A 72089-nucleotide genomic window follows, 5' to 3' on the forward strand; every position below is an offset into this window, starting at 1 on the left:
GCTCACACAGCCAGCAATAAAACTACCCCCCTAACACTATCCCCTCAGCTTTGTTGTCTCCCGACCCCAGGAAACAAAGACATTCCATCGCAAGAACACATACACCCAGCCATAAAACTGACCCCCTCTGCTCTCCTGTGTCAGATTTCCTGACACACAAATGTCTCCTTGTATAAACACACATCTCACCCCCTCTACTGGTCGGGAGCTCAGAGAACAAGACTCTGCTGTGCACCAATGGGGCCCGCTCTGGCTAGAGCAAGGCCCGCCTCCAACCCTTTGTGACCAGTCAGAAGACCAAAACGACAAGACTCTACCTACTTTATTCTATGTATAAAAATGAATGTAACCTTTGTATAAGGCCTCTTTTTCACCTGACTCCTTGCCGAGTTATATGAACTAGATCCGTGCACGTAAAACTGCGGGACAAGATATCTTTGACTCATTAAAACTGTCTTTTGTTACAACTGAAATCCACTCTGTCCAGTGTCCGTGATTTGGTCTCAACTCTCCAAAATATAAACACTAACACATGAGTATGAAATTGTACTTCTGGTTGTTTTAGGAACTCCTGAAACAACCAGCAAACCAGGCTGTCATTTTGAAACAGTGGATGTATAGAATCTAGCTAGCTGAAGAATTTACTGCAAATTAAATGTACATTTTTGTAAGCTTGCCTTGCTGATATTTGCCATGCAGATAGATGAAATAACGTAGCTAGCTATGTTCTTGCTTTTTGTGTGGAGTGGATGATTAAAATCCCTGTATGCCTATGGATGTGTAGCTAGCTATCTAGCCAATCGATGTATGGACCCAAACATTTGACATATATATATATTAGTTCAGAACCTAGCTATGAACCTCAGCTATCATAGCCAGTTGTATCAACTTCAAAACAGCCTGAATGACATTAATTAAACCTATGGATTGAGTAGAATATAATATCATGTTGTGCCAAGGATTCAAGTCGTGTATATATATGGAGTTATTACCATGAGATCCCACATTGTAGCCTGTACATTTAACATATTCACTGATCATGTACTCTACCTTGGCAAATTAATGTGCAGTTTAGGCTTGAATGTCTTTGAGATTATTTTTCAGTCATATCCAATACCAGGAGCATCAAATTCCTGCATGTATGTATTACAATTATACACTTTACCAATCTTGGTTCTGGGACATCAATGGTTACACATTGTAACTAATAGACTAGAAACAGGATTTAACTAGTTAATTCATATATACAGAATTATAATGTTAAAAAAACACTACACTTCCTATGCATCATATAAATACTCTAACACCGGTTCATCGCAACATCTAATGTCCTTCATCTGCATCGATCTGATAAACACAGGATAGGTGGAGTATTTCATCACATTACACTTCATTTCAACCAGTAGAGAATGTGAAACGCTTTATTGAAAAGTTAATTATCCAAGTGTGGGGCGGCAGGGTAGCCTAGTGGTTAGAGCGTTGGACTAGTAACCGAAAGGTTGCAAGTTCGAATCCCTGAGCTGACAAGGTACAAATCTGTTGTTCTGCCACTGAACAGGGAGTTAACCCACTGTTCCTAGGCTGACATTGAAAATAAGAATTTGTTCTTAACTGACTTGCCTGGTAAAATTAAAAAGTGTAAAAAAATACAAGTTCAATATGTCCTTCAATGCACATCTGTTGTGCATTATAAAAACAGAGGTGGAGAGAGAGGTGGGAAAGAGGTAAGCACATAGGAGCAGGGAAGGCAGCACATGATTAATGAATCACAGTGCTACCTAAATAGTCTCTCAGTTCATCACAATTACATAATAGTGTCTCTAGTTGGCCCAAAGGTTATCTTAAAAGCAGATGAGGTGGTGATGATGGGACTGGGGGTTGGCATCCTCTCACATCAAAACATATCTGCAGATGAGAGAGAGCCTTGTGTTTTAATTTTTTATTCTGACATTGTTAGTCATCAATCAGGAGGTGAAATCCAAAACTGACCTTGGATCATTAACTCTGGGACTACTGCATCTCTATCTGTATTTCAATGTAAAGCATCTCTTTAATAATACTTCCTGTTTACCTGACCAAGTGACCTCTCACCTCTGATCGTGCTGTGTCCTCTATGTAGCCAGTTCAGATGCAGGAGGGGTTCACCGACACAGCTGATATAACCTAGAGGATTTAGGAAGAAGGGGAGAGAGGGATGAAGTGAAGGAGAGAGACTGTTATTGAGAAAATAAGGTAGTTAAAAGTGACAGTGTTCAACAGGAATCTGTGTGTGGCCTCACCTGGTGTCCACACCACACTAAGTGGCTGCAGAGGACTTTATGCTGAAAAACATGAACGGACAAACAATATAGCGTAGTTATAGAAATAATGAAGTGTCTACTATTCTCCATGGTTGGCCCTCTTGCCTATTCTTTGAAGGTGGAAGGGGCCACACAATCCTGCTTACTGTACCTGCTTAATGCACAACACAATCCATCAATCAGATTGATACATGAGTGTGTAGGTGTGGGTTACAGGGTGTCTAATTGTTCTACATATTTTCAATATGGGTGATTTAAAATAGCCTGTATTGTTTTTGCACAGACATCACACCCTTACCTAAACAGCAACCTCACATGAGACGTAGAAATCAAAGGGAGAGAAATTGGGAATTGAATAACTGCAGTTGACATAGCTAAGTAAATGGAAGAAAACTCTTATTGCAATGTGAATGGCTCTTAAAAGAGCCTCTGGTTGTGCATAGTGTAGTCTATGGTGTACAAACAAATCATGACATTGGATTGATAGACACATGAGCACACATATATGCATGTGTAGCATTTGACAATAACAGGATCATATCAAGGATGGCATCACAAATAAATACATAAATACCACTTGAAGCTTGATAATGAGTTAATCATTTGAATCAGCTGTGCAGTGCTGAGGCAAAAACAACAATGTGCCTCTTTGAGTCCCCAGGACTGAGAACCTCTGCTCTTCATTGGGACCTCTTCATATGTAGACTGGCTTTCATAGCGCTCTTTATCTGAGGACAGAAAACCTCACAAGAAACAGACTTCATTATAGTCAAATTACACCACACGGAATATTATGTTACTATTATCTCCGTCCTCACTTCTAGGGACAGGAACAAAACAAAAGTACCTGCCCTATCCAGAATAGCCTCCTCTCTCACTGACAGTTGGGGCTGCTATCCTTTCACCCTCCTACATGGCTGTTAGCTAGCTACCTACAAATGCATTTGGAGTTTGTTTTTTACAGTGATAAATAGATAGCTAGCTAATATTAAGTTAGGTAGTTGCTGATATTTAATTGACTTAGCTAGCTATCTATCTATACAGTATGTGAAGTTGTCTAGATAGCAATTTTTTTTTTACATTTCCAAAATCTATTTACTTAGTTACTTGAATAGGTTCTCCCAGCAATGTGGACAACTGGAAACAGGGCAGCAAAGTTCATCACCAGAGGGTTTTACAGGATATTACTATTGAACTATGTACCCGTTTAATAACCAGACCTTCATACAAACTTGCTCTGCTGAATTCTTGAAGGAGTCACAACGGGCGGCCTAACGTCCATCTGCTGACTGGACGCAGGTGAGTAAAATGTATATTTTATTTTCAGACAAAAAGTTAAAGTGTAGGAAGCATGAGTTTTTACTCACCAGTGTAACAACACAGTGTGGTTAAAGACCTATTAACTTAGTCGTAGCCACAATTTGGTTACATATGAGTACAAACAGTTATGTTTTTGTTTAATAGTTACAAAATTAAAATGACAAGTATGAGAATTGGGTACTTTTTCCACCACTGTATTTTTATAACGATCACTTGCGTCATGCAGCCATTCCTCTGAGTAACCCTGCTGTCTGAAACACTCATCCAGCCATTCCTCTGGGTAACCCCGCTGTCTGAAACACTCATCCAGCCATTCCTCTGGGTAACCCAACTGACTGAAACACTCATCCAGACCTTCGGCTTGTTTGTCATAGTCACTATGTGTACTACAAATCCTGTGTATGCGACTGTATTGGCTGATGGGGAGGATCTTTTTTAGGGGTGTAGGGTGGAAGCTGTCCCGGCGTAACAGGGAATTTATGCCTGTCGGCTTCCTGTATAGGTCTGTGCTAAAGCCACCCCCCTCCCGTTTAATCAAATTGTCCAGATAACTTGTTTCATGCCATCAAAGGTGAGGGTGAATTTCAGATGTTCATTGCTTGTATTGATGAAGGAGTGGAATTAATGAAGTTCCTCTGCAGTACCCTGGAATAGAAGGAACACTTCATCAAAGGAAGCCATTTACAGAGCCTGGTGAGGTGCTAGAATGGTTGTTAGGGCTGACAATCACATTATTCTCAAACAACCCCACGAACAAATTGGCAAAATTAGATGCTATTTTTACACTACAATGACCATAATGCACTGCATGTCTACTTGCCGTGTCTGTTTATTTTACACCTGCTATGTAAAAGAGACAGAAGAATGCATAATGGTCAATGCTATCAGGGATCCTTGGGAAATCTCTACCCTAAACCCTGACCATAACCCCTACCTTAACCATTTTAAATATCAAATTCAATGGGCTAGGGACGTCCCACTTTATTGACTGACTGATCCATTCATCCTTCCATCCCTCCTCAGCCTTCCTCTCCTCTGAAGACCCAGTGAGGGTGGAGCTCAGTCAGAGAGCTGTTGAGGGACTGGTTAGGAAGAACACTTCTACAGCCAGAGAGGTGAAAGGTCACACATGGTTTAGATGGTAAATATTTATGTCCCATTAGCGGTTCATCACGTAAGCAAAAGGTAATATGTTCCATCATCCATGTTTATTTACATTTGTGCATATTGTCCACTGATATTGGTGTAATTTCTCACCCCTTTCAGCTGTATGAAAGTTAATTTACCATCAGGCACATGCATTTGTACTTTGATATTATGAAGGTAATTTGTGTAAAATATACTTTTCCCCACTCATTCAACCCATCTTTTACATTGTTAATGCATATTCGGTGGCCAGACTCAAATTCCGAACACAATACCCATCCTGGCTGATCTAAACCTAATGCAGCATATTGTGACTTTTGTGCATCCAGACCTAATGCAGCTTGGAATGATCAGATGACAGAAGTCACATTTAGGTGCCAGGGGTAACTGAGGCCATAGATGCTCCATATCCATAACTTGTTTTATTTAATATGACTAAATGTGTTTCTTTCTGTGTTGCAGCTGCAGTCAGGAAATGGAACGGCAAAGCCACAGAACATGACATAAGCAGAGCTGTGGGCAACCACCTCATGCCCCTGGTAGAGCAAGGGGTGGTGTTTACCACTCCACCTCGCCTTTAGCAGGCTGGAAAAGTGGGAATATACTGTTTTTCATACTAAGATGGACCAAGAGTCTGTTGATTGATCATTCATTGGGTTAATTTGTTTTGCAATATGTTCAAATCATATTAAGCTTTATTTATACAGCACATTTCAGACATGGATGCAACACAATGGCTTCACAGGGAAAAACAATGAAAATAAACAGAAATATTGAGAATAAAAAATAGAAGACTAACAACTGAAAGACTAATGAGCATTGTAAGGAAATGCCATTGATTAAAATATTAACAATATGATGCTTACATCCAACCCAAAACATAACTTGTTTTTTAGGAGAGGTTCCGATAGACACTATGGTGTTCACTGAAAGTTGACTACGAACAACTGGGACCTAAAAGACACCCACTATGAGACCCACTAAATCTGCCCAAGAGGAAAACAAAAGAAAAACCCAAATCAAACTGAAAGACAGGAAGCAAACCAAAAAAGTTGAGCAGCTAAAGGTGTTGACTCTCCACATCTATCAAGACAACTGGAGCACTGGGCCAGACACTCTTAAATAGAACCTGGACCAGCTCAGGTGTAACACATACTGACTAACGAGCTATACGTGCTAACAAACGTTTTTTTGGTTAGTCACTTTTTATTAAATCTCATAAATAGTAACTATTTCATTTCAGAGCCTGTATTTTGCCCCTGGGGCTAATATCCATATCATGTTAAAATCAATTGATAAGGGGGCAAATGTTTAAGCTTCATTGTGACATCATAAAAATACTCCTACGATGTTAGAACATTCTACATTGTGACATTAATTCATTGATATCATGAAACAACTCCTTCATGTATTTTCTGATGTTTAATCAGAGATCTTTTATCAGAGTATCTCTTCCCACATTGATTACAGCTATGAGGTTTCTCTCCTGTGTGTGTTCTTTGGTGTACAGTCAGAGAACCAGATGTCGTAAATCTATTCCCACATTGACCACAGCTAAAAGGTTTCTCTCCTGTGTGTGTTCTCTGGTGTAGAGTCAGATAGCTCGAAGTAGTAAAACTCTTCCCACATTGATCACAGCTATACGGTTTCTCACCTGTGTGTGTTCTCTGGTGTACAGTAAGACAGCTAGATGAATTAAAACTCTTCCCACATTGATCACAGCTATAAGGTTTCTCTCCTGTGTGTGTTCTCTGGTGTACAATAAGACCACTAGATGAAGTAAAACTCTTCCCACATTGATCACAACTGTAAGGTTTCTCTCCTGTGTGTGTTCTCTGGTGTACAATAAGACTGCTAGATGAAGTAAAACTCTTCCCACATTGGTCACAGCTATAAGGTTTCTCTCCTGTGTGTATTCTCTGGTGGAATGTCAGAATGTTTGATCGAGCAAAACTCTTCCCACATTGACCACAGCTATATGGTTTCTCTCCTGTGTGTGTTCTCTGGTGTATAGTCAGATATCTAGAAGTAGAAAAACTCTTCCCACATTGACCACAGCTATAAGGCTTCTCTCCTGTGTGGATTCTATGATGAATTTTAATGCCTGATGAGGAGGTGAATCTCTTCCCACAGTCAGAGCAGCAGTGAGTTCTCTTCCCAGTGGGTCTCTGCAGGTGTTTCTTGACATGTCCTGATGTGGAGAGACTCTTCTCTGCCTCATCAGCATCATGAGGTTGTTCAGGCTCCCCAGATGATCCACGATAGTCCTGTATCTCTCCTGTGTGAACAACAAAGATGGATGATTAAAAGGCCCACAACAGCGGTAATCCACTGTAAAAGATGATGCCAACAGCGTAGCCATAATGTTCGACAACAATTGAAGTCTGTAATGGATGTTAAAATTATTTGACATTTGCCTTAAAATGAGCAAGAATAGTCATATTTTGTCTTGTTTTCACATAAGTAGTGACATCGAAGATTGTAGGCTAGAAGTAAGATATTCATGTTGTTGAAACTAAGCAGTGTGCCAGAAGTCTTTTGGTCTCCAATATAGGCCCCTTTGTGTTTGCTAAAATTGCGGCACGATGGCAATTTGATTGAATATTTAGCGAGGGCCAGCCAATGAGAGCATACAGGTCGCAGTGGTGGGTGGTATATGGGGTATTGGTGACAAAACGGATGGCACTGTGATAGACACCATCCAGTTTGCTGAGTAGAGTGTTGGGAGCTATATTGTATTTGACATCGCCGAAGTTAAGGATTGGTAGGATAGTCAGTTTTACAAGGGTATGTTTGGCAGCGTGAGCAAAGGAGGCTTTGTTGCAAAATAGGAAGCCGATTCTAGATTTCATTTTGGATTGGAGATGCTTTATTTGAGTCTGGAAGGAGAGTGTACAGTCTAACCAGACACCTAGTTATTTAAGTTGTTCACATATTCTGTCAGAACCGTCCAGAGTAGTGGTGCTGGACGGGCAGCGATAGGTTGCAGAGCATGCATTTAGTTTTTCTTGTGTTTAAGAGCAGTTGGAGGCCCCCGAAAGAGTGTTGTATGGCATTGAAGCTCATTTGGAGGTTTGTTAACACAGTGTCCAACGAAGGGCCAGATGTATACAGAATGGTGTTGTCTGCGTAGAGGTGGATCAAGAAATCATCCGCAGCAAGAGCGACATTGCTGATATATACAGAGAAAAGAGTTGGCCCGAGAATTGAACCCAGTGGTACCCCCATAGAGACTGCCAGAGGTCTGGACAACAGGCCAGGTCGATGAAGACGGCTGCACAGTACTGTCTTTTATCGATGGCAGTTATGATATCGTTTAGTACCTTGAACGTGGCTGAGGTGCACCCATGACCAGCTCAGAAACCGGATTGCACAGCAGAGAAGTTACGGTGGGATTCGAAATGGTCAGTGATCTCTTTATTAACTTGGCTTTCGAAGACTTTAGAAAGGACAGGATGGATATAGGTCTAACAGTTTGGGTCTAGTGTCACCTCGTTTGAAGCTTTCCAATCTTTAATAATCTTGGACGATACGAAAGAGGTTGAACAGACTAGTAATAGGGGTTGCAACAATGGCTGCGGAAAATTTTAGAAAGAGAGGGTCCAGATTGTCTAGCCCAGCTGATTTGTACGGGTCAAGGTTTTGCAGCTCTTCCAGAACATCAGCTATCTGGATTTGGGTGAAGGAGACCCTTGGAGGCTTGGGCAAGTAGCTGCGGGGGGTGCAGAGCTGTTGGCCAGGGTTGGGGTAGCCAGGAGGAAAGCATGGCCAGCCGTAGAGAAAAGCTTATTGAAATTATCGATTATCATGGATTTATCGGTGGTGTTAGTGTTTCCTAGCCACAGTGCAGAGGGCAGTTGGGAGGAGGTGCTCTTATTCTCCATAGACTTTACAGTGTCCCAAAACTTTTTGGAGTTAGAGCTACAGGATGCAAATTTCTGTGTGAAAAAGCTAGCCTTTGCTTTCCTAACTGAGTGTGTGTATTGGTTCCTGACTTCTCTGAAAAATTGCATATCGCGGGGTCTATTCGATTCTAGTGCAGTATGCCACAGGATGTTTTTGTGCTGGTCAAGGGCAGTCAGGTCTGGAGTCAACCAGGGGCTATATCTGTTCTTAGTTCTACATTTTTTGAAAGGGGCATGCTTATTTAAGGTGGAGAGGAAATTACTTTTAAAGAACAACCAGGCATCCTCTACTTACGGGATGAGGTCAATATCCTTCCAGGATACCCGGGCCAGGTCGATTAGAAAGGCCTGCTTGCAGAAGTGTTTAAACAACTTTAGTTCATCCCTAAGGGTCGTTACAGATCCATTCAGGGGATCTGACCTGACCTCAATCCCTCCTTCGCCTAATCCACAGATGTCCATCCGCTTCCCCTATAGCAATCCTGTGATCTCCTCCTGTCCACCCAGCACATTCCACAGATCTCACTCCTTTATATACTCTGCGTCTGACCTATCATGTCTTTAATATCTCAATTTTCAAAGTTTAGAATCCAACAATAGTCATAAAGTTACACCCCCTTTCAGTTGGTCAACTTCAGTAAAACATACTATGGGAAAATACAATCATTCCCCATGCAGATCCAAACGGATACTAAATGAAACGGCCCCTGGCAGACCACCCAGACCTGACCCCACAAGAACGGCAGAATTTACGAAGTCCAGCAGCAGGGGGGGGGGTTCTTCTGGTTAGGTTGGGGTGGCAGCGTAGCCTAGTGGTTAGAGCGTTGGACTAGTAACCGAAAGGTTTCAAGATCGGATCCCCGAGCTGACAAAGTACAAATCTGTCGTTCTGCCCGCTGAACAGGGCAGTTAACCCACTGTTCCTAAGCCGTCATTGAAAATAAGAATGTGTTCTTAGCCGGCTCCACCTAGTCAGGTTATATTGATGACTGGCTCCCTCTAGTCATTTGTGTGTCTTATTTATTTAATCAAACAGCGTGCTTAAAGCATCATACGTTCAGTACATATAGATTTTATAAAAACACATGGGGCGATTGGTAGAAATTACAGATGACTCTTGGTTGACCAAGATGTATTTTAGTTGGGGACAACACTAGAACACGATTTTGGGGCTCCCGAGTGGCGCAGCGGACACTGCATATCAGTGCTTGAGGAGTCACTACAGACACCCTGGATCAAATCCAGGATGTATCACAACCGGCAGTGATTGGGAGTCCCATAGGGTGGCGTACAATTGGCCCAGCGTCATCCGGGGTAGGTAGTCATTGTAAATAAGATGTTGTTCTTAACGGACTTGATTAGTTAAATAAAGGTTACATTTAAATAAATAAAAAAGTGTTTAATGACCAACCATTTTTTTACAAATCTGTCAAGGCACCAACTTTGAGGAAGGTTTAAAACAAAGGTTTCAAGCCAATTCATGAATGTAATTGAATCTAGGTATGTCTTGCCTTTAATGTAATGGCATGAAAAAAATTGGCTGAATATTACACAATGACTTAACAGCGCTAATAATTTGCCCCCACAGGAAATCTACACGGGCAATTATAGCCGCAATCTGTTTAAAACAATAATTTTGACCTCGTGGATGGCCAGTCACTGTATTCATCGTGTAGTGAATTCTGGGGGTAGCCCCGAGCTGAACTCAAACCAGGGTCCAGTGACTGTCAAGCCAACACCTTATAACTGTTACGCCAAGATTTCTGAACTTCTTGACGAGGTCGCTTAGTGTTAGGTTACGGTTGCTACAATATCGATCTCTATGAATTTGAGAGTGGTTATACTTCTCCTTCCCCCATCCCTCAGCTGTTTACCAAACCAAGCCTCTGGACAGCCATTTTGTTGCTTTTAAAAAACCCACACAACCCAGCAATCTGCAGTTCAAACAATAACAAATCTGTCATTCCACCACTGTTTTGGTAATAAAATGATTATGGGGTTGGAGAAATATAACTACTTTCAAAATTCATAGACAGACCTATGGATGCAAGGACTGACCATCAACATTATAGTTTTAAACATGTTGAGGCTATACAGTGTTGATTTACTTTGTTTCTAAACATTAGAGTAAAAAAAAGCTTATTTGGGGATCTGATGGAGTACAACAGTTGACCTAAGCTCATGAGGCATGTTATACTCTAAGAATCAATAGCTATAAAAAAAATAATTTAAAAGTCACAATATGGATGCAGCAAATGCAGATTTCCGCTTTAACACCAAACATCAGTTCAACTGCAGAGTTTGAGCCTCTGTTTTTAAGACAATACTTACTAGTGTTAATCAGGGAACGGTTTCTCAAAACCATCTTATGGCTAACTGCACCGTTAGAACCATCGGACACCTTAAGATGCGTTTGGGAAACCGGACCCAGATATCCAGGGTCCTCCTCGTCCTTTTTGGACGGGACAGTCAACTCCCCCTCCTCCTCTTTCAATCCATAAACTGCATCCTCCTCCTCTTTCACTCTGAACGCGTCTTTCTCTTCTTTCACAGTAACGGCCTCACCCTCTACTTCTTGTTTTATTGTGATATCCTCCTCTTCATTAGAAGGAGAGTAGCTTACTGGCCGCATGGTCGGGGACGTTAGCTAGCTAGGCTAATGCTAACTTAACCAGCCCGCTAGCTGACTAATAACAACAACACCGTAAATATGAAATTAAAGCGGATAACTAACTAGACGACAGAAGTGGGTTTAAAACACAGTGGCTAATATACACTAAAGCGTCTAAAGAGCTTTATTCGTTCGGCTATTTTGTCTAGCAAGCTACCGAGGTGGCTGACTAACTGTTGCTGCTGCTGAAAGAAACGTTCCGTCCACAACCTTAAATTCCCAGATCGCCATCTGCTGACTGGAGTGGGTAACGCAGTTGAGTAAAAAGTATATTTAATTTTCAGACAACAAGTTAACGTGTAGGAAGCATGAGTTTCGAAAATCATAACAGCTTGCTCCTTTTTGTTTTGTCAACGTTTCGGTAGGGATGTTACGTTTGATACCGGAGCTACGAGGCATGGGTCCAAATCTCTAAGCAGTAAACTTCAAAGCAGTGTGCTGATGCCTGTATCACTTTATCAGTAGCACGTCATCAACGACGTCTGAAGATTCATTTAATCGAACAACCACCTGATTGGTTTGGTATTGGGCTGGTTCGACACTGCAGGCGACTGATTGATCTACAAATCACCTCGCATGATAAATAACCACTCATTATGATTTATAAATCAGTCAGCCAGTCACCATTTACCCACAATGCAGCATGGATTTGATGCTCTCGAACACGGCCAGTGGTTTAGTAAATGACATAAAGGCTATGCTGCTACGGTGTGGGATGTAATCTATAATAATGACATAAAGGCTATGCTGCTATGTGCTACGGTGTGGGATGTCATCTCTAATAATGACATAAAGGCTATGCTGCTACGTGCTACGGTGTGGGATGTCATCTATAATAATGACATAAAGGCTATGCTGCTACGGTGTGGGATGTCATCTATAATAATGACACAAAGGCTGTGCTGCTACGTTCTACGGTGTGGTATCGCATCTATAATAATGACATAAAGGCTATGCTGCTACGTGCTACGGTGTGGGATGTCATCTCTAATAATGACATAAAGGCTATGCTGCTACGTGCTACGGTGTGGGATGTCATCTATAATAATGACATAAAGGCTATGCTGCTACGGTGTGGGATGTCATCTATAATAATGACACAAAGGCTATGCTGCTACGTGCCACGGTGTGGGATGTCATCTATAATAATGTCACAAAGGCTATGCTGCTACGTGCTACGGTGTGGGATGTCATCTATAATAATGTCACAAAGGCTATGCTGCTACGTGCTACGGTGTGGGGTGTCATTTAAAATAATTTGGCTGTTCTAAATTCTGTGTTGCCCAAAGCCTTGAGTAATGAACCTATTTTTGAGACAATTGGCTGTAAAGCGTCAATGCTTCAGGAAACTTTGTTTACCCATCATGGAATCTTATCTATTTTGGATGTTGGGGATTTTCTCTGCCATCATTCTGTATATCTCTGCTCTTCTGATCTGCAGTCATGTTTTAGTTGGGTTCTAACTGGTCTCCATTCGAAGACCGTAACAAAAAGTGAGACAATGTGGAGATAAAGAAGAACAAAATATATTTATTAACTGAAGTAAAGTAAATACAATAAACACTGGTGTGTGTTTAGTCAGGTAGTGTAAGTGGTCGCGTGTATACATGTGATAATGAGGGGTGTTGATAGGTGCCAACCCAAACAACCAAAATTGCAACAAAAAAATGGCATTTCACTGATTACCCTCCCGGCTCCGCCCACTGACATCCTATTAAGGAAAACAAGAGCAAAGAGAAAGAATTCGGCAGACAGAGTGGGAGGGTCGTCACAGCAGTCTGATGATATACCAGGGACTATGCATGCAGTTAGGTTTGTATGCAGTCTGATGATAAACCAGGGCCTGGTGATGCAGTTAGGTTTGTATGCAGTCTGGTGATATACCAGGGACTGGTGATGTAGTTAGGTTTGTATGCAGTCTGATGATATTTTTTTTATTTATTTTTTATTTCACCTTTATTTAACCAGGTAGGCCAGTTGAGAACAAGTTCTCATTTGCAACTGCGACCTGGCCAAGATAAAGCATAGCAGTGTGAGCAGACAACACAGAGTTACACATGGAATAAACAATTAACAAGTCAATAACACAGTAGAAAACAAAGGGGGAGTCTATATACAATGTGTGCAAAAGGCATGAGGAGGTAGGCGAATAATTACAATTTTGCAGATTAACACTGGAGTGATAAATGATCAGATGGTCATGTACAGGTAGAGATATTGGTGTGCAAAAGAGCAAGTAAATAAATAAAAACAGTATGGGGATGAGGTAGGTGAAAATGGGTGGGCTATTTACCAATAGACTATGTACAGCAGCAGCGATCGGTTAGCTGCTCAGATAGCTGATGTTTGAAGTTGGTGAGGGAGATAAAAGTCTCCAACTTCAGCGATTTTTGCAATTCGTTCCAGTCACAGGCAGCAGAGTACTGGAACGAAAGGCGCCAAATGAGGTGTTGGCTTTAGGGATGATCAGTGAGATACACCTGCTGGAGCGCGTGCTACGGATGGGTGTTGCCATCGTGACCAGTGAACTGAGATAAGGCGGAGCTTTACCTAGCATGGACTTGTAGATGACCTGGAGCCAGTGGGTCTGGCGACGAATATGTAACGAGGGCCAGCCGACCAGAGCATACAGGTCGCAGTGGTGGGTGGTATAAGGTGCTTTAGTGACAAAACGGATGGCACTGTGATAGACTGCATCCAGTTTGCTGAGTAGAGTGTTGGAAGCCATTTTGTAGATGACATCGCCGAAGTCGAGGATCGGAAGGATAGTCAGTTTTACTAGGGTAAGCTTGGCGGCGTGAGTGAACGAGGCTTTGTTGCGGAATAGAAAGCCAACTCTTGATTTGATTTTCGATTGGAGATGTTTGATATGAGTCTGGAAGGAGAGTTTGCAGTCTAGCCAGACACCTAGGTACTTATAGATGTCCACATATTCAAGGTCGGAACCATCCAGGGTGGTGATGCTAGTCGGGCATGCGGGTGTAGGCAGCGATCGGTTGAAAAGCATGCATTTGGTTTTACTAGCGTTTAAGAGCAGTTGGAGGCCACGGAAGGAGTGTTGTATGGCATTGAAACTTGTTTGGAGGTTAGATAGCACAGTGTCCAATGACGGGCCGAAAGTATATAGAATGGTGTCGTCTGCGTAGAGGTGGATCAGGGAATCGCCCGCAGCAAGAGCAACGTCATTGATATATACAGAGAAAAGAGTCGGCCCGAGAATTGAACCATATACCAGGAACTGGGGATGCAGTTAGGTTTCTTTTTCTCTAACTATTCTCCAGTTTGCTCCCAGCTGCTTTCATAGATCATAGATCACTGTTAAACTAGGCTGCAGAGCATTCCTAGTTTGACAGATAAATCAACCAGTGTGTGAATATGAAACTGCCTTAAATACAGATGTGAAGGACAGAAATACTAAATCATTTCAGAGTTTGCTATATCCAATGTTTTTTAACTGACTCATCTTTTAGTTGTTGAGCTGTGTACACTGTGAACAGTTCCAATACTGTTTCAGTTGTACCTTCCTCTTCTTGTGCTGCGTCTGACACTTTGTGCGCTCTTGCTGTGCGTTTTGAGGCTTTACACACACTCTGTAAATGTCCAACCTTTCCACAATTGTGGCACTTTTCCTTTTGGAATCGACATTCACTGTGCTGATGATTATCTCCCCCACATCTGTAGCAACTTGGCTTAAACCTTTGAGATGTGGGCTGCTTTGTTCTTGTGTAACCTTGAGGACGGGACTGAAAAAAGTGACTTTTGTGAGCTTTTTTCACCACGTGCATCACTGACCTTGTGAACACCTTTCAGACGTTCTGCATGTCCCGATAGCTCAATAGTATCCCTGTGGGCAAGCTCGAGTCCAAGTGCTATATCACAGGCTTTCTTAAAGGTCAGGTCCTTCTCTGACAGGAGCCTTCTGTGATATGCTTCACCTGTGAGACCACATACAAACTTGTCTCGGAGAGCATCATCAAGAAATCGTGCAAACTCACATGTACTTGCCAGCCTTTTCAAAGCAAGGATGTAGTCAGACACGGTTTCCCCTTGACTCTGGTGACGTTGGTATAATCTGAAACGTTCTGCAATGAGAATTGGCTTAGGCTTGAAATACCTTGAAAGAGTTTCAGTCAGTTCTGCATAGTTCAACTCCACTGCTTTCATTGGTTCAATGAGACCTTTCAGCAATTCATACTCAGTTGGACCCAAAACACTGAGAAATACGTCTGCTTTCTTTCCATCTTTGATTTCATTTGCAGCCAGCCAACGCTCAAAACGCTCCAAATAGGAATCAAAATCCTCTTTTGTAGCCTCAAACTCTGGTACTCGACCAATGGTTGCCATTTACACAGTTAATTGTTCAGTTTCCTTATTCCTTAATTTTCATCTAATTCTTCACTTCAGAAGTTTCTGCAATTACTTCATTCACTGCACTCATTTGTAATAATGTACACACCGTGTTACGTTCCTTCTTCCTTTTTTTTCTTGCCAATATTATTTCTCCACTGAGATCACCTAATTTCAATGGGTTCAATGAGACAGTTTTTTTTATTTAACCACCAGAGGGCAGTGTCGCTATTCTGGACTCCAATAGTCTTGCTACTTGGCAGCTCCTGAATGCTGTTCTAGCAGTGCTAGCAGTGGTTAGCCTTTTATACTGGTGAAAGAAAAGAAAAAATAACTGACGAATTACATAATTATTTTGAGTTTCATTACTCACGCAACATTCTTCCCTTCAAGCAATGTCCGTTTATGTAGTTTAATCACCTCGTCGCCACTGTAATATTTGTGTTGTGGAGAAATGACCAGGCAGGAGACGGGAGTACAGTTAGTTTTCGTTTAGTCAAAACCCCTCATGCTCTACAGTTCCCGGCACCCCAGTGCACATGTGCATTTCCTATTAGGTGTAGTAACGTAACACTGCCGTAATGCATTACTGCTTAGTAACAGCACAGTAACTAATATAAACAGATGTAGATTCCAGATACTACAAAGAGGTGGTCTGCTGGACGGAGAAAGAAGCTTTCGTGAAAGAGGAGGGGAGAGAGAAGGATGTTACAATACAAAAACAAGTAGAGGGTGAGGCTGTTACCGTGAAAGAAGAAGAGGACGTTTCAGTGAAAGAAGAGGAAGACTCGTTCAGAGTGAAAGAGGAGGAAGAGGATGCAGTTTTTGGAGTGAAAGAGGGGGAGATGACTGTCACATTGAAAGAGGAGAAGGAGGAAGAAGAGGAGGTTGGAGCTCTGTTTAACACCAGTAAGTACCGTCTCTGCAGTCGTTGAACCAATATGCAGTAAAGGGGTTCTACACTTTAATGTTATTCTGTAGGAATGGCTGAAGCTACACTGTAACGTGTAGAACATCAAGAGTGGACCATCACCAAAACATTAACAATTGATCAAATGCATCCAATGACAATACCTGAAATACTGTAATCCTCAATATCTCTTATTAGATTAGCCCAATATGTAGTCTTAAAGGGGCAATCAGCAGTTGTTACGTCCATTTTGGGACTTATACATTAATGATATGAACCCATTGTTTCTTGAAGAAATCCATTATAAATGCCTCATGAGCTTTGTTCAACTGTCGTACCCCACCAGAAACCAAATGTAACGTTCTGAGTGTAGTGGGTGAGGAGTCAGGCGCAGGAAGCAGAGAGTTCAGGGGAGTGCTATTTTAATGCACTGATAAACGCTGAACATAAGCCAACCCTCACAAAAACACAGGGCGTACTGAACAAACAAATGCCCCAAACAGGGGGACTTAAACTGTCCAGGGAAAACCCACAAAATGGGAAAACACAAAACCCATAGACGTGCACACAAGTACACCAAACAGACGATCACAATAATTAATCCCGCACAAGGAACCCTGCGGGTCGGCTGACTAATAAAGCCTATTACCTAACTCAAAACAGGTGCACACAATCAACACATAAGGAGGGGGAGGAAATAATCAGTAGCAGCTAGTAGGCCGGCGACGACGACCGCCGAGCGCCACCCGAACGGGAAGGGGAGTGTCCTTCGACCGGAGTCGTGACAGTACCCCCCCTTGATGCGTGGCTCCCGCAGCGCGCCGACACCGGCCTCGAGGTCGACCCGGAGGACGAGGCGCAGGGCGATCCGGATGGAGGCGATGGAAATCCCTCAACATTGACGGATCCAAAATGTCCCTGGTGGGTACCCAGCACCTCTCCTCCGGACCGTACCCCTCCCAGTCCACGAGGTACTGCAGGCCCCTCACCCGGCGTCTTGAGTCCAGAATGGCCCGTATCGTATACGCCGGGGACCCCTCGATGTCCAGAGGGGGAGGAGGGACCTCCAGCACCTCACCGTCCTGTAGGGGACCAGCTACCACCGGCCTGAGGAGAGACACATGAAACGAGGGGTTAATACGATAATAGGAAGGGAGTTGTAATCGATAACACACCTCGTTTATTCTCCTCAGGACTTTGAACGGCCCTACACACTGCGGCCCAAGCTTCCGGCAGGGCACGCGGAGGGGCAGGTTTCGGGTCGAGAGCCAGACCCTGTCCCCTGGTATAAACACAGGGGCCTCACTGCGGTGGCGGTCAGCACTCCTTTTCTGCCGTCCACTAGCCTGTTGAAGGGATTCCTGGACGGCCCTCCAGGTTTCTTTGGAGCGCTGCACCCATTCCTCCACCGCAGGAGCCTCGGTCTGGCTCGGATGCCACGGTGCCAGGACCGGCTGGTACCCCAACACACACTGAAAGGGGGACACATTAGTAGAGGAGTGGCGTAATGAGTTCTGGGCCATTTCCGTACAGGGGATGTATCTCGCCCACTCCCCTGGCCGGTCCTGGCAGTACGACCGCAGAAACCTACCCACCTCCTGGTTTACTCTCTCCACCTGCCCATTACTTTCAGGGTGATAACCGGAGGTCAGGCTGACCGAGACCCCCAGACGCTCCATGAACGCCCTCCATACTCGGGACGTGAACTGGGGACCCCGATCAGAAACGATGTCCTCCAGCACCCTGTAGTGCCGGAAGACGTGGGTGAATAATGCCTCCGCAGTCTGTAGGGCTGTTGGGATACCGGGCAACGGGAGGAGACGGCAGGACTTAGAGAACCGATCCACAATCACCAGAACCGTGGTGTTGCCCTGAGACAGGGGAAGGTCGGTCAGGAAATCTACGGATAGATGTGACCATGGCCGTTGTGGAACGGGGAGGGGTTGTAACTTCCCTCTAGGTAGGTGCCTAGGAGCCTTACTCTGGGCGCATACCGAACAGGAGGAGACATAAACCTTAACGTCCCTAGCCAAGGTAGGCCACCAATACCTCCCCCGAAGGCTCCCTACTGTCCTCCTCACCCCAGGGTGACCCGAGGAGGGTAGGACGTGAGCCCACCGAATCAGTTGGTCCCGAACACCAAGCGGCACGTACCTCCGCCCCGCCGGACACTGAGGAGGCGCTGGTTCAGCCCGTAACGCCCGCTCGATGTCCGAGTCCACCTCCCATACCACCGGTGCCATCAGCTTTGAGGCCGGAAGGATGGGAGTAGGTTCGGTGGACCTATCCTCCATGTCGTAAAAGCGGGACAGTGCGTCCGCCTTCACGTTCTGGGAGCCCGGTCTATATGATAAAGTGAACCGGAATCGAGTGAAAAACATGGCCCACCTTGCCTGCCGCGGGTTCAGTCTCCTAGCTGCCCGAATATACTCCAGATTTTGGTGGTCGGTCCAGATGAGAAAGGGGTGCTTAGCCCCCTCGAGCCAGTGTCTCCACACCTTCAGAGCCCTGACCACCGCTAACAACTCCCGGTCCCCCACATCATAGTTACGCTCCGCTGGGCTGAGCTTACTCGAGAAGAAAGCGCAGGGGCAGAGTTTTGGTGGCGTACCCGAGCGCTGTGATAGCACGGCACCCACCCCAGCCTCGGACGCGTCCACCTCCACTATGAATGCTAGAGAGGGGTCCGGATGCGCCAACACGGGTTCATCCGTGAACAGCGCCTTCAACCTGTTGAAAGCTCTGTCCGCCTCTGCTGACCACTGCAACCGCACCGGGCCCCCCTTTAGCAGTGAGGTAATTGGAGCCGCTACCTGGCCAAAACCCCGGATAAACCTCCGGTAGTAGTTGGAAAAACCCAAAAACCGCTGCACCTCTTTTACCGTGGTTGGAGTCGGCCAATTACGCACGGCCTTACTGCGGTCACCCTCCATCTCCACCCCCGAGGTGGAAATGCGATAACCCAGAAAGGAGACGGCTGGTTTGGAGAACACACACTTCTCAGCCTTGACGTATACGTCATGCTCCAGCAGTCTACCAAGTACCTTGCGTACCAGAGACACATGCGCGGCGTGAGTGGCTGAGTAGATCAGAATGTCATCGATATAAACAACCACTCCTTTTTCTTCACAAAAAAGAAACTCGAGGAGACGGGTGAAATATCCGTGATATATGTCTCCATAGCCAACGTCTCCTCTTGGGACAATGGGTACACGTGACTCTTGGGAAGCGCAGCGTTTACCTGGAGATCTATCGCACAATCCCTTCCCGGTCGATGTGGTGGTAATTTAGTCGCCTTCTTTTTACTAAAAGCGATTGCCAAATCGGCATACTCGGGGGGAATGCACACTGTGGGACCCTGGTCTGGACTTTCCACCGAGGTGGCACCGACGGAAACTCCCAGACACCTTCCAGAACACTCCTCTGACCACCCCTGGAGAACCCCCTGTCTCCACAAAATGTTAGGATTGTGCCGGGCCAGCCAGGGAATCCCCAACACCACTGGAAACGCAGGCGAATCAATAATATAGAGACTGATACGCTCCCTATGATTCCCCTGCGTTACCATGTCCAGTGGGATTGTGGTCTCCCTGACCACCCCTGACCACCCCTGACCCTAATGGCCGGCTATCTAGGGAGTGCACGGGAAAGGGAGAATCTATCGGCACAAGCGGAACACCTAATTTAATAGCAAGTCCGCGATTCTTAAAGTTCCCAGCTGCGCCTGAATCGACTAGCGTGCTATGATGGGAAGAGGGGAAAAAATTAAGAAAAAAAATCAAGACAAACATGTGACCAACAGGGGGTTCTGGGTGAGTTTGGTGCTGACTCACCTGGGGTGATCGAGAAATGTTCCGCCTGCCATCTGGACTCCCAGACGGACCCCCCCTGCACCGATCGGCCGTGTGTCCTCTCCGACCACAGTTGGTGCAGAGGGAGCCTCCTCCTCCGGTACCCCTTGGCAAAGCCCCTCCCAACTCCATCGGAACAGGAGTGGAGGTGCTGGGTGGTGGAACACACAGGACCCTCTCCGAACGCCCGCGGGCAGCCAGCAGATTGTCCAGTCGGATGGACATGTCAATTAGCTCATCCAAGGAAAGAGCGGTGTCCCGACACGCTAGCTCCCCGCGGATATCCTCCCGGAGACTACACCTGTAGTGGCCGATAAGGGCCCTGTCGTTCCACCCGGATCCTGCTGCCAAGGTACGGAACTCCAACGCGTAATCCTGGGCGCTCCTTTTCTCCTGCTGGAGATGGAATAGTCGTTCTCCCGCCGCTCGGCCATCTGGAGGATGGTCAAACACGGCGCGGAAACGGCGAGAAAACTCGGGGTAGTGCTCCTTCGCTGAGTCTGGGCCATTCCAAACTGCATTTGCCCACTCCAGAGCATGGCCCGTGAGGCAGGAGATGAGGACATTCACCCTCTCCGCTCCCGAGGGAGTAGGTCTGACGGTGGCCAGGTACAGTTCTAGCTGGAGTAAGAACCCCTGGCACCCTGCTGCCGCTCCATCATAGACCCTCGGGAGCGTAAGACGGAGGGTGCTGGAGTCGGGAGATGGGGAGTCCGGAGGAGGGGGGGCCGAAGGTGGAGAGAGGAGACCGCTTCTCTCCCATCGGTCCATTCTCTCCATCACCAGATCCATCGCCGTTCCGATCCGATGGAGAACGGTGGTGTGATGTAGAACCCTCTCTTCCATCGATGGGAGGGGAGTGGCTGTTGCTCCTGCTGACTCCATTCAGTGGTGCGGGATTCTGTAACGGTCTGAGTGTAGTGGGTGAGGAGTCAGGCGCAGGAAACATAAGCCAACCCTCACAAACACACAGGGCGTACTGAACAAACAAATGCCCCAAACAGGGGGACTTAAACTGTCCAGGGAAAACCCACAAAATGGGAAAACACAAAACCCATAGACGTGCACACAAGTACACCAAACAGACGATCACAATAATTAATCCCGCACAAGGAACCCTGCGGGCCGGCTGACTAATAAAGCCTACTACCTAACTCAAAACAGGTGCACACAATCAACACATAAGGAGAGGGAGGAAATAATCAGTAGCAGCTAGTAGGCCGGCGATGACGACCGCCGAGCGCCACCCGAACGGGAAGGGGAGTGTCCTTCGGTCGGAGTCGTGACACCAAAATATAAGCTTTTTTTTACTCCAATGTTTTTGAGAAAATATAAACAAACACTGTATATCCTCAAAAAATGGTTAAAGCTATAATGTTGATATCATGGATGGTTGCATTTCTCCAGCCCCATCCCTCAGCTTTTTGCCAAAACGGGCATGAAGTACGCTTTGTTATTGTGTCTACTGCTGATTGCTGCCCCCGTTACTCCTCAAGGTCCGAGGACTGTATGTTATTTTCAGAGATAGACTGGCTCTGGCAACTAAAATAGTCCAATATAACATCTAAATGTGAATTGATTCTCAATTGCGATACGTTTCTAGAAACATAAATCGCTGTACTTTCATATCACATCAAAATCATTTCAAATAATACTTTCATATCACATCAAAATAGGTAACCAGTCGTGACGCCCCAACGGTAAACCAAATTAGTTTCTCATCATTTCTCCTTCCTTCAGGCTTCTTTTTCTTCTTTGGACTTTAATATGGAGGTTGGCAACCAACTTTAAGGTGCATTACCACTATCATCAGGACTGGAATGTGGACCTCAGTTCATCTTTTAATCACCCACGTGGGTATATACCAAGACAGTTGGGAAGAGGGCACAAGAAAACCTTTTCCCCCTCAGGAGACTGAAAAGATTTGGCGTGGGTCCCCAGATCCTCAAAAGGTAATACAGCTCCACCATCGAGAGCATCCTGACCGGTTGCATCACCGCCTGGTATGGCAACTGCTCGGCATCTGACCCTAAGGCACTACAGATTGTAGTGCTTACTGCCCAGTACATCACTGTGGCCAAGCTTCCTGCCATCCAGGACCTATATAATAGGCGGTGTCAGAGGAAAGACAACAAAATTGTCAGAGACTCCAGTCACCCAGTCATAGACCGTTTTCTTTGCTAACGCACGGCAAGCGGTACCGGAGTGCCAAGTCTAGGACCAAAAGCCTCCTCAACAGCTTCTACCCCCAAGCCATAAGACTGCTGAACAATTCATAAAATCACCACCGGACAATTTACATTGACCTCCCCACCCCCCTCCCTTTTGTGCACTGCTACTACCTACTGGTTGTTTGTTACCTATGCATAGTCACTACGCCCCCACCTTCACGTACAGATTACCTCAACTAGCCTGTACCCCCGCACACTGACGCGGTACCGGTGCCCCCTGTATATAGCCTCCACACTGACTCAGTACCGGTACCCCCTGTATATAGCCTCCACACTGATTCGGTACCGGTGCTCCCTGTATATAGCCTCCACACTGACTCGGTACTGGTGCCCCCTGTATATACAGTGGGGCAAAAAAGTATTTAGTCAGCCACCAATTGTGCAAGTTCTCCCACTTAAAAAGATGAGAGAGGCCTGTAATTTTCATCATAGGTACACTTCAACTATGACAGACAAAATGAGGGGGAAAAAAATCCAGAAAATCACATTGTAGGATTTTTAATGAATTTATTTGCAAATTATGGTGGAAAATAAGTATTTGGTCAATAACAAAAGTTTATCTCAATACTTTGTTATATACCCTTTGTTGGCAATGACAGAGGTCAAACGTTTTCTGTAAGTCTTCACAAGGTTTTCACACACTGTTGCTGGTATTTTGGCCTATTTCTCCATGCTCCACTGTATTGGGCTAATCTAATAGGAGATATTGAGGACTACAGTATTTCAGAAATTGTCATTGGATGCATTTGATCAATTGTTAACGTTTTGTTGATGGTCCACTCTTGATGTTCTACACGTTACAGTCTAGCTTCAGCCATTCCTACAGAACAACATTAAAGCGTAGAACCCCTTTACTGCATATTGGTTCAATGGCTGCAGAGATGGTACTTACTGGTGTTAAACAGATCTCCAACCTCCTCTTCTTCCTCCAATGTGACAGTAATCTCCCCCTCCTCCTCTTTCACTCCCAAAACTGCATCCTCTTCTTTCTCTGCCTCCTCTTCTTTTACTGTAACATCCTCCTCTTTCACTCTGAACCCTTCTTCCTCTTCTTTCACTGAAACATCTTTCTCTTCTTCTTTCACGGTAACAGCTTCACCCTCCACTTGTTTTTGTATTGAAATGAAAGCTTCTTCCTCCGTCCAGCAGACCTTCTCTTCCTTAGCAGGAGGAGAGTAGCTCAGTAAACTCATGGTCGGAGATGTTAGCTAGCTAGCATTAGCGACTAGCCTAGTTCTATACTAACTTAGCAAACCAGCTAGCTGACAAACAATGTAAATATATAATTAAATGGGCCAACAGGTACATACGAAGACGTGTGTTTAATACACAGCGACTAATATACACCAAAACAGTGTAAAGAGCATGAATGTTGTAGCTATGTTTGCTAGAAAGCTACCGAGGTGTCTGACTAGCTGTTGTTGTTGAAGGAGCGTCCTGTCCACTAGATTATACGTCACACTGGCAGCATTGCCTGAACCTAAAATACGCACATCGCCATCTGCTGACTGGAGTGGGTAACGCAGTTGAGGAACCAAAAGTTAATTTTCATACCTTAAGGGAACATTTTGACGCTTGCCATATGGTTAGTGAGAAAGTCCATATTGCAAATGTACGGTCCCTTACTAGACGTCCGAAAACGTTTCTAAAATTCACGGATCGAGTCGGGCCGTGCGGAAGGGGCCGGATCTTCCAGGAAGTCATCAAACGAACTCTCTCGGACATTCGGTTTCCGTTTGATAAAATATTCACATTTTGGTCATTTTTCCGCTGTCCCGGTAAATCCCACAAGAGGGCGAATGGAATCATATTGCAAATGTACAAAACATCACGAATCACGACATGGCCTTATCTCCTAAACGGAAAAGACTTCGAAGAGGTTTGGCATTAATGGGCAGTTGGCCCCGAACAAGAGTCTAAGCCTCAATGGTTATTGAGTTATGACCATTTTTCTGGAATTAAAGGTCAGAAATGAAAATAGAAAAATAATTTGACCGCTTCACCTCAAAGTAAGTGAACCTACGGTGTCAATAAAAAAAGAACCAGCCATTTATCTATCATCATATAAGAGAAATTGTACAATGTCAAATTGGTGATGTTCAAAAATAGGTGGGTTTATTTGTTGAAAAGTTACAGATCCAGTTGCAGTGTGTTCATACGAATCTTTTGAAAGTGTGCTTCGAAGCTCTGCGAGATATCTGTGATTTTCTGTGATTTTCTGAAATAACACACACTTATTCAACCCTCCGTAAATAAGTCAGTTCTTAACGTAAAGACTTAACTCAAAATTCAATAAGTGCCTACCCCAAGGAGGATATCTGTTCACTTTCAGCTTCCTGTGTAAACCGGAAGTGCCTTAAAAGGGTGTCATAGGTGCTGTTTTGAAGGTTTAAAAAGGTCTGATCTTTTCAAAACTTCATATGTGTTATTAGGCAACCCCCATGAAGTGTAAATCAGTCATTTCTCCCAACAGTTGTCAAAGAAAAGCTCTCACACACACACACACACAGCAAGGATGGAGTGACAAAGTGCGGTGCTTAAAGACACTCAGAGCCTGCAATGGCATTACCATAATCTCTAGGCTGTGCCGAGTTCAACGAGATGCCCCGCTTGACCGTAGCTCGCTCGGTCTAAGCGCAGCGACCATGAGAAAAAGTAGGCCCATAATGAAGCCTGGCCCTAATTTTCATTTGCTTTTGGGTGACAGTGGGAGAACCTTTAGGGTGAGAAGCACAATTTGACTTCAGGAGCGTTCCTGAGGTTATCCCGATCCGTGCAAGCCTAACCTTGACCGTGTGGCATTAACCCTTAACAGTAAAACAGGGTTTTTTGATCTCACAGATTACAATGACATCTCTCCCCATAGGAATACATTGCCTGCTCCCCTAAATTCAACCGAGAGCCTATGTGGGTTAATAATCTGTGTTCGATGACAATCCATCAGGCCAATATAAGGTCTACCTGTGTTGATTCTAAGCTTCCTGAAGCAACCGCAAGTGATTAAATTCACCCTAAAAGTGTTTTGAAAGACATAACCTGCAATTATGAAAATCACTGCATTCAACCCTGTGTTGATCAGTCAATTCTTAACATAAAGACTTAAAACTCAGGATTCTGTAAGAGCATACCCGAAGCAAAATATGTGTTTACTTATAGCTTCCTGTGCCAACCGGAAGTGCCCTAAATGGTGTCATAGGTGCTGTTTCGAAGGGTTTAAAAGGTCAGATCTTTTTAAAACTTCATATGTGTGATTAGGCAACCCTCATGAACTGTAAATCAATCATTTGTCCCAACAGATGTCAAAGAAAAGCTCTCTCTCACACACACACACACACACACACACACACACACACACACAGCAAGGAAGGAGGGACACATTGGAGTGCGTAGAGACAGACAGTGCCTGCAATAGTTAACTTTGTTCGAACTATTAAAGAACCGTCAGAGCTAGAGTTCTGAAACTTTAGAAACCTGTTATAGAGCTCAGGTCGATAGTGCGTGGTGAGTTATGTGGCTCTAGATGGTTCTCGGACCGAGAAACAGCCTCCTACATTTGCAATAACTTCAATTCATTTTTACATCACGAAAATGCTGACATTTAGAAATGTCTCCGAGTCGCAAGACTAGGTGCATTGCGACCGCCTCGGCCCATATAGACGGACCCCAACGTTTCTGTCCGATAGCTCATTCAAGGACCCCGTATCATGTCATGGAAAAAAAGTGGATTTTCAGCACCAATTAAGGTCTTGCTTGGGCACAAAATGACCTATTGAGCCGAAACTTGGGATTCGGTGTCGCCTCAGCTAGGCCTACACATAATGTCAGAACCCACAGCTAGAATGTAACTACGTGTTGTACGTTTTTTGGGGGTTTGAACAGAAGGCGTTGTGAATTTTGGGCCAGCTCTGAAGTATGTGATAGTTGGCTTCTAAACGAGTTGGAAAAAGTGGGTGTGGTGTCAGTTTGTATCAGTTTGGTGTCAGAATGATATCTAATTGACTGATGGACGATGACTTGCTGGTGACTTTTGTACCTTTGCAATATGTTTAAACAGTGAGGTACCATCACCAAAGTGACATTCTGAAATCAACCCCATTGAGCGATGGAGAGAAACTAGAATCACTGCCCAGCCATCCTGAGTTCATCGGGCCAGTCAATTTCGCATTCCTGCAGGATTTTTGAGCATGCCAAATTCATGATGGTAAATGCCCATTAAACCATATTGCAAATGCACAGTGCATTTGCAGCAGTGAAAAAACATCACCAAATGGACATGATGAAATCAACACAACGAGCGATGGAGAGGAACCACTATCACTGCCCGGCCATCCTGTGTTCATCAGGCCAGTCAATTTTGCATTTCTGCAAGATTTTTGAGCATGTCAAATTCGTGATGGTACATGGCAAATGGACATAACATCCTGATTTCGCATTTTCAAATCTTTCATATTTTGACTTCCTATGAAATCATATTGCAAATGGACAAAACTTATGCACAAGTTTAAAAAAATTAATGATATTAAAATTTGACAAATGTATATTCATACAGTTCTTACACATGATTAATTGACAAAAAAAAATCTAAAGAATTTCGATAAACCGTCCAGAAAGCACTTTTTAAAGGGGGTGATAAGTTTTAGAAAAAAAGTTCACAATTTGGACTTTTGACTTCCTATGAAATCATATTGCAAATGGAGAAAACATATGCCTTATGCACAAGTTTTTAAAAAATGATAATAAAATATGACTAAAATATGTTGATACAGTTCTTATACAATTCTTCTACACGTTTTTGATTTTTTTTTGCTATTTTACTTTTGACTACCTATGAAATCATATTGCAAATGGACAAAACATATGCCTTATGCACAAGTAAAAAATAAATAAAATATGATAATAAAATTGGACAAAAGTATATTCATACAGTTCTTACACATGTGTAATTGAAAAAAAAAATTGAAAGAAAACGGTCCAGAAAGCACTTTTTTAAGGGGTGATACGTTTTTTAAAAATTGTTCAGTTTTTAAAAATTGTACTTAAAAAAATTGTAATTAAAATAAACTTTACACCCACGACATATTTGCATTGAACCATACTTCTGACATGGATCATTTTGACCTCAGAGACATATCTTTGATCATAGCCAAAATGTGGTTTATTAAATTCTTCCAATTTTTCATGACTTGACATGACATGACTCATGATTTTGTCAATCAACTTGTTCTTAATAAATCTAAATCATTGTTTAGTTTTCTGTATCCAAATGGATTTTTAACAAATTCAAATCCTTTGGAGTCATGTTGACCCCAGCCAAAAGCACATTTGATAAATATAGGATGTTTATTTCAAATCAAAATCGTATCACATTTTACTGGTCACATACACGTGTTTAGCAGATGTTATTGCGGGTGTAGTGAAATCCTTGTGGTTCTACCTCCGACAGTGCAGTAATATCTAACAAGTAATATCTAACAATTTCACAACATATACCCAATACACACACATCTAAGTATTTGAATCTAGATTTCTCTGTTAGACGTGATTCATCCCACCAGAGGGTGGAGGGGCACCTGTTTCAGTGGTTTTGACCAGATAGACACCTGCAGACACACAGTATAGTGCCTCCCATGAACTCTCCTAAGATTGGACTTTTCTATACCACGTATCACGTGACTGTGTACAAAACTGCCAATGGTAGAAAACTCTGCCAGCGGTATACAGTGCATTCGTTAAGTATTCAGACCCCTCAACTTTTCCACTTTTTTTTACGTTACAGCCTAATTCTAAAATGGAATCATTTTACTTAAGTATTCAGACCCTTTGCTGTGATACTCCAAATTGAGCTCGGATGCAACCTGATTCCATTGATCATCCTTGAGATGTTTCTACAACTTGATTGGAGCCAAATTTAATTCAATTGATTAGACATGATTTGGAAAGGCACAGACCTGTCTATATAAGGTCCCACAGTTCACAATGCATGTCAGAGCAAAAACCAAGCCATGAGGTCAAAGGAATTGTCCATAGAGCTCTGAGACAGGATAGTGTTGAGGCACAGATCTGGGGAAAGTTACCAAAAAATGTCTTCAGCATTGAAGGTCCCCAAGAACACTGTGGCCTCCATCATTTTTAAAAGGAAGAAGTTTGGAACCACCAAGACTCTTCCTAGACTCTTCCTAGAGCTGGCTGCCCGGCCAAACTGAGAAATTGGGAGAGAAGGGCCTTGGTCAGGGAGGTGAACTCGATTGTCACGACTTCTGCCAAAGTCGATGCCTCTCCTTACTCAGCGGTCGACGTCACCGGTCTTCTAGCCATCATTGATCCATTTTTCATTTTCCATTGGTTCTGTCTTGTCTTCCTACACACCTGGTTTCAATCCCATTCATTACCTGTTGTGTATTTAACCTTCTGTTTCCCATCATGTCTTTGTCAGAGATTGTTTTATGTTCAGTGTCGTGTTGTTTGTATTTGGTGCGCGACGAGTCCTCATACACAATTTGTTAAATTTTGTATTTATGGTTTTGGAGTTATGTTTTGTTTTATTAAATTACTCCATTTTACCAAGTTGAATTCTCCTGTGCCTGACTTCCCTGCCACCTATACACATGAATTGTGACACCGATGTTCACTCTGACAGAGCTCCAGAGTTCCTCTGTGGAGATGGGAGAACCTTCCAGAAGGACAACCATCTCTGCAGCACTCCACCAATCAGGCCTTAAGGTAGCAATGATTCAATTGTGAAAATTTATTTAAATGGACAATTCTGTGAACTGTTCTGTGAAAGGTGTCGGCTATAGATGATATGCAGAAGCTTGCAGGGATTTGTAGTCTTGCATGTTAGAATCCGAGAGAATTATGAATTATCCCTCTGCACATGTACTGCACTGGAATTATCCCTCTACAAATGCACTGTACTGTACTGTAATTATCCCCTTACACATGTACTGTACTGGAATTATACCTCTACACCCTTTACACATGTACTGCACTGGAATTTTCCCTCCACAGCCTTTACACATGTACTGCACTGGAATTATCCCTCTACACATGTACTGCACTGGAATTATCCCTCTACACATGTACTGCACTGGAATTATCCCTCTACCCATGTACTGTCCTGGAATTATCCCTCTAGACATGTACTGTACTGGAATTATCCAATTGGATACGTGCAGAAACGTGCTGTTTTTTTTATTTGGCCATCAAAATTGTCTCAGTGATTTTTCTGATTGGTTACATTTCAGTCACATGTGCATAAGAGAGCGGTGGTGTCTGATGTCTGCAGGTCAATGCAACTGAGAAATATGATCCTTGTAATTATTCGATGTGAATATCAGCAGTGGTAATGATTGTGAAATATTTTGTTCATTTCATCAGAGCAACATAATAATGAATGATTTCTGAACGACCATTTTTTATTTAATGTCTATTAAGAGTATCTTATCAACTTTATTTCACTTGGTGATGTTTCATTATAGAGAACATAACATGACAATACATGACATCTAAGTAGCTAAATATGATTATGGACTAACAGTCTAACAGTTTGAAGGGCACAACTCATGTTATTCTGGTTAAACAGTGAGAGACAGGTTGATAAAGGAGTGGGGATTTTTTGACAATTAGGAAATAATATGTCATGTTTTACTCGTACCTCAGCCAGCATTGTGAATGGTTAGGAAATAATATGTCATGTTTTACTGGTATCTCAGCCAGCATTGTGAATGGTTAGGAAATAATATGTCATGATTTACTCGTACCTCAGCCAGCATTGTGAATGGTTAGGAAATAATATGTCATGTTTTACTCGTACCTCAGCCAGCATTGTGAATGGTTAGGAAATAATATGTCATGTTTTACTTGTACCTCAGCCAGTATTGTGAATGGTGTCTGAGGTGGTGACATACTAGACAATGGCAGTAAATCTAATACGTAGGTGTTTTTAGTCATGCATGAAAGGTCTGTGGTGGTTCTGTGGTTATTAGTTACTGACCTTGGAATACATTTCTGGCCATGCGGGGAGGGTCTTAATCATACCCAATGTCCACCTGGTACACTGACAGGGTCTGAATCAAACCCAATGTCCACCTGGCACACTGACAGGGTCTGAATCAAACCCAATGTCCACCTGGCACACTGACAGGGTCTGAATCAAACCCAATGTCCACCTGGTACACTGACAGGGTCTGAATCAAACCCCATGTCCACCTGGCACACTGACAGGGTCTGAATCAAACCCAATGTTAGGGGGAGGGAAGATTGGTCAAGAGGGTGGTGATTATTGTTGTTCTACTGCCTGATTGTTATGCAACAACACTGTTTACAAAAGCTTTGTTAATGAACAAGAAGGCCCACACGCTGTTTACAAAAGCTTTGTTAAAGAACAAGGCCCACACACTGTTTACAAAAGCTTTGATAAAGAACAAGAATGCCTGCACGCTGTTTACAAAAGCTTTGTTAATGAACAAGGAGGACCACACAATGTTTACAAAAGCATTGTTAAAGAACAAGGCCCACACAAGCTTAGTTAAAGAACAAGGCCCACACACTGTTTACAAAAGCTTTGTTAAATCGGCACAACAGTTTTCAGCTGTGCTAACATAATTGCAAAAGAGTTTTCTACTGATCAATTAACCTTTTAAAATTATCATCTTTGATTAACGAACATAATGTGCCACTGGAACACAGGAGTGATGGTTGCTGATAATGGGCCTCTGTATGCCTATGCCGATATTCCATAAAAAATCAACCGTTTCCAGCTCCAATAGTCATTTACAACATTAACAATGTCTACACTGTATTTCTGATCAATTTTATGTTATTTTAATGGACAATTTAAAAAAAATGTTCTTTCAAAACCAAGGACACTTCTTACTGACCCCAAACTTTTGTTACACCATGTAGGAGCAGTATAGACCTAGTCTTTTCATTATATACGTCAACATGATGTATTGTTACACCATGTAGGAGCAGTATAGACCTAGTCTGTTCATTATATACATCTATGTGATGTATTGTTGCACCATGTAGGAGCAGTCTAGACCTAGTCTGTTCATTATATACAGTGGGGAGAACAAGTATTTGATACTGCCAATTTTGGCAAGTTTTCCTACTTACAAAGCATGTAGAGGTCTGTAATTTTTTATCATAGGTACACTTCAACTGTGAGAGACGGAATCTAAAACAAAAATCCAGAAAATCACATTGTATATTTTTAAGTAATTAATTAGCAATTTATTGCATGACATAAGTATTTGATCACCTACCAACCAGTAAGAATTCCGGCTCTCACAGACCCGTGTCACGTTCTGACCTTTATTTTCCTTTGTTTACAGACCTCTACATGCTTTGTAAGTAGAAACACCTGCAAAATCGGCAGTGTATCAAATACTTGTTCTCCCCACTGTACATCTACATGATGTATTCTTACACACAAAAAAATAAAGGGAAATTTATATTATTTTATTATGATACAATTGCTCAGAGAAAGTGATTTATTTTAACATGTAATTCTCAAAAGGTAGGGATCTGAATTATTGCTACCCATGTTTTCAATACTCCAGCACCTTCCCCTTGGGAGGTTAACGACACTGAAATGTTTTATGAGATTAGAGAACACATTGGGTTGGATCTTAGATCATTCCTCCTTACTTGATCTCTCCAGGTCCTTGATTTATTTAGTCTGCGCTTGTGGACTGCCCTGTTCAATTCAAACCACAGGTTTTCAATGGAGTTTAAGTCCGAAGACTGAGATGGCCATAAAAAATGTTGAATTTGTGCCAAATTAACAGTTTATTTCTGGATGTTGATCTGTCTTGCTGGAAGATGCACTTATGGCCAAGTTTCAGCCTCCTAGCAGAGAGGTAACCTGGTTTTGAGCTAAAATATCCTGGTAGTGGGTAAAGTTTATTTATTTATTTTATACATACATTTTTGCTCATCTTGATCAAGGGTATCAATAACTAGGTGCTTATTTTGATATATTTGATATATATATTTTGATATTTGACTGAATCAGAAATACAGATGTGGAGTAGATGTTTTAAAGTCTCATAAAAAATCTGAACTAATCAAACAACACTTGTTGCTCTTTGTACATGTTGATATAATATTCACATTTAATGGAGAGAAAAAAAGGTTTCCCTAAACGGCTTTATAATATTATAATTCAATGAAGAATAAAAAAACTTTTCCCTCCTCAACTGCGTTTCCTCCCTCCAGACAGCAGATGGCGATATGTGTCTTTCAGGCGATGTTTCCAGTGTGACGTATAATCTCGTGGACGAAACAACTGCAACCACCTCGATAGCTCGCAAGACAACAAAGTCGGAACATTCAAGATCTTTAGACAATTTCGTGGTTTAATTGCCACTATGATTTAAACATACTTATGTGGAAACAACTAGATGCCCATTTAATTTAATATTTACGTTGTAAGTCAACTAGCTGGCTGGTTAAGATAGCACTAGTCTGGTAGCTAATGCTAACTAGCTATTATCCCCGAACATGAGTTCACTAAGCTACTCTCATCCTTTTCTCTGCTGGACGGAGAAAGAAGCTCTGGTGAAAGAGGAGGAAGAGGAGGCTGTTAAAATACAAAAACAAGTAGAGGGTGAGGCTGTTACCGTGAAAGAAGAGGAGGAAGACGCGTTCAGAGTGAAAGAGGGGGAGGATGTTACTGTGAAAGAAGAGGAGGATGCAGTTTTTGGAATAGAGGATGAAGTGAAAGAAGATGAAGACGTTTTTGGAATGAAGGATGAAGAGGGGGAGATTACTGTCACATTAGAGGAGGACGAAGAAGAGAAGACTGGAGATCTGATTAACACCAGTAAATACAGTGAGTACTATCTTAAAAAACAGGGACTCAAAACTCTGCAATTGTTAAACTAATGTGTGATTTTTAAAAGGGCATTCTACACTTGAATATGTTTTTGTACTGTCGAAATTGTTCATGACGTGCTCCAGTGATAAATAAAATAAAGTGATATATAAATACAGTAAAGTATAAACACACTAAAGGGAAACAAATAAATGTTTTGAGCAAAATATTGTTTTTTTAGACAACTGCAAACTAGGAGTGAGTGATGTCATACTAAGGCATTCAATGAGTTGGCTTTGATAGGAAGTCGCGATGTCATCCAATAGGCAACTGATCTTCATGTGAATATTCATTATTCTTTTTTAAATCCTTCCTGTTCTGTCAAGTTGGTTGTTAATCATTGCTAAAAAGCCATTTTCAAGTCTTGCTATTGACTTTCAAGACGATTTAAGTCCAAACTGTAACTAGTCCACTCAGGAACATTCAATGTCATCTTGGTAAGCTCCTCCAGTGAAGATTTGGCCTTGTGGTTTAGGTTATTGTCCTGTTAGGACAGTTTTGTGTGTTCAGATCTCTGAAATGCTCTCTAACTACGGAACATTTAGTGTCTCCTTATATTATGTTGGGAAAACCGTTTTCATGGGCACAGAAATCCTAAATAATTTCAGAGTTTGCTAAATCCAATGGTTCTAACCGAGAGTCACCTTAACTTTATTGACCCCACCCAAATGGACACTGTCATTAATGCAGGTTCTTCAATAATTACACATCATTCTTAATACTGTAGCTGTTTAGTTACAGTCACATGTTCAACTATCATCAGCTGATCCAGGAAATCATTTTCGAATGACAGTCATGTGACAAACATCACGACATGCAACAACAACCAAAGTGCTTCTTCATTCATTACTCTGGTAAAGACAGTTATGCCGTGCTCCACGTTGGATCCAACATCCCTAACAAATTGATGTTTGTAATGTGTTATTGTCTGCTTGATTTACTGTAGGGTCCCGTAAGTCTGTTTGGACACAGAGATACTTAGCTCATAATGTGTAAAGAATTGTCCCTTGATGGATAGGCTATTGTACAACACACAGAGCTATTTTCCCTTATTCGGGACATTTAGAATGACAACCCATTACAGAGTAGTCTAGTGGGATTATTCACAAAATTATCTGGTTATGAAATGTCATGACAAAGACATTTTAGTTTCCATGTTTCACCTGAAATATTACATTATTTATAGTCTTAGGTCTATGTTATTGTTGGATGGAGTTATGGGTCCTACAGTAGGTCTATGTTATTGTTAGATGAAGTTATGGGTCCTACAGTAGGTCTATGTTATTGTTAGGTGCAGTAATGTGCCAATTTGTTAAACACTTAGTGTACAAACCCTTATTTTCAGGCTGATCGCAAAGCTAGCCAAAGAGAATTTTACTGGTTGAAGTATTTTTTTAACTATAAAGCAGTTGATTTGAGACAATAACACAAACATTTTAAGCAGGTGATTCAAGCAAGCCTTACAATTACAGTGGGGCAAAAAAAGTATTTAGTCAGCCACCAATTGTGCAAGTTCTCCCACTTAAAAAGATGAGAGGCCTGTAATTTTCATCATAGGTACACTTCAACTATGACAGACAAAATAGAAAAATATTTTTTAATGAATTTATTTGCAAATTATGGTGGAAAATAAGTATTTGGTCAATAACAAAAGTTTATCTCAATACTTTGTTATTTACCCTTTGCTGGCAATGACAGAGGTCAAACGTTTTCGGTAAGTCTTCACAAGGTTTTCACACACTGTTGCTGGTATTTTGGCCCATTCCTCCATGCAGATCTTCTCTAGAGCAGTGATGTTTTGGGGCTGTTGCTGGGCAACATGGACTTTCAACTCCCTCCAAAGATTTTCTATGGGGTTGAGATCTGGAGACTGGCTAGGCCACTACAGGACCTTGAAATGCTTCTTACGAAGCCACTCCATCGTTGCCCAGTTTTCACTCAAAATCTCACGATACATGGCCCCATTCATTCTTTCCTTTACACGGATCAGTCGTCCTGGTCCCTTTGCAGAAAAACAGCCCCAAAGCATGATGTTTCCACCCCCATGCTTCACAGTAGGTATGGTGTTCTTTGGATGCAACTCAGCATTCTTTGTCCTCCAAACACGACGAGTTGAGTTTTCACGAAAAAGTTATATTTTGGTTTCATCTGACCATATGAAATTCTCCCAATCTTTTTCTGGATCATCCAAATGCTCTCTAGCAAACTTCAGACGGGCCTGGACATGTACTGGCTTAAGCAGGGGGACACGTCTGGCACTGCAGGATTGAGTCCCTGGCGGCGTAGTGTGTTACTGATGGTAGGCTTTGTTACTTTGGTTCCAGCTCTCTGCAGGTCATTCACTAGGTCCCCCCTGTGTGGTTCTGGGATTTTTGCTCACCGTTCTTGTGATAATTTTGACCCCACGGGGTGAGATCTTACGTGGAGCCCCAGATTGAGGGAGATTATCAGTGGTCTTGTATGTCTTCCATTTCCTAATAATTGCTCCCACAATTGATTTTTTCAAACCAAGCTGCTTACCTATTGCAGATTCAGTCTTCCCAGCCTGGTGCAGGTCTACAATTTTGTTTCTGGTGTCCTTTGACAGCTCTTTGGTCTTGGCCATAGGGAGTTTGGAGTGTGACTGTTTGAGGTTGTGGACAGGTGTCATTGATACTGACAACAAGTTCAAACAGTTGCCATTAATACAGGTAACGAGTGGAGGACAGAGGAGCCTCTTAAAGAAGAAGTTACAGGTCTGTGAGAGCCAGAAATCTTGCTTGTTTGTAGGTGACCAAATACTTATTTTCCACCATAATTTGCAAATAAATGCATTAAAAATCCTACAATGTGATTTTCTGGATTTTTTTTCCTAATTTTGTCTGTCATAGTTGAAGTGTACCTATGATGAAAATTACAGGCCTCTCTCATCTTTTTAAGTGGGAGAACTTGCACAATTGGTGGCTGACTAAATACTTTTTTGCCCCACTGTATAATCCAATAGTAGTGTGAAATACACTCATAATCAACCTGGCTATATTTGCTGTCAGCCTATGAGAACTCCCCTGAGTTTTCCCCCATGGTGATGAATTAGTGAATAGACACAGAGCTTAATGGAGGTTTCCTTGAGTAGCACTCCTGATCTTGCACTGTAGTGTTCAGAATACATTGTGAAAATCTAAAATCTTCGCTCACCATTTTGGTTCCAGGCAGATATACCACATCCATAACTAGCGGTTTCCTCATTAGCATGGAGGAGTTTCTGCAACCAAATTGTGTGTGCATTGCCCTCGTGCCGCAATTTTAGCAAACACAGTAAGGTGCCTATTGGAGACCAAAAGTCGTCTGGCACACTGCTTAGGATTTCAACAACTTGAAAAACGTATTTCTAGCCTGCAATCATCGATGTTACTACTAATGTGAAAACAAGACTAAATCTGACTATTGTTTCTGTCTTGACGGTCTTAATTATCAAATTTAACAGACGTCAATTGATGTACAACTTCATGGGTACGCTCTGAGCATCACCTTTTACCTCAAATAAACAGTGGATTTCTGCTGTTGTGGGCCTTTAACCATCTGTCTGACTTTGTCGTTCACACAGTAGAGAGACGTGACTATCGTGGACCCTCTGGGGAGCCTCAGCAACATCATGATGCTGACGAGGCAGAAAAAAGTCTCTGCAGATCAGCACTCCTCAAGAAACACCAGCAGAGACCCACAGGAACGAAATCTCACTGCTGCTCTGACTGTGGGAAAAGATTAAACTCTTTATCGAACCTTAAAATACATCAAAGAATTCACACAGGAGAGAAACCTTATAGCTGTGATCAATGTGGGAAGAGTTTTACTACATCTAGCAATCTAACTATACACCAGAGAATACACACAGGAGAGAAACCTTATGGCTGTGATCAATGTGGGAAGAGTTTTACTACATCTAGCTATCTAACTATACACCAGAGTACACACACAGGAGAGAAACCTTACGCCTGTGATCAATGTGGGAAGAGATTTATTCTGCTAGAAACCCTGAAATCACACCAGAGAATACATTCTGGAGAGAAACCTTTTGGCTGTTATCAATGTGGGACCCGTTTTTCTCACTTAAGCAGCCTGATAGGACACCAGCGGGGACACACAGGAGAAAAACCTTATAGCTGTGATCAATGTGGGAAGAGTTTTACTACATCTAGCAATCTAACTATACACCAGAGAACACACACAGGAGAGAAACCTTATGGCTGTGATCAATGTGGGAAAAGTTTTACTACATCTAGCAATCTAACTATACACCAGAGAACACACACAGGAGAGAAACCTTATGGCTGTGATCAATGTGGGAAGAGTTTTACTACATCTAGCAAACTAACTATACACCGGAGAACACACACAGGAGAGAAATCTTTTAGCTGTGATCAATGTGGGAAGAGTTTTGGTCAATCTGGCCAACTGACTGTACACCAGAGAACACACACAGGACAGAAACCTTATAGCTGTGATCAATGTGGGAAGAGTTTTGGTCAATCTGGCCAACTGACTGTACACCAGAGAACACACACAGGACAGAAACCTTATAGCTGTGATCAATGTGGGAAGAGATACTCTAGTAAAAGATCTCTGATCAAACATCAGAAAATACATGAAGGAGTTGTTTCATGATATCAATGAAATAATGTCACAATGTAGATTATTTTAACATTATATCAGTAGTATTTTAATGAATGTCAACGTAGAACCCTAAATGTTTGCCCCCTGTTCAATTGATTTTAGCCTCATGGAAACAATCCAGGCTCTGAATTGAAAGAGTTACTATTTATGTGATTGAACAAAAAGTGACTAACAAAAAAGAGTTTGTTACACTTACCACGTTGGTGACCCACTGAAATCACAATGTAGCTAGCAGTTTAATACATTTTAAAAATTGTGTTTTGCGTTTAGGCAGTGAGTTGCAATGGATCACAGTTTATTTTGACTGCACGTTTTTCCTGTATATTTTTGTTTGGGCTCGTTCCAAGGGGAGGAGAGTTCTAGAAGCTAGTGAGTTTTAGGATTCTATAGAAAGAAAAAGGAGAAAAAAATGTATACGATTGTATATTATTATTCAGAAATGTTTTTTTTTCTTCTTGTTTTTAATTGTTGACAGCCAGTAGACACCATGTTTATATTGGTGAAGGTGAAGCATTGTAGTTGATTATAATGTGAAATGTATGTTGTTTTCTGTTGGTGGTGAGCAAACTTGTCCAACAAAAATATAGGATATATTTGTTGTCTTAAAGGGGAAGGTTTTACAGGCTTTGGTTTTTCGATTTATGTTTTGAGGTTGGACTTTAGCACGTATATGGCTCGTTAGCACGTATATAGCTCGTTAGCACGTAGGATGCACTGATTGGTGTCACCTCCTTAGTCAGTATGTGTTACACCTGTGCTGGCTTGTCCTTCTCGTTAGTGGGAAGGTGTTTCACCTGAGCTGGTCCAGGTTCTATTTAAGAGTGCCTGGCCCAGTGCTCCAGTTGTCTTGATAGATGTGACAAATCAACACCTTTAGTTGCACTACCGTTTTGGTTAAGATGTTTTCATTTCAGGTTGAAGCTTCTTTCTGAAGAGAGCTTTTTTTTTGAAAATGAATACAAACAAGCAAACCTGGTCGGTTCCGGGGATTGGTATAGCAAATACCGTAAGATTTTCATGGACTGAAAAGGAGATGGAACCTTGGGGCAGGGAAACTTTTGGAAGGACTATATTGATGGGATGCCTCAGGATAGAGGTGAAGGAAGTACTCTGCCTTCAAGGGAACCCGAATGAAAAGGGTTTTGATGTGACGTTTCACAAAGAAGAGAAACATGACGACGTAATGAAGATGGCAAAGGAAGCGGAAAGAAAAGGACCCCTGTGCCATTATGCGGTGACCAGCCTGGCAAGGAACAACTTCAGGGTGGTCACCGTAAACATGTACAATCCGCACGTGAAGGATGAAGAGGTGAGGGCCTTTCTGGGGAGATACATGGACAATGTCTCCTCAGCGAGGTACCTCAGGGACTCCCTGGGTTTCTGGAACGGGAGGAGAGGGTTCCAGGCGTTACTCAGGGAGTCCCCGAAGAGTGTGGATGGCTACCTCCATCCTCCGGCGATGTTCTCCCTGGGGGCTGACAGGGGAACACTCTACTATGCACGTCAGCCCCCGTTCTGCAGGCGTTGTATGGCCTACGGCCATATCCTGGCCTCGTGCAGCGCCAAGAAATGTCGTTTTTGTGGGTCGGAAAAGCACGAGGCCAAGGAGTGTGACGAGCCCAAGGCTTGCCACGGGTGTGGCTCGAAAGTACACCTGTGGCGTGATTGCCCGGCTCGTCACAGGTCATACGCGTCTGCAGCTGGGGGGGGAGCAGGGGATGGGGGGAGGAAAGAAAGGACGCGTGCGGATTGCATGGATGGCACAGGGGAAAAGACGGCGCAGGAAGAAGATGGGAAGAAGGATGAGGTGGGAAGAAAGAGGCGAGGAGAAGAAAAGAATGGAACAGAAGGAGAGAAGAAAAAGGGGACGGAAGAAGGTGGAGGAGCTGAGAAGAGGGAGAAGGGGACAGTGGTACGAGAAGGAGTGGAAGGGGGAACGGGGACAGTGACAGAGAAGGAGGGAGGAGTGAAGGTGGGAGGGGAGATGGGGGGGAAGGGGGGAGGGGGGGGACAGCCTGCCAGGCTTCCTCGAGGTCGAAATGAGGGATTTGGTGAGGGATTTGGTGGAGTTAGCGGGGATGGGACGTTGTGTCTCCCCGCTACCTCCTTCACCAAAGAAGAAAGGGATAAAGAGGGGGAGCTTGGCAGGAAGTGAGAGGGAGGGGGTGTGGAGGGGAGGGGGGCTAAGAGAGTGGCGGGGGGGGGGAGGGTAATTTGTCCTCCCGGTTTGCCTCAGCCCCTTGCATTTTAGTGGATGACTCCAGTGAGGGGTCGGTGGGCTGTTTGCTAGAGGGATCCCAACTCCTGTTTGGGGAGATGGGGTCCCCTACATGCAGCCCCGAGGCAAACAGGGAGGGGGGATGGTGGGTGGGGAGGGAGGACCCAACACACTGCCTGGGTCATGGGTTGGGATGGAGGACGGGGGGGCGTCAGGAGAGGAGAGGACGTCCCCGCCGGTGGAGATGGACCAGGGGAGCATCGGGTGAGTCTCCTGGTTTTTCTTTGGGTTTTGGGTTTTTTATTTGTTGTAAATAATTAAATGAATAGGTCTGTTTCTTTTTTTAGTCTAAATGTTAGGGGGTTAAGGGATAATGTTAAAAGGAGGGTGGTTTTTTGTTGTTTAGGGGGTGTGGGGTTTGATTTCTGTTTTTTACAGGAGGTTCACCTGAGGGATGGTGGGGATGTGTGTAGATTTAAGAGGGAGTGGGATAAGGGGGAATCTTTTTGGGGCATAGGAGGGGTGCACTCAACAGGAGTAGGGATTTTGTGTGGGCATAGAGAGGTTAAAATAGAGAACACTTTTGTAATAATGCAGGGTAGAGTTTTGGGGATAGATGTTAAGTTTAGAGAAGCTAGATATAGGTTAATTGGGGTGTATGGGCCATAGGTGGCGGCAGACAGGAGGGAGATGGTTGACTGTCTGGCGCCCCTGTGTGTTACAAACAGGCACTTGGTGATAGGAGGAGACTTTAATATAGATTTAGGGGTAGGCGGTGATAGCAGTGCAGGTGCCATCTCTGGGCTAATGGCTTGCCATGGTCTGGTTGATGGTGGCCTGCACACTACTCCGGCAATGGTCGGTCCTACATGGCGCAACTCCAGGGGGGTTGCGCGGAGGCTCGACTACATTTTTGTATCCAGGTCTTTGGGTCAGTTGTCTGGGCGGCTGTTGCCTGTTTTCTTCACGGATCACGACGGGGTGTTCCTGCAGGTGGGGTCGCCAGTCTGCCTCTTCGGTAGGGGGTACTGGAAGTTAGATCGGGATATACTGGAGGAGCAGGCTTTCGTTGACGCATTTTTTGTTTCTTTCGGAGGCTTGACGGCCTCCGGTCCATGTGCGAGGGGGTGTTAGAGTGGTGGGATTTAGTCAAGAGGAGGATAAGGGCTTTTATAATAGGATATTGTAGAAGGAAAAAAGGGAGGAAAGGAGGGAGGTGGATCGTATCCAAAGGTTAATTGAACTCGAGTACGAGGCAGGCAACCTCGGCGGGTCGATTGACTGGGAGAGATTCGCAGCCCTAAAGGCGCAGCTCAGGGAGCTGCAGGAGCAGAAGGCTCGAGCTTTCCTGGAGCGTGCGCATAGTGGCTTTCTAGAACATAATGAGACTTGTTCCGCTATGTTCTTTAAGTCGGTTAGGGCCAGACAGAGTAGGAAGGTAATGCAGGGAGTTAGGGAAGAAAATGGTAGTATAGTAAGTAAACCAGAGGAAATGGTCAGGGTGACAACTGATCATTTCCAAGGTTTATTTAAGGAAAGGGAAATAGATGTAGAGCAGGGAAACGTGTTTTTAGAACACTTGTCCCGGCGGTTGCCAGAGGACATTAGAGACGTGATGGAAGCCCAGATCTCACTAGAAGAGGTTGAGAGCGCTCTTAGGAGGATGGGAAAAGGGAAGGTGCCTGGGATGGATGGGCTGCCGGCTGAGTTTTACCTCAAGTTTTGGGGTATACTTGGACCAGTGGTTCTCGAAGTCTTGAAGGCCATCCTTGACACGGGGGTCCCGGGGGGGATCAATGGCTGTTGGTGTGCTGTCACTTCTTTATAAGAAGGGGGAAGCAACTGACCTTGGCAACTGGCGGCCATTGACCATGCTGTGCGTAGATTACAAAATTCTTGCAAAGGTTTTAGCAGACCGGTTGCGCACAGCCCTTCCCTACGTCGTCCACGAGGATCAGACGTGCGGGGTAGAGGGCCGCTCTATAAGATGGAACCTACAGTTGATCAGGGATTCCATCGCTTGGGTTGAAGATAGAGGGCTGCCTTTAATGGTAGCAGCGCTTGATCAGGCGAAAGCTTTTGATCGCGTGAATAGATCTTTTCTATTCAGGGTGTTAGGTAGATTAGGATTTGGGGAGAAGTTTATAGGATGGATCCGTACTTTATATGTCGGAGCGGGGTGTCGAGTTAGTGTAAATAGTCACTTAGGTGACGTTTTTGACCTCTCGTCTGGGGTCAGGCAGGGATGCCCACTCTCGGCTCTCCTCTTCGTTCTGTACATGGAGCCTCTGGGGGCTGCCATTAGGGCAGACACAGGGGTGGAAGGCTTGTTGATCCCTGGAAGCGGTGGGCTGCGTGTTAAGATGACGCAGTACGCCGACGACACTTCCTTGCTGTTGTGCAAGGACTCGTGCCTGACAAGGTCCCTTGCCATCTTTGGGGATTTCACCCGAGCGTCGGGAGCAGTTCTGAACCATGCAAAGTCTTCCGTCAAGTTTTTCGGAAGATGGCGCGGTAGAACGGATGTGCCTGGGGGGTTATCTCTCTGTGAAGGGGCCCTGAGGATTCTCAGGGTTCATTTTGAGACCTCCGGCTCAGCGACGCTAAACTGTAACATGCGTATCGCAGTGGTACAGAGGAAGCTAGCAATGTGGAAGGCAAGGTATTTGTCTTTTATGGGCAAAGTCCTGGTCCTAAAGGTGGATGTGTTGCCGTCTCTTTTGTATTTGGCATACATCTACCCATTGCCGGCTTGTCTGAGGAGGCCTCTAGTGAGGCTTGTGTTTCAGTTTATGTGGAGTGGCAGGTGCGAGTTGGTCGCCAGGGCACGCATGATCTGTCCCATCGGGAGGGAGGTAGGGGGTACCACATTTCCCCCTCAAGCTGGACGCCATTTTTGTTTCTTTCTTGTTGACGGAGCTTGCTCGTCCGGTTATACACCCGTCCGGTTACCTCCTGCGGGTGTTCTTCTCGTATAAGGCGAGAAGCGTAATGGTGTGGTCTAACGCGGGTCCTCGGGCGGAACAGCTGCCGTGGCACTTTGGCCATGCGGCCAAGTGGCTGCGTGCGCACCCCGAGGTTGAAGTTGCCCGAGTAGGTTTAGACCACAGGCACCTGTACGAGGAGGTCAGGCAGGCAGGGAGTCCTGCGCCTGTAGCGGGCATCTCGTCAGTGGTCTGGGAAGGAGTGCAGGCGCGGGGCCTGGACAACAGGCTCAAGGACCTGAATTGGTTGGGCCTCCATAAGCGCTTGCCGGTACGTGCCATCTTGTACCGGTATAGTTTGGTGCAATCCCCCACCTGTCCAAGATCCTCTTGTGGCAGGGAGGAGACTGTGCGCCATGTCTTCTGGGACTGTGCCTTTGCCGGACTAGTCTGGGCTAGGGCACGGGTGATGCTAGGTGTGGTTAGGAGTGATTTTGTTTTGACATGGGCTAGGCTAGAGAGAGGCGTAGGGAGAGCAAAGGGAACGGATAGGGACAGGTTTCTGCTCTGGCTTCTCATGAGTCTCTTTAAAAGGGGACTGTGGGAAGCCAGGCAGAATTTAGTCAAGACAGGGAGAGATTGGGGGGTGGAAGGGATAGTGAGAAGGGTGGAAGGTGATTTGAGGGGGAAGATGAAGAGGGAGGAGAGGAAGTGGGGGAAGCATGCGGTACGGGAGAGATGGAAAGGGGTTTAGGGCTGGGAGTGTTAGAGTGAGTTTGGTAAGGGGATAGATTAGGGAAGGGGAGATAGGGAAAGGGTTAGGTATTGGTTAGGTATGACGGGGAGGGACGATGCTCCCCTGAGGTTTGTTTTTGTTTGATGTTTTTGTAAATAGAATTAATTAAGAATGAATGAGAATTATGATTTTGTAATAGTATGAATGGTATTGATTGTAATAAATTATTTTAACCACCTTTTTGGTTTACTTCCGGTCTTTAAGTTTGGAATGGGTTTTTCTTTTGTTTGCATCTTCTTGGGCAGATTTAGTGGGTCTCATGGTGGGTGTCTTTTAGGTCCCAGTTGTTGTTAGTAGTCAACTTTCATTGGACATCCCCATAGTGTCTTTCAGTGCCCATCCTAAAAAAACAAGCTTATATTTTGGGTTGGATATTTTAATCAATGGCATTTCCTTAGGATGCTCATTAGTCTTTAAGTTGTTTTTTATCCTCTTATGTTTGTGTACAAAATATTTATGTTTTTCCTGTGATGTCATTGTGTTGCATCCATGTCTGAAATGTGCTGTATAAATAAAGCTTGATTTGTACATATTGCAAAACACATTAACCCAATGACTGACCAATCAACAGACTCTTGGTCCATCTTAGTATGAAAAACAGTATCAATCCCTCTTTTCCAGCCTACTGAAGGCGTGGTGGAGTGGTAAACACCACCCCCGGCTCTACCAGGGGCTTGAGGTGGTCTCCCACAGCTCTGCTTATGTCATGTTCTGTGGTCTTGCCGTTCCATTTATTGACTGCCCCTGTAACACAGAAACACATTTATTCATATTATATAAAACACTCAAAGTAATGGATATGGAGCCTCTATGGCCTCAGTTACACCTGGCACCTAAATGTGTCTTCTGTCATCTGATCACTCCAAGCTGCATTAGGTTCAGATCTACCAGGATGGGCCTTTGACATTGTCTGGAAGCAGCCTGAATATGCATAAGCAATGTCAAAAGATGAGTGGGGAAAAGTACATTTTACACAAGTGACCTAAATAATAAATCAAATCAAATGTTATTGTGGGTGTATCGAAATGCTTGTGTTCCTAGCTCCAACAGTGCAGTAATAGAGGAGACTCTTAAAGAAGAAGTTACAGGTCTGTGAGAGCCAGAAATCTTGCTTGTTTGTAGGTGACCAAATACTTATTTTCCACCATAATTTGCAAATAAATTCATTAAAAATCCCACAATGTGATTTTCTGGATTTTTTTCCCTCATTTTGTCTGTCATAGTTGAAGTGTACCTTTGATGAAATTTACAGGCCTCTCATCTTTTTAAGTGGGAGAACTTGCACAATTGGCGGCTGACTAAATACTTTTTTGCCCCACTGTACATGTTTTATTATTCCATGCCTCACCACTAAGTGAATTATTACTAATAAATATTAACAAAGGGGTGTACATTTGGTTTTGATATTTCATATTTACAATTATTGTAACATTTAGTAATCATAATTATTTATGCAACCAACTGACAATTTCTGGCTCCAATTATATTGACATTGTTGCCCTGCTTTTAAAATATCAGAGTTCATTCTCAGATGTGCCAACCCAAATATACTAGAGCATGACATTGGGGACTGGGCCCCGATCCAACAACATGCCTATTGAGTGAACCCTGAAAGGAGAGAGAAGCTCTGCAGTGAGGTGAAAAGTTACTACGGATATTAAGGAGCTATAAACAGAAAAAGGAGAAAAGATAGGATTGTATATTATTATTTAGAAATGTTTTTTTCTTTCTTTTAATTGTTGATAGCCAGTAGATACCATGTTTATATTAGAACGTGAGGCATTGTAGTTGATTATAATGTGAAATGGAAGTTTTCTGTTGGTGGTGAGCAAACTTGTCCATCAAAAATATAGCATATACAGTGCCTTGCGAAAGTATTCGGCCCTCTTGAACTTTGCGAACTTTGGCCACATTTCAGGCTTCAAACATAAAGATATAAAACTGTATTTTTTTGTGAAGAATCAACAAGTGGGACACAATCATGAAGTGGAACGACATTTATTGGATATTTCAAACTTTTTTAACAAATCAAAAACTGAAAAATTGGGCGTGCAAAATTATTCAGCCCCTTTACTTTCAGTGCAGCAAACTCTCTCCAGAAGTTCAGTGAGGATCTCTGAATGATCCAATGTTGACCTAAATGACTAATGATGATAAATACAATCCACCTGTGTGTAATCAAGTCTCCGTATAAATGCACCTGCACTGTGATAGTCTCAGAGGTCCGTTAAAAGCGCAGAGAGCATCATGAAGAACAAGGAACACACCAGGCAGGTCCGAGATACTGTTGTGAAGAAGTTTAAAGCCGGATTTGGATACAAAAAGATTTCCCAAGCTTTAAAACATCCCAAGGAGCACTGTGCAAGCGATTATTGAAATGGAAGGAGTATCAGACCACTGCAAATCTACCAAGACCTGGCCGTCCCTCTAAACTTTCCGCTCATACAAGGAGAAGACTGATCAGAGATGCAGCCAAGAGGCCCATGATCACTCTGGATGAACTGCAGAGATCTACAGCTGAGGTGGGAGACTCTGTCCATAGGACAACAATCAGTCGTATATTGCACAAATCTGGCCTTTATGGAAGAGTGGCAAGAAGAAAGACATTTCTTAAAGATATCCATAAAAAGTGTTGTTTAAAGTTTGCCCCAAGCCACCTGGGAGACACACCAAACATGTGGAAGAAGGTGCTCTGGTCAGATGAAACCAAAATTGAACTTTTTGGCAACAATGCAAAACGTTATGTTTGGCGTAAAAGCAACACAGCTCATCACCCTGAACACACTATCCCCACTGTCAAACATGGTGGTGGCAGCATCATGGTTTGGGCCTGCTTTTCTTCAGCAGGGACAGGGAAGATGGTTAAAATTGATGGGAAGATGGATGGAGCCAAATACAGGACCATTCTGGAAGAAAACCTGATGGAGTCTGCAAAAGACCTGAGACTGGGACGGAGATTTGTCTTCCAACAAGACAATGATCCAAAACATAAAGCAAAATCTACAATGGAATGGTTTAAAAATAAACATATCCAGGTGTTAGAATGGCCAAGTCAAAGTCCAGACCTGAATCCAATCGAGAATCTGTGGAAAGAACTGAAAACTGCTGTTCACAAATGCTCTCCATCCAACCTCACTGAGCTCGAGCTGTTTGCAAGGAGGAATGGGAAAAAAATTCAGTCTCTCGATGTGCAAAACTGATAGAGACATACCCCAAGCGACTTACAGCTGTAATCACAGCAAAAGGTGGCGCTACAAAGTATTAACTTAAGGGGGCTGAATAATTTTGCACGCCCAATTTTTCAGTTTTTGATTTGTTAAAAAGTTTGAAATATCCAATAAATATCGTTCCACTTCATGATTGTGTCCCACTTGTTGTTGATTCTTCACAAAAAATACAGTTTTATATCTTTATGTTTGAAGCCTGAAATGTGGCAAAAGGTCGCAAAGTTCAAGGGGGCCGAATACTTTCGCAAGGCACTGTATTTGTTGTCTTAAGGGGGAAGGTGTTACAGGTTTTGGTTTTTCCATTTATGTTTTGAGGTTGGACTTTAACACGTCTAGCTCGTTAGCACGTCTAGCTCCCTAGAAAGGCCAAAACCCAGGAAGAAACCTAGAAAAAGTTAAGTCAGTTTCGAGGAACTTCCGTTGTTGCTGGACTTCTTCCGGGAACTTCACAATTACAACTGAAAAGATGGTGACAAGTTTGGATGCGACAACAAGTTAAAAAGGTTAAGTTGGGTTAATGTTTGGCTCTGAAAATGTCTCAAAATAATTTAATCATAATAATATAACATACTAATAATGAATAACGAAGACAATGATGGTTTTCTGTGAATATCTTCCATAACGGTACTATAGTAAATTACCGCAAATATTAGAAAGCCGGCTTTGACCGTCGGCGTTGTGTGAGCTACAGTACAGTACAGTACCGTTATCTAGCTAGATAACGTTATGTCCTAACTAGGCACAACTAGGTTTGGATTATTTCCCTCAACTATATTCTTTCCCATATATTGTATATCGTTTCCATAAAGCCAACATGGCTTTACACTCTCATTAACGTAAGTTTCCAATCTAGAGCAGTTCTCACTTTTGTGAGAATGAACTAGCAAACGTTAACTAAGTAAGGACGGTGACCTGTCCAGACGAGATGTACAACGAACTGAATCATCAATGGAGGTCTTCCTCTTTATATATCCTGCTACAGCATGCAAAACTATTAACTCACAAGGGGGCATAACGTTACATGAACAATACTATCCCATTTTGGAAACGTTACATGTACAATACTATCCCATTTTGGAAACGTTACATGGACAATACTATCCCATTTTGGAAACGTTACATGGACAATACTATCCCATTTTGGAAACGTTACATGTACAATACTATCCCATTTTGGAAACGTTACATGGACAATACTATCCCATTTTGGAAACGTTACATGGACAATACTAACCTATTTTGAAAATGTTATTTGTCTGCCCCCTTGTGGAGGGAAATTAATATCTTAGATGGTAGCTGTTGATGGGATTCAAATGCATAATGGTATTAATACAGTGTCTAGACTACCTCTTTTGTATAAATGCCCTTCATAATACAAACACAGTATTGCCATGCAGCAGAATGTTGTGTATAATCTTTCAAGTCAGCCTGATGAAATATTGAACAATTTCTGTACAAAGATATCTTGAAATTTGATATTAGGCCTGTATGGCAGTACTGTTACTCTATGGCAGGACTGTATTGGCTAGTGCTTTCTCCAATATGTTCTTCTATTTTACATTAAATTGTATGTCGATGCCATTTATCTTCCAATATTTATTTAATATATATATATATATATATATATATATATATATATTTATATATATATATATATATATTTATATATATATATATATATATATATATATATATATATATATATATATATATATATATATATATATATATATATATATATTTTTAATGCTTGTAAGACTATCCTTTGAAACTATTATAGGACAGAACATGGACACAATGCAATTGGGATCAATATAAAGATACGGATATGTTGTAGGACAGCTGCATTTGAAGTGTACATTTAACCTACATATCAGTCAATACAAACTGAAATCTATGTGTGTGCAAATTATCTTTTCAGATCTTCTCAGAACTAAATCAAGTCCATGGAATGGATATAGATAAAATATAATTCAAGGACTATCAGAGGTAGAGAGGCGAGGCAGGGGTGAGGACATCATCCTGCTATTTTGACAGTCCCAGAAGGACAATACAGAAGAGGTGTTAGCTCTTATTCCTTCCCTTTCTCTAATGTATTTTGTAAAAAAAATGTGCAAGTGTAGTAAGATTATTGCTTTACTTTACTAGGACTGGAGACCACAGCAGCGATTCTGCTCTTTCCCAACCTCTTCAAAGAGGACCCGAGTGTTCCTTTATGTCCGTGACAAGGTATGCCTATGCACCAATCATCTGTTTCTTCATAAACATAAGTGTGCATGCTTATATAAAACTACAGCTGAACATTTGTTATGTTCTTTGTTAATTGTATGTGTATTAATCTTTCCCTACTTTTGTTGACACTGATTTCACCGCTCTTCACTCCTTTACTGCACATCGGCGGATATCCATTTCACCATGAGAGTGAAATCCCGCTGGCCTTTGATGGGGAGAACATCCACACCCTCGAGGACGTCTCCATGGGACTTGGGGCTCTGCTAGGGCTGGATTTTTTATTTTCCCTTAAATTTCCCAAAAATGTCAGAAAAACACTTTTGTTCTAAAGTTAGTGTTCTGGGGACAAAACAAGTTGGGGTGAAGTTACCAGGGCAGGTCATAAAGATGGCAAACTTCCTAACATAACTAAGTGGATACGATATACAGACTAAAGGCAAAAAAATTGTATTTAGCATCAAGTCTACAATATTGTTAGTTTACCTATGATTCATTTTTAATGTATGTTTTATTGTACGTCATTATTTTTATTTTTTTAAATGTCATGAAAAGCACCATACAAAGTAAATGTATTATTTATTATGGTCTGACATGTCTGCAGAAATGTTGCAATTTGGTAATGTGTTTTGCTTGGTAAATTGTTTTGTAAATATTAATTCACATTTGTGGTGCCACTAAATAAACAATGAATTATTTAAATCAATATTGTTATTATTATTATTGAAATATTTTTTATAATGGAGGGAGGGTGGACAGGGAGTTTAAAAATGAACCCCAAAAGGTTCTTTGAGGAACCATGATAAGGGGTTCTTCAAAGAACTTATAGGGGTTCCTACCAAAGGTTCTTTGAATAAATTTTAGGGGTTCCCCACAGTTGAAATTTGAAGAACCCCTAAAGGATACTCCAGGAACCTTTACTTTTTAGAGTGTATATTGATAAAAGGCACCTTGTCCAAGAGACATTTACATAGTTATACTCAGCCCAATTTGGGATTACTATTTTGTGGCGAAATAGCGGCCACAACACACAGACCTGATATGGCCCATAATTCGACGTCCATTGACATCACGTGCTGACTGGGTCAAATCCAAATCAAATCAAATCAAATTTTATTTGTCACATACGCATGGTTAGCAGATGTTAATGCGAGTGTAGCGAAATGCTTGTGCTTCTAGTTCCGACAATGCAGTAATAACCAACAAGTAATCTAACTAACAATTCCAACAAAAAAAACTACTGTCTTATACACAGTGTAAGGGGATAAAGAATATGTACATAAAGATATATGAATGAGTGATGGTACAGAGCAGCTTAGGCAAGATACAGTAGATGGTATCGAGTACAGTATATACATATGAGATGAGTATGTAAACAAAGTGGCATAGTTAAAGTGGCTAGTGATACATGCATTACATAAGGATGCAGTATATGATATAGAGTACAGTATATACGTATACATATGATATGAATAATGTAGGGTATGTAAACATTATATTAGGAAGCATTGTTTAAAGTGGCTAGTGATATATTTTACATCATTTCCCATCAATTCCCATTATTAAAGTGGCTGGAGTTGAGTCAGTGTGTTGGCAGCAGCCACTCAATGTTAGTGGTGGCTGTTTAACAGTCTGATGGCCTTGAGATAGAAGCTGTTTTTCAGTCTCTCGGTCCCAGCTTTGATGCACCTGTACTGACCTCGCCTTCTGGATGATAGCGGGGTGAACAGGCAGTGGCTCGGGTGGTTGTTGTCCTTGATGATCTTTATGGCCTTCCTGTAACATCGGGTGGTGTAGGTGTCCTGGAGGGCAGGTAGTTTGCCCCCGGTGATGCGTTGTGCAGACCTCACTACCCTCTGGAGAGCCTTACGGTTGTGGGCGGAGCAGTTGCCGTACCAGGCGGTGATACAGCCCGCCAGGATGCTCTCGATTGTGCATCTGTAGAAGTTTGTGAGTGCTTTTGGTGACAAGCCAAATTTCTTCAGCCTCCTGAGGTTGAAGAGGCGCTGCTGCGCCTTCTTCACGATGCTGTCTGTGTGAGTGGACCAATTCAGTTTGTCTGTGATGTGTATGCCGAGGAACTTAAAACTTACTACCCTCTCCACTACTGTTCCATTGATGTGGATAGGGGGGTGCTCCCTCTGCTGTTTCCTGAAGTCCACAATCATCTCCTTAGTTTTGTTGACGTTGAGTGTGAGGTTATTTTCCTGACACCACACTCCGAGGGCCCTCACCTCCTCCCTGTAGGCCGTCTCGTCATTGTTGGTAATCAAGCCTACCACTGTTGTGTCGTCCGCAAACTTGATGATTGAGTTGGAGGCGTGCGTGGCCACGCAGTCGTGGGTGAACAGGGAGTACAGGAGAGGGCTCAGAACGCACCCTTGTGGGGCGCCAGTGTTGAGGATCAGCGGGGTGGAGATGTTGTTGCCTACCCTCACCACCTGGGGGCGGCCCATCAGGAAGTCCAGTACCCAGTTGCACAGGGCGGGGTCGAGACCCAGGGTCTCGAGCTTGATGACGAGCTTGGAGGGTACTATGGTGTTGAATGCCGAGCTGTAGTCGATGAACAGCATTCTCACATAGGTATTCCTCTTGTCCAGATGGGTTAGGGCAGTGTGCAGTGTAGTTGAGATTGCATCGTCTGTGGACCTATTTGGGCGGTAAGCAAATTGGAGTGGGTCTAGGGTGTCAGGTAGGGTGGAGGTGATATGGTCCTTGACCAGTCTCTCAAAGCACTTCATGATGACGGAAGTGAGTGCTACGGGGCGGTAGTCGTTTAGCTCAGTTACCTTAGCTTTCTTGGGAACAGGAACAATGGTGGCCCTCTTGAAGCATGTGGGAACAACAGACTGGTATAGGGATTGATTGAATATGTCCGTGAACACACCGGCCAGCTGGTCTGCGCATGCTCTGAGGGCGCGGCTGGGGATGCCGTCTGGGCCTGCAGCCTTGCGAGGGTTAACACGTTTAAATGTTTTACTCACCTCGGCTGCAGTGAAGGAGAGTTTGCATGTATTTGTTGCAGGCCTTGTCAGTGGCACTGTATTGTCCTCAAAGCGGGCAAAAAAGTTATTTAGTCTGCCTGGGAGCAAGACATCCTGGTCCGTGACTGGGCTGGTTTTCTTCTTGTAGTCCGTGATTGACTGTAGACCCTGCCACATACCTCTTGCGTCTGAGCCGTTGAATTGAGATTCTACTTTGTCTCTATACTGACGCTTAGCTTGTTTGATAGCCTTGCGGAGGGAATAGCTGCACTGTTTGTATTCGGTCATGTTACCAGTCACCTTGCCCTGATTAAAAGCAGTGGTTCGCGCTTTCAGTTTCATGCGAATGCTGCCATCAATCCACGGTTTCTGGTTAGGGAATGTTTTAATCGTTGCTATGGGAACGACATCTTCAACGCACGTTCTAATGAACTCGCACACCGAATCAGCGTATTCGTCAATGTTGTTATCTGACACAATACGAAACATATCCCAGTCCACGTGATGGAAGCAGTCTTGGAGTGTGGAATCAGCTTGGTCGGACCAGCGTTGGACAGACCTCAGTGTGGGAGCTTCTTGTTTTAGTTTCTGTCTGTAGGCAGGGATCAGCAAAATGGAGTCGTGGTCAGCTTTTCCGAAAGGAGGGCGGGGCAGGGCCGTATATGCGTCGCATATACGCATATCGGAAGTTAGAGTAACAATGATCCAAGTTTTTTCAGCCCTAGTTGCGCAATCGATATGCTGATACAATTTAGGGAGTCTTGTTTTCAGATTAGCCTTGTTAAAATCCCCAGCTACAATGAATGCAGCCTCAGGATGTAGAGATTCCAGTTTGCAAAGAGTCAAATAAAGTTAGTTCAGAGCCATCGATGTGTCTGCTTGGGGGGGAATATATATGGCTGTGATTATAATCGAAGAGAATTCTCTTGGTAGATAATGCGGTCGACATTTGATTGTGAGGAATTCTAAATCAGGTGAACAGAAGGATTTGACTTCCTGTATATTTCTGTGATCACACCACGTCTCGTTAGCCATAAGGCATACGCCTCCGCCCCTCTTCTTACCAGAAAGATGTTTGTTTCTGTCGGCGCGATGCGTGGAGAAACCCGCTGGCTGCACCGCCTCCGATAGCGTCTCTCCAGTGAGCCATGTTTCCGTGAAGCAAAGAACGTTACAGTCTCTGATGTCCCTCTGGAATGCTACCCTTGCTCGGATTTCATCAACCTTGTTGTCAAGAGACTGGACATTGGCGAGAAGAATGCTAGGGAGTGGTGCACGATGTGCCCGTCTCCGGAGTCTGACCAGAAGACTGCCTCGTTAGCTACACTTTGTAGTTCATTTTTACATAAATGTTTCTGATGCCACATCGCCCGTTTTCAAAGGGAGTCGTTGGTTTTTAGGGGCAGGCGCTTTTTAGCTTTTTGTCTGAAAGTATTTTCTCAGCTGCGATACCAACTCCAGTCAGCAGATGGCGATATGCATTTTTCAGGTTATTCTGCCACTGACGTATAATCTCGTGGACGAGACGCTTCTTCAACATCAGCAGCTAGTTAGCCACCTTGGTTCACTCTAACTTTATAGAAAAAGGTTTATTCAATAGATCTAGCAACTCCTCTCATACTAGGAAGACCCCCCACCCAGGCCTTAAGGGCAGTTTTATTTAAAATTTAGTGCCCGGATGGGGAAAATCCAATAAGCGTTTTTAGTTTCATCTTTAGGGTAATTTACCCTAAAGTGGACACACTCCCATCAGTTTCTGAGACAACTGCCCAGACTTTGTAGACTGTTTAATAATGCTTAAACCAACTCAAAACCTACGTTCGTCTACAGATGGGTTGTTTAAATTGTGTCTAAATATATTCCCAGTATTACTTTTTCAAATATCTAGTAATCATTATACACACGTGTAATTAATCATATTTTCATCTATTTACAAATCCATATAAAACGTAAGAAATTCTCAGGTACTCACGGCAACCAATCTATTTGTTTTTTCAAGGACTCTCCACAGCTACGAAGCAGCTCTCCAAACATACTCCCAGCAGAACAAAAAATAAACGTTTGTTTCCCGGACAATAACCGGATCGTCAACGGTTCTCTAAACTCCCGGAGACCACGGCAAAAATCAAGCCTCCCAGGAACTATAGACCTTCCGTTGCTTTCTAAAATATAATCCCGCTCTCAAAACCACCCCGCGATATTCTATGATGTTACTATCCAAATTTCAGATTAACACTCAATCACACAACTCTCATATCTCAGTCACACAACTCTCATATCTCAGTCACGCAACTCTCATATCACAGTCACACAATGCTATTTTCAAACATACCTAATCAATTAATTGTTTTTCAACAACATTTTAACCTGCAGGAATATGTTCACATTTCTAATGGTTAGTTCCTAGGATAATGCAACTCATACATTTACATCTTTCAATACTTCTAAAATGGGGTACAGGTTTAAAACAATTACAGGTGCACCTTACTAGCTCATACTATATCATAAATGGTCATTAATGGTAAACACAGTTCGCGCAGATTCCGGATGTTTTCCCTGAGATCCCAAGTTTGAGCACCATTTATCAGGAACGAGTTTCGATCACCTCTTAATTAAAAAAAAACTACTTCCGAGATGTGGTATCCACTCGGCTCACTGCCTCTCAGATCAAAGGTGGGTCCATCTGCTCCGTTCCGAAAGTGTGGTCTCCTGAGATTCCAAGTTTGAGGGATCCCTCGTGTACCATTTACCCAGGTTGTCAGGAGCAGTCAGCAAGTGAATAATAATATCCCCATTGCCAAATGTGGTGGTTAACTTCTTTAATATCAAATGAGAGAAACTTATCACACAAGTCAGAGTTATGCTTAAACTAAATCTTTATTCACTTAATAAGGGAGCAGGTCAATACAACGTGCACATAAAGTGAATCAATTGAGTCTCTACAATAATGATGGCGGGTCGACCCACAGGACAAAAGTACAAAGACCTTTTATAGCCAAGATACACCCCTTTCAACCTACATGGCGAACAACAGATGTATAGAACGGGTCACAAGGATAAGATTTGTATGACAGATACTTATAATTCTCAGCATCTGCTATAAAAACAGAACTTTATGTAGAGACCAGGGTCTGGCCCTGGGGTCATCTCTCCCTGGTACCACATAGAACAGAAACATTAACTCATGCTCTGGAATGCGGTCTCTTTAGGTTTTATCACCCCAAAACACTAAATCTCCTGTCAGTGTTTTCTCTCAGAGGCCAATCCTCAGTAGAACACAGACACAATATTCATAAGAACCCTCTATTCTGTTGCATAAAACAATCATTTGATGCAATAAAAGTATTATAACATAATCTTGCAATTTTGCACTCAGTGTCCACTGAAAGTTGCCTAGTAACAACAACTGGGACCTAAAAGACACCCACCATGAGACCCACTAAATCTACCAAAGAAGAGGAAAACAAAAGAAAACCCCACAACAAACTTAAACAGGCCGAAAACCAAAACGATGGCGCGACTAATGTTGTTGACTCGCCACGTCTATCAAGACAACTGGAGCGCTGGGCCAGACACTCTTAAATAGAACCTGGACCAGCTCAGGTGAAACACCTTCACACTAATGAGATCAGCACAGGTGTAACACATACTGACTAACGATGTGACACCAACCAGCACGTCCTACGTGCTAACGAGCTTTACGTGCTAAAGAGCTAGACGTGCTAAACTATATTTTCCCCCCACTAGTTTCTAGAACTCTCGTCTCCCTAAAACTCACTAGCTTCTAGAACTCTCCTCCCCTTGGAATGAGCCCAAACAAAACTAATCTCCAATACTGAAAAACATGCAGTCAAAATAAGATCCATGACAACTCACTGGCTAAATGCAAAACACAAAACCTTTTGACTGTCAACCTTGAGACAATCAGAAACCAAGTTGTCCTTACCATGGACACAAGCACCAAAACGCTGTTGTTTTGACAAGTAGCAATAAACTACTGATATTGATTAGGAGGAAAATCAGGTTGAACCTAACACAACTAAAAAAACACATGGAAATGGGAGATATCTTTTACCTCACTGATTAGAGGACAACCTGCAGAAGACAGTCAGCTACATTTTGGAGTGATGCATTTAAATGTAGGGGTCGCTAAACAAAGGAACGCAACACTTATTTGCCATAACTCATCAATATCATGTTAAAATCATTTGTGCGAGAGGAGGGAGATGAGGTTGCACGTCCTGTTAAAACTAACAGCTCAAAAATCACACGGAATCTGGGAAAAAATGTGTACATCCCTGGTTAGAGGACAATTTGTAGAAAACAGATCGCTACATTTTGAAGTGTTGCATTTTGATTCAAGTGGGTCACCAACCTGGTAATTGTAACACAACTCTGTTTTTTGTTAGTCACGTTTTGTTAAATCTCATAAATAGTACAGAGCCTGGATTTTTCCCCTGAGGCTAATATCCATATCATGTTGAAATCAATTGATAAGGGGGCAAACGTTTAGGCTTCTACATTGTGACATTATTAAAATACTCCTACTACAAAGTGTTAACATTCTACATTGTGATATTAATTCATTGATATCATGAAACAACTCCTTCATGTATGTATTTTCTAATATTTGATCAGAGATATTTAATTATCTCTGGTCAAAGCTATGAGGTTTCTCTCCTGTGTGTGTTCTCTGGTGCACTGTCAGACCAGTGGATGAAACAAAACTCTTCCCACATTGATCACAGCTAAAAGATTTCTCTCCTGTGTGTGTTCTCTGGTGTATCTTCAGATTGCTAGAGGTTAAAAAAAACTTCCCACATTTATCACAACTATAGGGTTTCTCTCCTGTGTGTGTTCTTTGGTGTGTTATCAGGTTCCGTAGCTGAGTAAAAATCTTCCCACATTCATCACAGGTATAAGATTTCTCTCCTGTGTGTGATATCAGGCTGGATGAATGACTAAAACATTGAGTACAGCTATAAGGATTCTCTCCTGTATGTATTCTCTGGTGTGATATCAGGCTGGTTGAATGGCTAAAACTCTTCCCACATTGAGTACAGCTATACGATTTCTCCCCTGTGTGTGTTCTCTCGTGTGATATCAAGCTGGTTGAATGGCTAAAACTCTTCCCACATTGATCACAGCTATAAGATTTCTCTCCTGTGTGTATTCTCTGGTGTACAGTCAGAAGGCCAGATGAAACAAAACTCTTCCCACATTGATCACAGCTATGAGGTTTCTCTCCTGTGTGGATTCTCTGATGAATTATAATGCCTGATGAGGTGAATCTCTTCCCACAGTCAGAGCAGCAGTGAGATTTCTTCCCTGTGGATCTCTGTGGGTGTTTCTTGAGGTGTTCTGATGTGGAGAAACTCTTCTCTACTTCGTCAGCATCATGAGGTTGTTGAGGCTCCCCAGAGGACCCACGATAGTCACGTCTCTCTCCTGTGTGAACAACAAAGTCAGACAGATGGTTGAAGGCCAACAACAGCAGAAATCCACTGTTTATTTGAGGTTAAGGGTGATGTCCAGAGCGTACCCATGAAGTTGTACACCAATTGACGTCTGTTAAATTTGACAATTATGACAGTCAAGATGGCAACAATAGTGATATTTTGTCTTGTTTCACATTAGTAGGAACATCCATGATTGTAGGCTAGAAATAAGTTATTCAAGTTGTTGAAATCCTAAGCAGTGTGCCAGATGACTTTTGGTCTCCAATATAGGCCCCTTTCTGTGTTTGCTAAAATTGCAGCACAAGGGCGATGCACACTCAATTTGGTTGCAGAAACTCCTCCATGCTAATGAGGAAACCGCTAGTTATGGATGTAGTATATCTGCCTGGAGCAAAAATGGTGAGCAAAGATTTGAGTTTTTCACAATGTATTCTGAATATTACAGCGCAAGATCAGGAATGCTACTCAAGGAAACTCACATTAAAACTTCTTGTGATTCTCAAACCCGGATCCGGGAGCGTAATCATCGCCTGACACTAATTAGCATAACGCAACGGACATAAATCTTCCTAGAAAATCTTCCTATTCATGAAAATCACAAGTGAAATATATTGGAACACAGCTTAGGCTTTTGTTAATCACCCTGTCATCTCAGATTTTTAAAATATGCTTTACAGCCAACGCTAGACAAGCATTTGTGTAAGTTTATCATAGACTAGCATAGCATTATGCCTTGCTAGCAGCAAGCAACCTTGTCACGAAAATCAGAAAAGCAATCAAATTAAATTGTTTACCTTTGATGAACTTTGGTTGCTTTCACTCACGAGACTCGCAGGTAGATAGCCAAAGTTCATTTTTTTCACAAAAGATTATTTTTGTCAGCGAAATAGCTCCGTTTGTTCTTCACATTTGGCTGAGAAATTGCCCAGAAAATTGTCTACATGAGTAAGCGTTCCTCCTGCACTGTGAACAACAAAGTCACCACAACGATGAAAAAAATCCAAATTAGCTCCATAATAATCGACAGAAACATGAGCAAACGTTGTTTATAATCAATCCTCATAGGTGTTTTTCTAATATTGCTATTCGATAATATATCCGTTAGGACAATTATTTTTCAAACCGAGGGAGTCTTGGCTACCTCTTGTTTTACCAAGAGTCTCTCTCGGCAGTCAAACATGTGAGACTTAAGTACAATGTGATTAGGCTATTCTTCAACAGAAATGCAGCCAAGTACGTCACAATGCTGTTGAGTCTATGCAATACGTTGGCCCCTTTGTGTAATAGTATTGATGGCACATTCACAGCTGAATATGGACTCATTGGAACGCAGCGCTTTCAAAACCTGGGGCACTTCCGGATTGGATTTTTCTCAGGCTTTCGCCTGCAACATCAGTTATTTTATACTCACAGACAATATCTTTACAGTTTTGGTAACGTTAAAGTGTTTTCTATCCAAAGCTGTCAATTATATGCATATTCTAGCATCTTGTCCTGACAAAATATCACGCTTAAAACGGGGAAAAAAAATTCCCCAAATTTTAAATTACTGCCCCCTAGTACCAACAGGTTTTAAGTTATGTTTCTATTCATTAATTCACCACCATGGAGGAAAACTCAGGGGTGTTCTCATAGGTTGACATCAATAATAGCCTCCATTTCCAGGTTGCTTATGAGTGCATTTCACATAACTTTTGGATAAGGCTCATTTGAATCTCCTGCTTAATATGTGTATGTTATTTCCGCATATCAATTGCTTTATACTTAAACACTTCAACCAGTAAAATGCTCTTTGGCTAGCTTTGCCATCAGCCTGACAACGAGGGTTTGTACACAAAGTGTTGGCCCATAAATTGGCCCATAACTTCACCAAACAATGACATAGACCTACTGTAGGACCCATAACTTCACCTAACAACAACATATACCTACTGTAGGACCCATAACTTCACCTAACATGGAAACTGAAATGTATTTGTCATGACATTTCATTACCTGATCACCAGATAATTTTGTGAATAATCCCACTAGGCTACTCTGTAATGTACACAAGCATTTCGCTACACTCGCATTAACATCTACTAACCATGTGTATGTGACAAATAAAATTTGATTTGATTTAATGTGTTGTCATTCTAAATGACCTGAATAAAGGATGTTGGTTGTACAATAGCCTATCCATCAAGGAACAGTTCTCTACACATTATGAGGAAAGTATCTCTGTGTCCAAACAGACAAACGAGACGCTACTGTAAATCAAGCAGACAATAACATATTATAAACATCAATTTGTTAGGGATGTTGGATCTAACGTGGAGCACGGCATAACTGTCTATACCAGAGTAATGAATGAAGAAGCACTTTGATTGTTGTTGCATCTCGTGCTGTTTGTCATTTGACTGGTATTCAAAAAATGATTTCCTGGATCAGCTGATGATAGTTGAACACGTGACTAAATAGCTTCAGTATTAAGAATGTGTAATTATTATAGAACCACGTTAATGACAGTATCCATTTGGGTGTTGTCAATAAAGTTAAGGTGACTCTCGGTTAGAACCATTGGATTTAGCAAACTCTGACATGATTGCTGTGCCCATGAAAACTGTTTTCCCAGCATAACATAAGGAGACACAAGATGCGTCAGTTTTGTCAATTTATTCATTGTCTTTCATTTGAAACACTCCTGTCAATGTTGAGAAAGGACGCACACCTGATTACGCATATAGAAGTAGGACTAGTCTACCTGTCCTGCGCGCAAATGTAGGCCTATCAATGTGCCCATTTGGGATGTTTGATAGTATTTCTGATTGTCTTAACGCACCCCCACTAATGAGTTGTGGAGCTTCTCAAAGCAAATTTCTCTTCACCTCTAACAGCATGTAAACAAAGTCTACTCAAAATCAATTGCAAATGAGAATAGTTCCTTAAAGTATTTGAAAAACATTTCCAGCTCTCGCCCTTTCGATAACCACTCGGCACGAAAGGGAAAAAGGTAATGCGCTGATCCAGTGGCAATGTCATAAAATACCTGATTAGTTCTTATCCTTTGCACAAATAGCCGACAGCTATGTCTGTCCCAAACTCACTGGCACAGGAAACTGAGAGCCCAGAATATTTCATACAATGTTTCAAGTTTGTTGTAGACAGGCCCATGTGCAGCCAAAGGGATTTCTAGGATATTTATTTTTATCAGGATATTTTGTCAATGCAGAATGCAATGTTTTCATGTGTTGGCTTTATGTAGATGGTTATTAAAGTTACTTTTACATTTGTATAATTTCACTTAGAATGTAGATTAATCACAGACAATGATTTCGAGATACTATTATCAATTAAATGAAACTGTTCCAGTAAAATGAACATATGAAAATCATAACTGGTTGGGCTATATTGATGTAATGGCATGAAAATAAATTGGCTGAATATTATACAATGACTTATCAACAGCTCTAACAATTTGAACCCGACAGGAAATCTACACGGGTAATTCTAGAATATACTATATAGCCTAGAAAACTGGTTAAACTATCATTATGACCTCATGGATGGTCAGTCCTTGTATTCATAGTGTAGTGAATTCAGGGGGAGGCCCTGAGCTGAACACAAACCTGGGTCCAGCGACTGTCAAGTCAACACCTTATAACTGTTACGCCAAGATGTCTGAACTTCTTGACGAGGTCGCTAGGTGTTGGGTTAAGGTTTCTACAATATCGTTCTCTATGAATTTGAGAGTGGTTACACTTCTCCTTCCCTCATCCCTCAGCTGTTAACCAAGTCTCTGGGCAGCCATTTTGTTGATGTTTAAAAACCCCACACAACCCAGCAATCTGCAGTTCAAACAATAACAAATCTGTCATTCCACCAGTATTTTGGTAATAAAATTATTATGGGTTTGGATAAATGTAACTACAGGCAGACCTATGGATGCAAGTACTGACCATCCATGATATCAACATTATAGTTTTAACCATGTTAAGGCAGAAGGGTAGCCTCATGCTTAGAGCGTTGGACTAGTAACCGGTTGCAAGTTCACATCCCCGAGCTGACATGGTACAAATCTGTCTTAACTGCTATACAGTGTTGATTTACATTGTTTCTAAACATTATAGTAAAAAAATATTATTTGGGGTTCTGATGGGGTACAACAGTTGAACTCAGCTCATGAGGCATGTGTTATATTCTTCAAGAATCAATGGCTGTAAATAAATAATTTAAAAGTCACAATATGGAAGTAGCGATTGCAGATTTCCACCTTAACACCAAACATCAGTTCAACTGCAGAGTTTGTGCCTTTGTTGTTAAGACAGTACTTACTTGTGTTAATCAGGGAACGGTTTCTAAAAACCATCTTACGGTTGAGTTCATCGTTAGAACCATTGGACGCCTTAAGATGCGTTTGGGAAACCGGGACCAGATATCCAGGTTCCTCCTCTTCCTCCTTTTTCGATGTAACAGTCATCTCCTCCCTCTCCTCTTTCACGCCAGAAACTGCATCCTCCTCTTTCACTCTGAACGCGTCCTCCTCTTCTTTCACAGCAAAGGCCCCACTCTCTACTTCTTGTTTTACTGTGATATCCTTCTCTTCATTAGAAGGAGAGTAGCTTAGTGACCGCATGGTCGGGGATGTTAGCTAGGCTAATGCTAACTTAACCACCCCGCTAGCTGAATAATAATAACAACACCGTAAATATGAAATTAAATCGGATAACTAAGTAGACGACAGAAATGGGTTTAAAACACAGTGGCTAATATACACGAAAGCGTCTAAAGAGCTTTATTGGTTCGGCTATTTTGTCTAGCAAGCTACCGAGGTGTCTGACGAACTGTTGCTGCTGATGAAAGAAGCGTTCCGTCCACTAGATTATACGTCACACCAGCAGCATCGCCTTAAATTCCCAGACCGCCATCTGCTGACTGGAGTGGGTAACGCAGTTGAGTAAAATGTTTATTTAATTTTCAGACAAAAAGTTAAAGGGTAGGAATCAGAGACGACGCTAGTGCTAAAATATTAATTATCCCTCCCTAAATAAATCAATATCAGTCAATATATTTTTATGTGATTTCTTTTTTTCGTGAACCGTTCCATCACATCTTAAACTTCCTATCGGGTTCGGCACTAGGACCGGGGGAGGCTGCTGCTGCACTAGTGACTGTTTGACTTTCATCAGCAAAGATGGCGGACAGAAATACTAGGAGAGAGGGGTACCCCTACACAGAACTGAACTGGGTCAAAGATAGCAGACAGAAACACTAGGAGAGAGAGGGAACCCTACACAGAACTAAACTGGATCTAAGATGGCAGACATAAATACTAATAATAATTTTAGGGAACCCCCACAAATGATTCTGGTTTTTAACAGGTACAAAATCATGCAAAAACAGGTCGTTTTGTGAACTGGATCAAAGATGACAGAAATACTAGGAGTCAATATATTTTTTGTGCTATTTATTTTTGAATCCAAGATGGCGGACATAAATACTAGGAGAGAGGGGTACCCCAACACAGAACTGAACTGGATCAAAGATGACAGAAATACTTGGATGGAAGCAAATGTAAGGGATTATAACATAACTAATCATGCAAAAAAGCATGTACAGTTGACAGGAATGTTAGTTAATGTAGAGACAAACGATTATGCATTTTAAAAAAATCATAGTTCATTTACGAAAATCAAATTCCAGATGACACTGTGTCTGCATGTATGCATTATAATTATAGACTTCAACAGTGTTTACCAATCTTGGTCCTGGGGCATCAATGGTTACACATTGTAACAAATAGACTAGAAACAGGATTTAACTAGTTAATTCATATATACAGAAATATAATTTTTTTAAACAGTACACTACACTTCCAATGCATCTTGTAAAATACTCTAACACCGGTTCATCGCAATATCTAATGACCATCTGCATTGATCTGATTGCATTGACACAGGATAGGTGGAGTATTTCATCACATTACACTTCATTTCAACCAGTAGAGAATGTGAAACGCTTTATTGAAAAGCTCATTATCCAAGTGTTATAAATACAAGTTCAATCTGTCCATCAATGCACATCTGTTGTGTATTATAAAAACAGAGGAAGAAAGAGAGGTGTTAAAGACAGAAAGGGAAAGAGGTAAACACATAGGAGCAGGGAAGGCAGCACATGATTAATGAATCACAGTGCTACATAAATGTTCTCTCAGTTCATCACAATTACATAACCATTGGGCCGACTAGAGACACTGTTATCTTAAAAGCAGTTGAGGTGGCGATGATGGGACTGGGGGTTGGCATCCTCTCACATCAAAACATACCTGCAGACGAGAGACAGATGGAGAGAGTGAGCATGTTTAAGCCTTGTGTATTTATTTTTTAATCTAACATTGTTAACATCAATCAGGAGGTGAAATGCAAAACTGACCTGGGATCATTAACTCTGGGACGACTGCATCTATCTGTATTTCAATGTAAAGCATCTCTTTAATAATACTTCCTGTATAATATAAACTGACCTGGGATCATTAACTCTGGGACTACTGCATCTCTATCTGTATTTCAATGTAAAGCATCTCTTTAATAATACCAACTGACCTCTCACCTCTGATCATGCTGTGTCCTCTATGTAGCCAGTTCAGATGCAGGAGGGGTTCACCGACACAGCTGATATAACCTAGAGGATTTGGGGAGAAGAGGAGAGAGGGATGAAGTGAAGGAGAGAGACTGTTATTGAGAAAATAAGGTAGTTAAAACTGACCCTGTGTTCAACAGGAATCTGTGTGTGGCCTCACCTGGTGTCCACACCACACTAAGTGGCTGCAGAGTACTTTATGCTGAAAAACATGAACGGACCCACAAGGACAAACAATATAGCGTAGTTATAGAAATAATGAAGTGTCTTACTATTCTCCATGGTTGGCCCTCTTGCCTATTCTTTGAAGGTGGAAGGAGCCACAGTTATACACCTGAACCTGCTTACTGCACAACACAATCCAACAATCAGATTGATACATGAGTGTGTAGGTTGTGGGTTATAGGGTGTCTAATTGTTCTACATTTTTTTCAATATGGGTGATTTAAAATAGCCTGTTTTGTTTTTTGCACAGACATCACACCCTTACCTAAACATTACCCTCATATGAGAAGTAGAAATCAAAGCGAGAGAAACTGTGAATTGAATATCTGCAGTTGACATAGCTAAGTAAATGGAATAATACTCTTATTGCAATGTGAATGGCTCTTAAAATAGTTGTGCATAGTGGTTATGCATAGTGGTTGTGCATAGTGGTTGTGCATAGTTGTGCATAGTGGTTGTGCATAGTGTAGTCTATGGTGTTGCCAGGGAACAGCACCCTCTTTGAAGAAGTAGGAGGTGAAGATCTCCTGCACACGGATTGCCTCTCTTGCTGCATTGTTGAACCCCATCCTTGAAACATCCTGCAGAGCAGCAGACTTCTCCTCTGGGACATGGAGGCGAGCTGCAGATCCCCTCCTGGTCCGTGTGTCCATCCTCATGAAATTACGCAGGACACAGGTAGCTTTCACACACCTGAATCCCTCCAGGAGGCAGTCCCAGATGACCCTGGTCACCCAACCTTGCAGTGCCCTACACAGGAACTGTAGGAAATCATTTTGAAGGAATCTCCAGTTACAAGGTATCTGGAGGAATATGGAAGACAATGTAATTATTAGACTGTTACATCACCAGGTCATTGTGGATTACTAAAGTATAATATTCCTGATAACAAATCATGATAACATTGGATTGATAGATGCATGGTCACACATATGTGCATGTGTAGCATGTGACAAAATAGCCGAACCAATAAAGCTCTTTAGACGCTTTCGTGTATATTAGCCACTGTGTTTTAAACCTACTTCTGTCGTCTACTTAGTTATCCTATTTAATTTCATATTTATGGTGTTGTTGTTATTATTCAGCTAGAGGGCTGGTTATGTTAGCATTAGCCTAGTTAGCTAACATCCCCGACCATGCGGTCACTAAGCTACTCTCCTTCTAAAGAGGTGGAAGATATCACAGTAAAACAAGAAGTAGAGGGTGAGGCCGTTACTGTAAAAGAAGAGGAAGACACGTTCAGAGTGAAAGAGGAGGAGGATGTTACAGTAAAAGGAGAGGAAGATACAGTTTATGGCGTGAAAGAGGAGGAGGAGGAGATGACTGTTACATCGAAAAAGGAGGAGGAAACTGGATATCTGGGCCCGGTTTCCCAAACGCATCTTAAAATTATTAAGGCATCCAATGGTTCTAACGATGAACGTAGCCATAAGATGGTTTTGAGAAACCGTTCCCTGATTAACACTGGTAAGTACTGTCTTAAAAACAGAGGCACAAACTCTGCAGTTGTTGAACTGATGTTTGGTGTTAAAGTGGAAATCTGCAACTGCTACATCCATATTGTGACTTTTAAATGATGTATTTATTTATAGCCATTGATTCTTGAAGAATATAACACATGCCTCTTGAGCTTAGTTCAACTGTTTTACCCCACCAGAACCCCAAATAAGCTTTTTTTACTCTGTTTAGAAACAATGTAAATCAACACTGTATCGCCCCAACATGGTTAAAACATGGTTAAAACTATAATGTTGATATAATGGATGGTCAGTCCTCGCATCCATAGGTCTGTATGTCTGTAGTTACATTTCTCCAACCCCATAATCATTGTATTACCAAAACAGTGGTGGACTGACAGATTTGTTATTGTTTGAACTGCAGATTGCTGGGTTGTGTGGGTTTTTTCAACAGCAACAAAATGACTGCCCAGAGACTTGGTTTGGTGAACAGCTGAGGGATGGGAGAAGGAGAAGTGTAACCACTCTCAATTTCAAAGAGAAAGCTATTGTAGCAACTGTAACCCAACACCTAGCTATTGTAGCAACCGTAACCCAACACCTAACCCAACACCTAGCACCTAACCCAACTTCTTGGCGTAACAGTTATAAGGTGTTGGCTTGACAGTCACTGGACCCAGGAATGAGTTAAGCTCAGGGCTCCCCCTGAATTCACTACACTAGGAATAAAAATACTGGCCATCCATGATGTCATAATGATTGTTTTAACCAGGTTTCTAGGCTATATAATATATTCTAGGATTCATCCATGATGTCATAATTAGACAAAATATGACGATTCTTGCTCATTTTAAGACAATTGTCAAATTATTTTAACATTCATTACAGACATCAATTGTTGTACAACAACATGGCTACCCTGTTGGCATCACCTTTTACAGTGGATTACCGCTGTTGTGGGCCTTTAATCATCTGTCTGACTTTGTTGTTCACACAGGAGAGATACTTAACTATCTTGGATCCTCTGGGGAGCCTCAACAACCTTGTGATGCTGAAGAGGCAGAGAAGAGTCTCTCCAGATCAGAACACCTCAAGAAACACCTGCAGAGATCCACAGGGAGGAGAACTCACTGCTGCTCTGACTGTGGGAAGAGTTTAACCTCATCAGGCATTAAAATTCATTAGAGAACACACACAGGAGAGAAATCTTATAGCTGTGATCAATGTGGGAAGAGCTTTGGCCAATCTGGAGCGCTGAGAGTGCACGAGAGTGCACACATGGGAGAGAAACCTTATATCTGGGGTCAATGTGGTAAGAGTTTTGGTCAATCTGGAGAGCTGACAGTGCACCAGAGAACACACACAGGAGAGAAATCTTATAGCTGTGTTCAATGTGGGAAGAGTTTTACTACATCTAGCAATCTGACTATACACCAGAGAACACACACAGGAGAGAAATCTTATATCTATGGTCAATGTGGGAAGAGTTTTTACTACATCTGGCCGTCTGACTCTACACCAGAAAATACACACAGGAGAGAAATCTAATAGCTGTGTTAAATGTGGGAAGAGTTTTACTTCATCTAGCTATCTAACTATACACCATAGAACACACACTGGAGAGAAACCTTATAGCTGTGATTAATGTGGGAAGAGTTTTATTCAGCTAAGCAGCCTGATAGTACACCAGCGGGGACAGACAGGAGAGAAACATAGCTGTGATCAATGTGGGAAGAGTTTTACAACATCTAGCTATCTAACTATACACCAGAGAATACACACAGGAGATAAATCTTATGGCTGTGATCACTGTGGGAAGAGTTTTATTTGGCTACAAACCATGAAATCACACTAGAGAATACATACTGGAGAGAAACCTTATGGCTGTAATCAATGTGGGAAGAGTTTTACTCAGCTAAACGGCTTGATATCACACCAGAGAACACACACAGAAGAGAAACCTCATAGCTGTGATCAATGTGGGAAGAGATACTCTGATAAAAGATCTCTGATTAAACATCAGAAAATACATGGAGTTGTTTCATGATATCAATGAAAAAATGTCACAATGTAGAATGTTTTTAACATTGTAGTAGGACTATTTTAAGGAATTTCACAATGTAAAACCCTAAACGTTTGCCCCTTTCAATTGATTTCAGCTTGATATGGATATTAGCATTGGAAAAAAATCCAGGCTCTGAATTGAAAGAGTACTATTTATGTGATTTAACAAAAAGTGACTAACACAAAAAGAGCTGTGTTACACTTACCACGTTGGTGACCCACCTGAATCAAAATGTAACACTTCAAAATGTAGCTAGCTGTTTTCTACAAATTGTCCTCTAGCCAATGATGTACACATTATTCCCAGATTCCGTGTTGTTTTTGAGCTGTTAGTTTTAACAGGACGTGCAAACTCATCTCCCTCCTCTCGGCACAATTGATTTCAACATGATATCGATGAGTTATGACAAATAAGTGTTGTGTTCCTTTGTTTAGCGACCCCTACATTTAAATGCATCACTCCAAAATGTAGCTGACTGTCTTCTGCAGGTTGTCCTCTAACCAGTGACGTAAAAGATATCTCCCATTTCCATGTGTTTTGTTTAGATATGTTAGTTTCAACAGCACGAACAACCTGATTTCCCCCCTCATTGATATCATTGATTTATTGCTACTTGTCAAAACAACAGTGTTTCTGGTACTTGTGCAGTTTATAAGGAGCTTGTTTAAAAAAATACAAGTAATATGATTTTTGTGGCAGATGGTTGAGTGTAAATAGCACCTGTTATGTTTAAGTTTTCAATTTATCCCAAACTGTTTGTTATTGGGATTTATCCCAAACTAATGGTTATTGATTTGGACACGTTAAAACTGTGTTTTGACATTGGGGTTATCCCACCTAGCAAAATGTAATTGAAAAGCCGTTCAAAATAAGACTATGTAACCAAACATTTAATATTTCCAATTCGTGTAACATTTAGTAATGATTATTATTTATGTAACCAACTGACAATTTGGTACAATTATATTGACATTGTTTTCCTGCTTTTAGAATATCAGTGTTAATTCTCAGATGTGCCAACCCAAATGTACTAGAGTATGACATCGGGGACTGGGCCCCGATCCAACAACATGCCTATCGAGTGAACCCTGAAAAGAGAGAGAAGCTCCGCAGTGAGGTGGAAAGTTACTACGGATATTGCAGGAGTTTCCTCTTGAAATCAGACATGTCTGTGATAAGGACAACTTGGTTGCTGATTGTATCAAGGGTGGGCAGTCAAAGGTTTTGCGTTTAGCCAGTGCGTTGCCATGGATCACAATTTATTTTGACTATACGTTTTTCCTATATTGGAGATGAGTTTTGTTTGTGCTCGTTCCAAGGGGACGAGAGTTCTAGAAGCTAGTGAGTTTTTGGAAGATGAGAGTTCTAGAAGCTAGTGAGGAAAAAATGTTTTTGTCTTGTTTTTAATTGTTGACAGCCAGTAGACACCATGTTTATATTGGTGAAGGTGAAGCATTGTATAGTTGATTATAATGTGAAATGGAAGTTGTTTTATTTTAGTGGTAAGCAAACTCGTCCAACAGAAATATAGGATATATTTGTTCTCTTAAGGGGGAAGGTGATACAGTTTTTGGTTTTTCCATTTATGTTTTGAGGTTGGACTTTAGCACGTATAGCTCGTTAGCACCTATAGCTTAGCACGTAAGCAAGTCAAACTCGCTAGCACTTAGGGCGCACTGATTGGTGTCACCTCGTTAGTCAGTATGTGTAACACCTGTGCTGGCTTGTCCATCTCGTTAGTGGGAAGGTGTTTCACCTGACCTGGTCCAGGTTCTATTTAAGAGTGTCTGGCCCAGTGCTCCAGTTGTCTTGGTAGATGTGGAGAGTCAACACCTTTAGTTGCTTTTCTTTTGTTTGCCTCTTCTTGGGCAGATTTAATGGGTCTCATGGTGGGTGTCTTTTAGGGTCCAGTTGTTATTACTAGTCAACTTTCAGTGCCCCTCCTAAAAAACAAAGTTACATTTTGCGTTGTATATTGCATCTGATTTAATAGTTTTAATCAATGGCATTTCCTTAGGATGCTCATTATTCTTTCAGTTGTTCGTCTTCTGTTTGTTGTGTACTAAGTATTTCTGTTTTTTTATTAGTTTTTTTTCCTGTGAAGCCATTGTGTTGCATCCATGTCTGAAATGTGCTGTATAAATGAAGCTTGATTTGATTTCACCCAATGACTGACCAATCAACAAACTCTTGGTCCATCTTAGTATGAAAAACAGTATCAATCCCACTTTTCAAGCCTGCTGAAGGCGTGGTGGAGTGGTAAACACCACCCCCGGCTCTACCAGGGGCTTGAGGTGGTCTCCCACAGCTCTGCTTATGTCATGTTCTGTGGCCTTGCCGTTCCATTTCTTGACTGCCCCTGCAACACAGAAATAAATACATTTAGTCATATTATATAAAACATTAAAAGTAATGGATATGGAGCGTCTATGTCTCAGTTACACCTGGCACCTAAATGAGACTTATGTCATCTGATCACTCCAAACTGCATTAGGTTCAGATCTACCAGGATGGGCCTTTGACAGTCTGGATGCAGTCAGGCCACTGAATATAAATAAGCAACGTAAAGAGGTGGGGTGAATGAGTGGGGAAAAGTACATTCTACACAAATGACCATAATAGCAAAGAACAAATGTGTGCCTGAGGGGAAATTAACTTTCATACAGCCAAAATGGGTGGGAAATTACACCAATATCAGTGGTCAATTTGCACTAATGTAAATAAACATGGATGATGGAACATATTCCCTTTTGCTGATGTGATGAACCACTAAGGGGACATAAATATTTACCATCTAAACCATGTGTGACCTCTCACCTCTCTGGCTGTAGAAGTGTTCTTCCTAACCAGTCCCTCAACAGCTCTCTGACTGAGCTCCACCCTCACTGGGTCTTCAGAGGAGAGGAAGGCTGAGGAGGGTTGGAAGGATGAATGGATCAGTCACTCAAAGTGTAGAGCTGCTGTCTGACAAAATCACAATTTTAGTAGTTCATTAAAATAAACAAGGCTTTATGACTGCTGAATACCAACTATCAATCACTTAGATTGTGTAATTTCAGGTAGCGATACATCCTTGGGACGTCCCTAGCCCATTGAAGTTTACATTTAAAATGGTTAAGTTATGGATTAAGGTTAGGGTTTAGGGTAGGGATGTCCCAAGAATCCCAGATAGCATTGACCATTGTGCATTTGTAACCGATGTGAAATGGCTAGCTAGTTAGCGGGGTGTGCGCTAATAGCGATGGTAACGATGTTTCGTGGGAGGCAGTTGTTTATGTGTGCAGAGTCCCTGGTTCGAGCCCAGGTAGGGGCGAGGAGAGGGACGGAAGCTATACTGTTACACATTCTTCAGTCTCTTTTACGTAGCAGGTGAAAAAGAAACACAGACAAGACAAGTAGGCGCTCAGGTCATTATGGTCATTGTAGTTTTAAAAAATAGCATCCAATTATGTGTAACTGTATGTGGGGTTGTTAGAGAAGAATGTGATTGTCAGCCCTAACAATCCATTCTAGCATCTCATCAGGTTCTGAAAAAGTCTTCATTGATGACGTGTTCTTTCTATTCCAGGGCACAGCAGAGGAACTTCATCAATTACACAACTTCATCAATACAAGTAGTGAACATCTGAAATTCACCCTCACCTATAATGCGCATGAAACAGGTTACCAGATGGTTG

At 42.3% G+C, this 72089-nt stretch overlaps 2 protein-coding genes across 3 annotated transcripts; one reads left to right on the forward strand and one right to left on the reverse strand.

Moving 5' to 3' along the window:
• Positions 1-5044: 5044 nt before the first annotated feature.
• On the reverse strand, positions 5045-11583 carry LOC112245060 (zinc finger protein 664-like). The gene is made up of 2 exons (XM_024413002.2): positions 11003-11583; positions 5045-7044 (listed from the first exon to the last, which is right to left on the reverse strand). Exons 1-2 carry the CDS (start codon positions 11301-11303, stop codon positions 6155-6157), a joined length of 1191 nt encoding a protein of 396 aa, XP_024268770.1. The 5' UTR covers positions 11304-11583; the 3' UTR covers positions 5045-6154.
• Positions 11584-32957: 21374 nt separating this feature from the next.
• Positions 32958-50306, forward strand: LOC121841586 (zinc finger protein OZF-like). 2 transcript variants are annotated; one of them, XM_042310833.1, is made up of 2 exons: positions 32958-33518; positions 49524-50306. In XM_042310833.1, the coding sequence occupies exons 1-2, from the start codon at positions 33188-33190 to the stop codon at positions 49598-49600; spliced, it is 408 nt and encodes a 135-aa protein (XP_042166767.1). In that variant the 5' UTR covers positions 32958-33187; the 3' UTR covers positions 49601-50306. The 2 variants fall into 2 exon arrangements, with proteins under 2 accessions (XP_042166767.1, XP_042166766.1); XM_042310832.1 differs by lacking the exon at positions 49524-50306 and adding an exon at positions 37144-38629.
• Positions 50307-72089: the final 21783 nt, after the last annotated feature.

This window comes from Oncorhynchus tshawytscha, linkage group LG32 (assembly GCF_018296145.1).
Source record: "Oncorhynchus tshawytscha isolate Ot180627B linkage group LG32, Otsh_v2.0, whole genome shotgun sequence".
Taxonomy (NCBI): domain Eukaryota; kingdom Metazoa; phylum Chordata; class Actinopteri; order Salmoniformes; family Salmonidae; genus Oncorhynchus; species Oncorhynchus tshawytscha.

Coding starts and splice junctions, on each gene's coding strand:
- LOC112245060 (XM_024413002.2), bottom strand. CDS start 11,303: ATGCGGCCAGTAAGCTACTCTCCTTCTAATGAAGAGGAGGATATCACA. Junction 7,045..11,002: donor CCGTTCCCTGATTAACACTA/GTAAGTATTGTC, acceptor TTGTTCACACAG/GAGAGATACAGGACTATCGT.
- LOC121841586 (XM_042310832.1), top strand. CDS start 33,188: ATGAGTTCACTAAGCTACTCTCATCCTTTTCTCTGCTGGACGGAGAAA. Junction 33,519..37,143: donor GATTAACACCAGTAAATACA/GTGAGTACTATC, acceptor TCGTTCACACAG/TAGAGAGACGTGACTATCGT.